This window comes from Molossus molossus, unplaced genomic scaffold (assembly GCF_014108415.1).
Source record: "Molossus molossus isolate mMolMol1 unplaced genomic scaffold, mMolMol1.p scaffold_m16_p_21, whole genome shotgun sequence".
In the NCBI taxonomy this organism is placed as follows: Eukaryota; Metazoa; Chordata; class Mammalia; order Chiroptera; family Molossidae; genus Molossus; species Molossus molossus.
This window is the reverse complement of record NW_023425357.1, coordinates 451681-512628: the sequence shown is the minus strand read 5'-3', so window position 1 is coordinate 512628 and position 60948 is coordinate 451681. Positions and strand designations below refer to the sequence as shown.

The 60948-nt window shown below is 44.6% G+C and overlaps 3 protein-coding genes across 5 annotated transcripts in view; 1 reads left to right on the top strand and 2 right to left on the bottom strand.

Moving 5' to 3' along the window:
- Positions 1-790: 790 nt before the first annotated feature.
- On the top strand, positions 791-7693 carry LOC118638219 (zinc finger protein 883-like). The gene is made up of 2 exons (XM_036273874.1): positions 791-1070; positions 4821-7693. The coding sequence occupies exons 1-2, from the start codon at positions 1037-1039 to the stop codon at positions 6989-6991; spliced, it is 2205 nt and encodes a 734-aa protein (XP_036129767.1). The 5' UTR covers positions 791-1036; the 3' UTR covers positions 6992-7693.
- Positions 7694-19840: 12147 nt separating this feature from the next.
- On the bottom strand, positions 19841-36518 carry LOC118638212 (zinc finger protein 814-like). 3 transcript variants are annotated; one of them, XM_036273855.1, is made up of 3 exons: positions 36289-36518; positions 34724-34850; positions 19841-22771 (listed from the first exon to the last, which is right to left on the bottom strand). In XM_036273855.1, the coding sequence occupies exons 1-3, from the start codon at positions 36319-36321 to the stop codon at positions 19935-19937; spliced, it is 2997 nt and encodes a 998-aa protein (XP_036129748.1). In that variant the 5' UTR covers positions 36322-36518; the 3' UTR covers positions 19841-19934. The 3 variants fall into 3 exon arrangements, with proteins under 3 accessions (XP_036129748.1, XP_036129749.1, XP_036129747.1); XM_036273856.1 differs by lacking the exon at positions 36289-36518 and adding an exon at positions 34971-35751; XM_036273854.1 differs by lacking the exon at positions 36289-36518 and adding an exon at positions 35611-35712.
- A 7252-nt stretch (positions 36519-43770) lies between these two features.
- LOC118638776 (zinc finger protein 660-like) overlaps positions 43771-60948 on the bottom strand; it is a 25614-nt gene continuing 8436 nt past the window's right edge. The window contains exons 4-6 of the mRNA XM_036274900.1: positions 48632-48758; positions 44242-45347; positions 43771-44073 (exon numbers count right to left, since the gene is read on the bottom strand). Of these exons, the coding sequence (XP_036130793.1) occupies positions 43771-44073; positions 44242-45347; positions 48632-48758 (1536 nt within the window). The remainder of the gene's footprint in view (positions 44074-44241; positions 45348-48631; positions 48759-60948) is intronic.

Genomic DNA, 60948 nt, shown 5'->3' with positions numbered 1-60948 from the left:
CAGCTGGGGACTGAAGCTCTGCGACGCCTCTGATGAGACCCCTCGCCGTGGACGGTTCGGGGACGGCCGGGTCCGGGGCCGCCTCCACGCCCGCTGCTCCCACGCCGCGCCGCCCGCAGAGTCCGCCGGCGGCGGCCGCGCTGAGGCGCCCGGCGGAGGTGAGAGCGCGTCCCCGGCCTCCGAGCCCCGAGCCCTGCAGCCCAGGCCCGGCGTGCGGACCGGGAGGAAGGCTGAGTGCGGAGAGGAGGGGGTGGCTTCCGAGGGGACAGCGAGTCCACGCGGAGGGAAAGGGTTATTCGTATCTGATAGTCGTGTCCTTCTGGGTGCCTCCGAGTGACGCGAAGAGCAGAGGCCGGCAGGGAGGATGTCAGAGCCTCACTCGGGCCTTCCCTGGCTGTGGGGTCCATCCGAGGGCCGGGTTGTGGCTGGTGGTGTTTGAATTTGTCAGCACTCTGGGCGAGTAGGGAGAGATGTCTGTGATGTGGGGCAGGGAGGAGGCAGATCTGTGAGAGTGGAACTGTGGGGACTGAAGGGTTAGACAGGTAGCGGGTACAGAATGGTGAGCACATGGGTAGGTCGTGTGAGCTGATGGCCCCGAGGCCCTGGTGTGGGGACCAGGTAAAGCAGGAGCCACCTTGGGCTGTGTCTAGCAGGTACAGCCTGGGAGACCCCAGGGGAGTGGCTTTGCAGGAGGGTTGGGCCCCGTGGGCATGGCCCTCAGCTTGGATGGCGTCTGTGTGTCCCTACTGCCTGGTCCTGAGGGCTGAACACAGTCACTGTGGGACCCTGAGAAGTAAGTAGACATCAGTGTCCTCAGGGCCTGGTGTGTCCTCTGTGGTAGGGAACCCAGGAGGAGGAGGAGCAATGGTCATTGTGTGAAGTGATGAGCTGTGAGCTTCTCAGAAAGCAAAGTTTATAGTTTCTTCTGTCCCCACCTTGACAGGATTATGTGACCTTTGATGATGTTGCTGTGTACTTCTCCTGGGAGGAATGGAGGCTCCTTGATGAGGCCCAGAGATACCTGTACCACGATGTGATGCTGGAGGTCTTTGCACTTGCTTCCTCTCTCGGTAAAATTCTCAGTCTCACCAGTGACTTGGACTAGGCTCTGTCGTGCCTCACCCTCCTTTTCCTAGCGGGTGCTCTGTCCTTCTCACATGTGGACCACAGGCACTGCTTCCTTCTTTAGCTGGCTGTGTTTCTAGGGTGGGTGGTTTGCACCGCTTTCTTCTCTGTGCTGCAGCCCCAGAACCTGCTGCATTGAACTCTCCTCATAGGGAAGGAATGCAGGGAGCCTAATGCCTTCCACTATGCATGGTCCCTCCCTGGCCAGGTCAGTGTGTCCAGATTCATGGTACTTCTTCTAATTGCTTCCTTTAGCTGACATTTCCTAAGGTCTACCTGTTTCAGGAATGACAGGCATTGTCATGGTCACTACTTACCTAAACAATGTGATGATTCGATTTATATATATATAGTGTGAAATAATTGCTATAATGAAGTTAATGAACACTTCTATCACCTGTTACAATCAGTTTAATAAAAATAATAGTTCTTGCCCTGGCCGGTTTGGCCCAGCGGTTAGAGCATCGGCCTGCGGTCCTGAGAGACCCGGGTTCGGTTCCCGCTAAGGGCGCGTACCTCGGTTGCAGTTTGTCCCCGGCTCTGGTCAGTCGTGCGGGTGGCAGCCACTCGATGTGTTCCTTTCACGTCGATATCTCTCTCTCTCTCTCTCTCTCTCTCTCTCTCTTCCTCACTCTACCTGAACAAAAAAAAATGGGTGAGGATAAAAATAAATAAATAAATAAAAAATAATAGTTCTTAAGATATACTTTCCCAGTAACTTTTAAGTGTAAAATACAGTATTATTAACTGTAGTCACCATGTTTTACATTAGATCCTCTGAACTTACTCATCTTATAACTGAAGGTTTATTTATACCTTTTGACCAATAGCTCCCCATATCCTTATGTTCTAGGCCCTTGACATTCTACTTTGTTTCTGTGAGTTCACTTTTTGGTTTAGATTCCACATCTAAATGATGTCATACAGTATTTATCTTTCTGTGAGGATTAACAACAAAAGACCTTTTTTTCTATTGTGTGTTCCTGGTACCATTTTAAAGATTAGTTGGCCATATATGCATGCGATTTTTTTACTGGTTTATTTTATTCTATTCCATTTCTCTGCATGTTTGCTTTTATGTAAGTATCATACTTCCCTGATTATTGTAGCTTCATAACATACCCTGAAATAGAAACATCAATATGAGAGAGAAATATCGATTGGCTGTCTACTGCATGCACCCTACTGGTGATCAGGCCTACAACCTGGGCATGTGCCCTGACTGGGAATCGAACCAGTGACCTCTTGGTGCATGGGTCGATGCTCAACCACTGAGCCACACTGGCTAGGTTGCTCCTTTATTTTTATTTTATTTATTTATTTTATTTTTATTCTCACCCGAGGACATTTTTTGCATTTATCTTCAGATAGAGCAGAAGGGAGAGAGGGGGAAGAGAGACAGAAACATTGATGTGAGAGAGACACATCGACTGGTTGCCACCCACACAACCCCAACTGGGGCCGGGGACAAACTGCAACCAAGCTACATGCCCTTAGCAGGAACTTGGGACTCTCTGGTCTGCGGGCCGACACTCTAACCACTGAGCCAAACTGGCCAGGGCTCCTCCTTTATTTTATTTTATTTTTTTACCCTCACCTGAGGACATTTTTCCATTTTTTTTTGTTCAGATAGAGTAGGAGGGAGAGGGAGAGAGAAACATTGACATGAAAGGGACACATCGAGTGGCTGCCACCCACATGACCAACCAGAGTCGGGGACAAACTGCAACTGAGGTACACACCCTTAGCGGGAACCAAACCCAGGTCTCTCTGGACCGCAGGCCTACACTCTAACTGCTGAGCCAAACCAGCCAGGGCTGATGTTGCATTTTTTAAGTTTTGATGTTTTGTTCACATTGTTTGTCTCAAAATAATTTTATTTTCTCTCTTGATTCTTTAACTCACTGATTGTTCAGTAATATATTGTTTAGTATCCACATATTTGTGAAATTTTCAGCTTTTATTCTGCTAATGTTTTCTAGTTTCAAACCCATGTGGTTAGATAAGATTCTTATTTTGATTTCAGTTTTCTAAATTTGTTAAAACTTATAACCAGCCCAGCTGGTGAGGTTCAGTGGTTGAGCATTGACCCATGCACCAAGATGTCGCTGGTTTGATTCCTGGTCAGGCACATGCCCAGGTTGTGGGCACGATCCCCAGTGGAGGGCATGCAGCAGGTGGCCAGTCAATGTTCTCTCTCATCAATGTTTCTATCTCTCTCTCCCTCTCACTTCCTCCCTCTTAAAATCAATAAAGAAAACAACTTTCTTTTTAGAAAAGTTTCTGTCTGGACTTGATATATTTACGTGGTTTTCCTGATTTCCCTGAGGTGTCTCTTTGTGTTCGCTTGGAGCTGACTGAGCTTCTATAAAACAATTAATTTGAATTCTTTGTCAAGCACTTTATTGGCTCACTTGGTGGAAACTTACTGCGTTCCATTGATGCCATGTTTCTTGATTTTTGTGTGTTTCTTATAGCCTTTTGCTGATGTCTACACATTTGACGGATCGGTCACCTTTTTTTGCTTGTGTTTTTGTGAAAAAAATCTTCACCTTGAGGTGGTTGCAAGGTCATTGGCATTCAGGGGGTGGCAGTTCTGGCCGTGGGGAGGAAGCAGCCACACAGTCACAGTTCAGCTGTGTCTGCTGAGGTCAGGGATGGCTGATATTGTAGGTGTTCTCAGTAGCCTAGGGTTATAGGTGAACTCACAGATATCTGGTCATTTTGCAACCTTGTAGGGATAACAGCAGGACAGTGTTCTATCAGACTAGGAATGTTTTCCATTTAACCCATATTTTGTTAACATTGCCAGTGCTGAACCCCATTTCTACTTTCCCTTCCTTGCTGTTTCTACTTTGCTGACTAGTTAATTGTACTACTTTGTCGTTTTTACTCTGGATCCTAGCTCATAGAGAGTCTCCACCTCTCTGGACTTTGTATCTCACACATTTATCTTTTCTTCTATTGCTCTGCAAAATGGGTCCATGCTTGCCATGAGATAGGTACCTGTCCTTAAATTGAGCATGAACTGCAGCTACTATGTTGCAATTGTCTTTCCCTTGGTTTGGACATGTGCTTCTACATATCCTCACGTCACCACAGAAAACATCCTACGGAAATCTTTTCTTGTTTGTTTGTTGGGGGTGGGGGGTTGTTTTGTTAATCCTCACCTGAGGATATTTTTTACTTTGATTTTTAGAGAGAGAGGCAGGGAGGGTGGGTAAGGGTAAGGAAGGGTGAGAGAGATAGAGAAGCATCAATGTAAGAGAGACACATGAATTGGTTGCCTCCAGCATGCTCCCTAACCAGGGACAGAGGTTGAACCTGCAAACCACGTATGTGCCTTTGACCAGGAATTGAACCTGAGACCTTCCTGTGCATGGGCTGATGCTCTAACCATTTAGCTACAGTGGCCAAGGACCTACAGAAATCTTTTGGCAGAGGAACAAATTTTCGAATATGCCTGCTTTGTGTTATACCCTATTCTTGTGACCTTTTCCTCATGAGGACTCTACCACTTTTCCTACTTAGGGGTGCAGGCAAGCCCAGTAGCCTCTTCCCCAACCAGATTTTAATTTTCTTCATTGAAAAATATCCCATAAACTCTTGTCTAAATGTGACAAATACGCATTTATGCTGTTATTTCCCCTTTCTTATGGTCAGCATATACTTCACCAGCGTTTGTTTGTGTTTAGGTTGCTGCTGTGGAGCAGAGGACACAAAAGCACCCCTTGAACAGAGTGTTTCTGTAGGAGTGTCACAGGCCAGCACCTCGAAGGCAGCTCTGTCTTCCCAGCAGACCTACTTCTGTGAGAGCTGTGGTCCGGTCTTGAGAGACACATTCCAGTCGGCTGAGGCCCAAGGAACACCACACAGCCAGAAAGTGTTCAGGTGTGGGGTTTGTATGAAACAATTTTATTTTAGTGCAAACCTCCAAAAGTACAAGCAGCAGCACCTAGGAAAGAAACCCTTCAGAAGCAGTGTGGACAGGGCCCTGTTTGTGAAGAGCTATATATTCCATGTTTCAGAGAAGCCCTTTACCTGTGATGAAGTTGGGAAGAACTTTCTGGTCACCTCAGAACGTCTCCAGGAGCAGACCAATCCCACCAAGGAGGGGCCCAACAAAACTACACCATGCTGGACAACTGTACAAAAGAGAAAAATTCATTTCACCTGGGGAGAATTTAAGGCAGTCTTCCACCCCAGAGACACACGTGCTCAGGACCAGGATGTCCACAGTGGAACACAGTGTATTGTGCGACATGAATGTGGGAAAACATTCAGATATCAGTCCTCATTAGTTGTTCACCAGCGAGTTCACACAAGTGAAAGGCTTCTTGTGTGTGGCAAATGTGGCAAATCTTTTAAGCGAACCACAACCTTTGATCAGCATCGAAGAATTCATTGTGGGGCAAGGCAGTGTAAGTGCAGCAAATGTGGGAAGATCTTTAACCAAAAATTTGTCCACATTTATCCCTGGAGAAGTCATACTGCTAAAAAATGTGACTTGTGCCGTGAATGTGTGCAGTCTTTGAGACGTAGATCCATCCTTATACAACAACGGACAGTTCACTCTGGAGAAAGGCGTTATGAGTGCACACGGTGTGGGAAATCTTTTAGAAGAAAATTTTACCTCATTCTACATTGGAGAGTTCACACTGGAGAAAGGCCTTATGAATGTAGTGAGTGTGGGAAAACTTTTACCCATAGTTCAATACTTATTCTACACCAGAGAGTACATACAGGAGAAAGGCCTTTTGAGTGTAGTAAATGTAGGAAATCCTTTACCAGAAGTTCGATACTTATTCTACATCAGAGAGTACACACAGGAAAAAGGCCTTATGAGTGCACTGAATGTTGGAAATCCTTTAGCCAACAATCTTACCTCACTCAACACCAGCTAGTTCATAGTGGAAGAAAGTCTTATGAGTGTAGTGAATGTGGGAAATCTTTTACCTCTCGCCCTGGCCTTCGTTATCATCTGAGAGTTCACACTGGAAAAAGGCCTTATCGCTGTGATGAATGTGGGAAATCTTTTCTATCTGGTTCCACCCTCAGTACTCATCAGAGAGTACACACAGGAGAAAGACCTTATCAGTGCAGTGAATGTGGTAAATCTTTTACTCGAAGAAATTATCTTGTTACACACCAGAGAATTCACACAGGAGAAAGACCTTTTCAGTGCAGTGAATGTGGGAAATCGTTTTCATGTGGTTCCAACCTCAGTAGTCATCAGAGAATACACACAGGAGTAAGACCTTATCAGTGCAGTGAATGTGGGAAATCTTTTACCCAACGTAATTGCCTTCTTACACACCAGAAAATTCACACAGGAGAAAGGCCTTATCACTGCAGTGAATGTGGGAAATCTTTTCTTCGAAGAAATTCTCTTCTTATACACCAGAGAGTTCACACAGGAGAAAGACCTTATCAGTGTAGTGAATGTGGGAAATCTTTTTTATCTGGTTCCAACCTCAGTAATCATCAGAGAGTACACACAAGAGAAAGACTTTATCATTGTAGTGAATGTGGGAAATCTTTTAGCAGGAACTCAACAATGATTCGACACCAGAGAGTTCACACTAGAGAAAGGCCTTATCCATGCAGTATATGTGGGAAATCTTTTATCTGTAGTTCCAAACTTCATCATCATCAGAGAGTACACACAAAACAAAGACTTTATCAGTGTAGTGAATGTGGGAAATGTTTTAGTAGGAACTCGACAATGGTTCGACACCAGAGGGTTCACACTGGAGAAAGGCCTTATGAGCGCAATGAATGTGGGAAATCTTTTATCGGTATTTCCAAACAACGTCATCATCAGAGAGTTCACACTTGTGAAATACCTTATGAGTGCAGTAAATGAGGAATGTTGTTTAGGGATAGTTCCAAATTTAATCAAAACCTGAAATGTCACACTGGAGAAAGGCCTTACGAGTGCTGTGAATGTGGGAAATCTTTTATATGTTGTTCCAAACTTTGTTATCATCAGAGAGTTCACACTAGAGAAAGGCCCTAGAAGTGCTGGAAACGTGCAATTTTCTGTTCGTGTACCAATCCTGGAGGAGCTTCTTTCAGGAGCCATTTGTCTGAATTGAAACTCATACACCTAAATATGTACAGTGGGTACATTCCCCATAGTTTCATTTGCACTCCTGACTTGCCGATGGGTCTTCCTAGGTTTAAGTTGCTACTAGATTTTTGTGGCTGAAGTCCTTTTATGTTTACCATCTGGCAGTGCCACCTACTTTGCCAAAAGGGCCAGGGCTAGTTCCACATACTTTGTAACAGTGAACACCCTAATGTGTTCAGGGATGCTGACCTGTGGTCTCACATGTATTGTCACAAGCTAGGAATAACCTGAGCCCTTAGAGATCAGCTTTCCCTTAATGACTTACTTAGAAGTGGACCTGAGTCCATGTGTGGGCCCAGAGGATATCATGACTTCCGCTTGCAGCTTGCAGAGATATGACTACCTGTTCTCACATAATACTTGTGATGAGGTTTTCCATCTTCTAGTTCATGAACTTTAGAAGTACCTGCTGCACACTGCTGTGGTTTGTACAGATATTAGGGCCTTACCTTTTATTTTTTAAATATTTTTATTTCAGTTTTAATTTTTCTTTTTTTTTAATCCCCACCAGAGGACATTTTTGCATTTATCTACAGATAGAGTGGGAGGGAGAGAGGGAGGAAGAAGAGAGAGAGAGAGACATCGACTGGTTGCCCACCCACACGACCCCAGCCAGGTCTAGGGACAAACTGCAACCAAGGTATGTGCCGTTAGTGAGAACCGAACCCGAGACTCTCCAGCCCTCGGGCTGATGCTCTACTGCTGAGCCAAACCTGCCAGGGCTGACCAACTTTTTAAGGGTCTGAAACTTTCTTTGCTTGTGAAGGGACTCTTTAATGGCATAAAATAATTTGCCAGTTTTGACCAAAGTTCTGTCGCTGCCCACAGCCTCCTTGATTCTTATTTGGATGATATGTGTTTTAGGAGTCTTAGAGATGACCCTGATGTTGGGGTAGGTTATGAGGACCTCAAGTACTTATAATAGTCACATGATTTTTCTTTCACCTAAAATAGATATTGCAAATTATACCACCACTGTCGAGGGGATATCTTCCCCCAGTCTACAAAAAGTCATGTACCTTGACGTCTGCAATTTACTGGGTTAGGGTCATTGATTGAAAGACTGGGTCCTGCCCTGGATAATTTTTCTCAGTGGTTAGAGTGTTGGCCCACGGACCAAAGAGTTGCAGATTCAGTTCCGGTCAAGGGCATGTACCTTGGTTGCAGTTCGATCCCTACCCCTGGTTGGAGTCATGCGGGAGGCAACCAATCAATGTGTCTCTCACATCAATCTTTCTCTCCCACCCTCCCTCTCACTCTATCTGAAAATCTTCAAGTGAGGATTTAAAGGGAAAAAAAAGAAAGACTGGATCCAGGGGAAACTGCAGTGGGTACAGAAACACTTGCCTACTAGGGATTGGAGGAAACTGCAACCCACTAGATGGATTGTGCCTCTTCTAAACATGCCTCCAGACCTAGCAGGTTTGGCTCAGCGGTTAGAGTGGTTAGAGTGTCGGCCTGCAGCCCAGAGAGGCCTGGGTTTGGTTCCCGCTAGGGGCACGCACCTCCATTGCAGTTTGTCCCCGGCCCTGGTTGGGTCGTGCGGGTGGCAGCCACTCGATGTGTCCCTTTCACGTCAATGTTTCTCTTCCTCCCACTCTGTCTGCACAAAAACTGGGAGAATGTCCTCGGGTAAAGATAAAAATAAAATAAACGAGCCTCCAGAAGTGCTTTTGCAATAGTGACTGCTTATCAGTGTACACCAACCTCTGGACCCTCCAGGGCATGTTTATCTTGTATAGCTAATGTCACCGTCAGAAAGTACGAAAATAATCAAAACACCTTTGTTCCCATTGAGGCAATACTGACCTCTAGAGGGCACGAGGAGAGAGATGGTGGAGTCAATATAAGGTGACCATACCTATTTTCCAAAATAATTGGGACATAGTTGTTTTTAAAATATGTTTTTAGTCTGGCCAGTATGGCTCAGTGGTTGAGCATCGACCCATGCACCAAGAGGTAGCCAGTTTGATTCCCATTTAGGATACATGCCCAGGTTGTGGGCCTGATCTCCAGTGGGGGACATGCAGGAGGCAGCCAATTGATGTTCTCTCTCATTGATGTTTTTATTTCTCTCTCACTTCCTCTTTCTCTAAAATCAATAAAGGAAAAGAAAAGAAATATGTGTTCATTGGTTGTTTTTGTTTTGTTTTTTTATAGAGGGAGGGAGAGAGTCCTGTCCAGTTTGGTTCAGGGGTTAGAGCGTTGGCCTGCAAACTGGAGAGGGAGGGACACACATTGATCAGCTGCCTCATGCATACCCCCTACTGGGGATGGAGCCTGCAACCCAGTCATGTTCCCTAACTGGGAATCAAACCCAGAACTCTCAGTCCATAGGACGACATTCAATCCACTCAGACACATCCGCTGGGCAAAGTTTTTTTTTTTTTCTCTCTTAATTTTGAGACATTTAAAAAACTTCAGTACCATTTTACATATGCTATTTGCATATATTTAAAGTATACAGTTTGATACGTTTTGACATAGGTATGAGCCTACAAAACCATAATCATAGTCCTGATAATGACCATAACAGTCCATTAGAGTGAGGTTGCTCCAATGCCACACAGCCTATGTGTGCAAACTGAAATACTTCAACGTAAATTCTTATAAATGCCTCAATGGTAACAAATTGAAACTTAGGAACAACCAGTCACAGATGACCAACTATGCTCACCCTAGTGAAGCAAGTACTTAAGCTATAGCTAATCAAATATTTGTCTTGCGCTACTTCCTTTCTGTTCAACCAAAACCTTTCCTGTGGTCTGGTTGAGTTCTGCCTGATTGGAATTGACATTTGCTCTAATAAAATCTTCAAAATTTTAATGTACCCCAGTTCATCTTTAAATAGAACAAAGTACCTCATCTGTCACAAGAATACCCACCAGGCTCTTGCTTTTTTTTTTCATCCTCACTGGAGGACATTTTCGCATCTATCTTCAGATAGAGCGGGAGGGAGGAAGAGAGAGAGAGAAAAAAACATTGATGTGGTCTTGGCTGGTTTGGCTCAGGGATTAGAGTGTCTGCCTGTGGTCCAGTGAGACACAGATTTGGTTCCCGCTAAGGGCATATACCTCTGTTGCAGTTTTTCCCTGGTTCTGGTTGGGTCATGTGGGTGGCAGCCTCTCGATGTGTTCCTTTCACAATGATGTTTCTCTCTCCTCTCCCTCTCTATCCAAAAAGATGGAAAAATGTCCTCAGGTGAGGATTAAAAACAACATCCATGTAAGAGAAACTGACCAGCTATCTCCTAAACACCCCCTGCTGGGTATCAAGCCCCAAGCCCGGGCATATGCCTTGAGCAGAATCTAACCCTGACCTCTCTGTCCATGGGATGACACTCAATCTGCTAAACCACACCGGCCAGGCCACAGATTTCTTTTCCTTAACTATCTCCATCCAACGTCTCCCATAACTCTGCTACCCTGGCAGGCATTTTCAGGGCATCCCCATACTCACGCGTTTGTCCTCAAGCCTCCAATCCTTGTGCCAACTGTCCCAAAGCATGAGTACTTAGCTATCCTGGAACATCCCACAGCAAACCCACTTTCTCCCCTGGCTTTAGTGGGTTCCTCAGAATCATGCTTTCAGCACCAGTTGTTGAAGGAAAGCCCAAAAAATCTAAATTCAGGATTGCTTCTGAAGAACTGACACATAGCCTTATTCAAATATATAAGACCTTTAATCAGAGAAACTTACACAGGCAAAGCAGCTGCTCCCAGTGGTGTCCAGTTGGGAATAAAGCCACATCCTCCTAGGACTGGGCCTCTTTTTTATACGTGGTTAACAGTAAAAGCATATTGGGGAGGGGGGTGTGGAGATAAACCACAGAATTTATATGCATATAAGCATAACCAATGGACATAGACAACAATGGTGTGAGGGAGGGGGCGGGATTGGGAGGAGAGTGTTAATGAGGGAAAAGGGGAAACATCTGTAACAAAAATAAAATTTTTTTAAAAAGCATATGATGAGCAGTCACGTAGATCACCAGAAAGAATAATGCATTTCCAAGTTAATAGATAACATCAGGCAGTTATCCACACTCTGTACATCTATTAACCTCCTTCACGGGCCTGGTGTTTATCTTTGGTTGGTATTCCAGTTTTCTCAGTAATCAGCCAAACTTGAAGCTCCTGAGAGGCAAAAAGTCGCAGATGGTTAAACAGAATCCAGCATTTTCCTGGACACCTTACTGCTGGAGACACATTGCATCTCTGAGCTCCCTACACATGAGAGAGACATTTTCATTCCAAAAGGTGGAAATGAGAAAGAAGGGATGAGGTGTCCAAAGCAAGTTCAAATTCAAGCAAGGCAAACCTCGTGAGATCATATGGCTCATAAACAATGTTCTTTGGTTTGAAGCCCTGCCTTCCAGACCCACTGGTACAGTGGTCCTGTCTTCACAGCGGCAGTGGACAAGAGTCCTGCCCCAGGGATTGAACTGTTGGTACAGACACTCTTGTTGGTTCCATCCACAAGACATTGAAGAGAGTGTTAATGGTGTGGTCCATTGTGCTGGAGGTGGGAAAAGTAAATGGATTTTATATCAGTTTTTAAAATACGAATGGCAGCCCTGGCCGGTTTGGCTCAGCGGTTAGAGCGTCAGCCTGTGGTCCAGAGACCCGGGTTCAGTTCCCGCTAAGGGCACGTACCTCGGTTGCAGTTTGTCCCCGGCCCTGGTTGGTCGTGTGGGTGGCAGCCACTTGATGTGTCCCTTGCATGTCGATGTTTCTCTCTCTCTCTCTTCCTCTCTCTCCCTCTGACTCTGAACAAAAAAATGGAAAAATGTCCTCAGGTGAGGATAAAAAATAAATAAAATACGAACAGCAGCTTGGCCCTTGTGAGCTAACGCAGATGGTTGCAACATCATCCTTTTGCCAGGGTTGCAGGCTCCATCTCAAATTGAATTAGGACGCATTCTGCATGACAGATGACGCTGTCAAGTCCTTTCACTGGAAGACTAATTCTGTTTATTTTGTACATGCATGTAATGGGTTTTTCTGCTTAGCCATATGGAGAGTGAGGTTTGTCTGTCTTCAGAATTTCTTAGTGGGTTGCCTGTGAGGCACATCACTCTCTGGCTTAATTACTTAATAAACTGTTTCTGTCTCTACTACCCTTGTAGGAAGGATTTCTGGGCTGGGGAAAGATTTTGCTTGTAGTTCCCCAACAGTCACCACCACACACCTGATGGTAGAGACCAAACCTCCAGCATCCAGCTCATCAGTAGGGAGTGACATGTAATAGTATTGCACTTGCCCTGGCCTGTTGTACAGTGGTTAGAGCATCAGCCCGCAGACCAGAGAGACCTGGGTTCAGTTCCCGCTAAGATCACATATCTTGGTTGCAGTTTGTCCCTGGCCCCGGTTGGGGTTGTGTGGGTGGCAGCCAGTCAATGTTTCTCTCTCTCTCCCTTCTGCTCTATCTGAAGATAAACGCAAAAATGTCCTTGGGTGACACCCTGGCCAGTTTTGCGCAGTGGTTAGAGCATTGTCCTGCAGTCCAGAGAGACCTGGGTTCGGTTCCCACTAGGGTCATGCACCTTGGTTGCAGTTTGTCCCCAGCCCTGGTTGGGTCGTTCGGGTGGCAGCCACTCGATGTGTCCCTTTCATGTTGATGTTTCTCTTTCTCCCTCTCTCTCCCTCCCACTCTATCTGAACAGAAGATGGAAAAATGTCCTTGGGTGAGGATGAAAAAAATATATATATCCTCGGGTGAGGATAAAAAAAAAAAATAGTATTGCACGAAGAGCTGAGGAAGACCTTATGAAGTGCGCCATTGGCCAGGATGAACCCTGTGGGTATTGTTTTTTGTTTTGTTTTGAGCGAAGGGAGGAGAATCTGTTCTGTTTAAAGATAAACTTAAGTACATTAGAATTTTGAAGATTTTATTTGCGCAAACATCAATTCCAGTCAGGTAGCACCCAACAAGACTACAGGAAAGGTTTTCATTACGCAGAAGGGAAGTAAAGCAAGAAGACCTTTTGATTGGCCATAACTTCAGGAGTTGCCTCATTTGAGAGAGCATAGGTGATTGTCACTGGTTGTTCTTAGGTTTTAATTTCTTACAGTTGAGGCATTTACAATAATTTACTCTGAAGTAGGTATTTCAGTTTGCACAGGTAGGCTGCGTGGCACTGGAGCCAGCTCACTCCAATGGCCTCCTTGTTTCACTGCAGTTCCAAGAAAATGCAGCAGGTGGCGTTGGCTTCCGTGTCTGGAGCCCTCACAGGACTCTTTAGCAGTAGGGGTCCTGGGATGTGAGTCTTTTCCCATTAGCCAGCTTGGTTCATTGCACTCATCAGAGGGTATTCACTAGAAACCTTAGCTCTGCTGCCCTCTCCAAGGGTGCACACTGACAGCCCTATGGACTGAATCAGGAAGCAATAAGGCCTTTTCTAGAAAACTTCTGGTTTCATCTCTACACTGCTCCTGTCTATCAGCATAACCTAGACTCCAGGTCCTAGAGACATAAGAAACGCTACTTCTAAGCCCCAAACCCAAAGCTATTGTCTCACTTTGGAGGTGAGGCCCAAGAATCAGTGTTTTGAGATACCCTCAGGTGGTGTAGATGTAGAGTAAAAGGAATTCCATCTCTTGTGGTTCCTGTTTACAGGGCACTCAAGATCGTGTAAATAACATAAATCTCCCTCGCTGGTTGTTGGAATTCACAACTGAGGTTGTAAAAGATTAGCAGGGCATGCTTTTTGTTGTTCTGTATTGACTTGAGAGGGAGAGGGAGAGAAACATCGATGAGATAGAACATCGATTGGCTGCCTCCTGCATGCCCCTCACTGGGGACTGGGCCCACAACCTAGGCATGTGCCCTGACCAGGAATTGAACCAGTGACCTCTTGATGCATGGGTTAATGGTCAACCAGTGAGCCACACCAGCTGGGCAGGGCATGCTATCTTAAATTTTTTAAATTAATATATTGAATCTTCAAATTTCTATTGTTTATTACTGGATTACTACTACTTTATGAACAAAGTGAAAGACCTCTTGAATTATTCTACCTGGTGAAAAACAATGTTTGAAAGTGTCCATTGCCCTGGCCGGTTTGGCTCAACGGTTAGAGTGTCAGCCTGCGGTCCTGAGAGACCCGGTTTCGGTTCCCACTAAGGGCACGTACCTCGGTTGCAGTTTGTCCCCAGCCCCGGTTGGGTTGTGCGGGTGGCAACTACTTGATGTGTCCCTTTCATGTCGATGTTTCTCTCTCCCCCTCCCTCCCATCCTATCTGAACAAAATATCAAAAAATGTCCTTGGGTGAGGATAAAAAAAAAAAGTGTCCATTTAAATGGGTTTTGCACATGAACAGACTGCTGTGTGTGTGTTCAAATGTGCCTATATTATTTTTACTACAATAAAGTAACAATTTATCAATCTAAATTGACATTTTCTACCTTAACAATATATTTGGGAAAACCAAATCATTGAGGAGTTGGAAGTCTGACTTTTGCATATCCAGACAAGACCTGGGCTACATATTGCCTTAGAAATGAGCAGTGAGAAATAATCCTCCACAGGGAGAAGCAGGAACTCAGCCTGGAAGGTTCTTTCTAAATCACTTCTGTGGGGGTGCAACTCTGTGTCCCTATTAGCCCCCATTGTGCTTATGCCTTCTCATTACAGGCACAGTGGTTCCATAGCTCCTCACCATGGTCCCCACCACCCCACACTCTGCACTCCACCTGGCTCGCCCCGTTCCTTGCTGTCCCTGCAAGATTCAGTCTCAGATCACATGAGGCAGTGTCTTGAAGTACCTACATCCACAGAGGAAAAGCACACACCAGATGCTCTTGGGGATGCAAAAGCAGGGAGAGCCCGATATGAACCCCGCCCTTCAAGGGGTGCCCAGAGACCCATTCAGCTGTTCTTCTCAGAGGCCCCACCAGTAAGAGACCAGCAGTGATTCCAGGTCCCAGTGCAGCTTCCTGGGTTCAGGATATTGGAAAAACGACCCCAAGCAGTGGTAAAATGCACGAAAGGTAAAGTATCTATTGGTGATAAACAATTACAGAAAGGATGAAAATTACTTGAACTGTTTAGAAATTGAAAACTCCTTAAGAGATATGTGTCAGGTCAGAGGAAGCAACTCAGAACCAAGAGTGTCTGCCCTGGTATCTAGCTGAGGCCACTAGGTGTCTCCAAGACCCCAGAAGATGCACAAACAGCTACCTTTGCTCTGGCAGGTTGGGATAGTAACCTCCAACCAGCTAGCACTCCATCTCTCAGGCATCTGGCTTTGCAAAGTCTCCTGCACACACTTAATTAACCTTTCGGCCTAACACCACGGGACACCAGAATTTTCAGCTCCTTCTCTGAGCAAGTCACCTTCGTGGTGGGAGAATATACAGTTCAGAAATTGGCAAACACTACAAAGCCGGGAGTTAAGTGATGGAAATTTTCACTATGTAAACAAAAACCTAAACATATATGGTGCTTGTGGACATGACATTCAGGATGACACAAACATTTTCAGAAAATAAGAAACAATGTACTCACTATACAGAAAAAGGATGATTCTATATGAGTGCAAGTCTAACACGTTTTTGCTTCAGGCTCTTATTTGTAAATGGGAAAGGAAATAGCTTTAACTGAGAAAGAAAAATAGACAAATGATATAAACAGAAATTTTACTAAAGATGTAAAGGTGGGCCCTGGCTGGTGTTGCTCAGTGGTTAGAGTGTCAGCCTGACCAGAAGGTTATGGGTTCAATTCCCAATCTAAGGCATGTACCTAGGTTGCAGGTTTGCTGGTCAGGGTACACGTGGGAAGCAATCAACCAATGTGTCTCTCCCACATTTGTTTCTCTTCCTCCCTCCCTTCTACTTTTTTTTTTTTTTTTTATCCTCACCTGAGGATATTTTTCCATTTTTTGTTCAGGTATAGTGGGAGGGAGAGAGAGGAACAGAGAGAGAGAGAGAAACATCGATGTGAAAGGGACACATCGAGTGGCTGCCACCCACACAACCGACCAGGGCTGGGGACAAACTGCAACCGAGGTACGCGCCCTTAGCGGAAACCGAACCCGGGTCTCTCAGGACCACAGGCCGACGCTCTAACCACTGAGCCAAACTGGCCAGGGCCCTTCTACTTTTTAAAAAAATCCTCACAAGGACACTTTTGCATCTATCTTCAGATAGTGTGGGAGGGAAAGAGAGAAACATCAATGTGAGAGACACACATCGACTGGTTGCCCCCCCGCACAACCCTGACCGGGGCTGGGGACGAACTGCAACTGAGGTACATGTCCTCAGTGGGAACCGAACCCAGGACTTTCTGCTCCACGGGCCAGCACTCTTAACTGCTGAGCCAGACTGGCCAGGGACCCTCCCTTCTACTTTCTAAAATATCAATGGAAAAAATATCCTCAGGTGAGGATTAACAAAAACAAACAAAAGATATACAGGCCTAGCCAGTTTGGCTCAGCAGTTGGAACATCAGCCCAAGGACTAATGTCGTGGATTCAATTCCAGTCAAGGGCATGTACCTCCATTGCAATTAGTCCCCAGATCTGGGGTTCGTGCAGGAAGCAACCAGTCACTGTGTCCCTCTCATGTCAATGTTTGTCTTCCTTCCTCCCTCCCTCCCACAATATCTGAAGATAAATAGAAAAATATCCTTGGGTGAGGATTAAAATAAATCAGACATACAGGTGGTGCCCTGGCCAATTTTGCTCAGTGGTTAGAGTGTCAGCCCACAGACCAAGGGGTCGCTAGTTTGATTCTGGTCAATGGAACATACCTCCGTTGTGGTTTAGTACCCAAAAGTTATACAGGTGGCAAATAAACATGAGAAAATGCTGAGCCACAAATCACTGGGCAAATGCAGTTAAAACTACTGAGCTACCACTACACATGTACTGAAATGGCTGATATTAAATGCTATATGAAGCACTGGCAGGGATGTGGAGGAACCAGGACTCTCATAAACTGCCAGTGGGAACACAAGCAGGTACAATCAGTTTGAGTCAGAATTCGGCAACTTCTTAAAAAGTTAAGACATTCACCTACTCTGTGAGGTGACTTAAACATTTCACTTTCAGTTGTAACGACGCAAAACAAAACACCTCTCCACATCAATAATTGAAATGAAAATGTTCAAAGCAGCATTATTTGCAACAGCCTGAAAACTGAAAATGGCCCAGTTGTCCCCAAATGGATTGTGTTATAATATTCAGAGAAGAAACTACTACTCAGAAATAAATGAGATTGAACTATGCATGTTTATGTAAGTGTCACTGGTGTATCTCAAAAACTTATCCATAATGGAATGGAGAAAAATAATAAACACTTTCATTCGAGTCATATAAAAGGCATTTAAAAATTATTTAAAAGAACACGAGGAACAGATGTTCATTATTATGGTTATGGATTCACAAGTTCATACACATGAAAAAAGATATTGTAAGCTTTAATTTGTAATTTTGAATGTCAATTAGACCTAAAGCTTTAGCATTAAAAAAACAAAATACCTAGCCCTGGCCAATTTGGCTCAGTGGTTGAGTTTTGGCCTGCGGACAAGAGTCTTGGGTGCGGTTCTTGCTAGGGGCACGTACCACCAATAAAATAAAAATAAATAAATAAAACCACCTAGATCTCCAACTCTTTTCAGAAAATAAACTAATTTTTGACTGCACAAGCTCTTCTGTCCTATTGAGGTCTGAGTAGGAAGTGGTGAGCAATGAAGGACTGACAGTCATTATCAGGATATTGATAATGGTTTCATAGGCTCGTATCTATGTCAAATTGTAGGCAGGTAGCCCTAGCCCTACCAAGTGTGGCTCAGTTGGTTGAGCACTGTCCTAAACACCAAAGGGTTGCTGGTTCAATTCCCAGTCAGGGCACATATCCAGATTAGAGGTTTGGTCCCCAGTTGGGGTATGTAGAGATGTTTCTTTCCCTCAGGAGTTAATGAGAATGTTATATATATAATTGGTGTATATATGTTGTACACGTAAACTGGTAGTGAAGTTTGGCTCAAAATTTAAAAAAACTTTATATCCCTTGCCCTGGCCAGTTTGGCTCAGGGGTTGGAGTGTCCTCCTGCAGACCCAAGTTGCAGTGCATGTCAAGGGCATGTAACAAGCTCAGTTGCAGGTTCAATCCCCAGCCCAGTCGAGGTCGTGCAAGAGGCAACCAATTGATGTCTCTCTCTCTCTCTCTCGTTCTTTCTCCCTGTCTAAAAACTTCAGCAGAAAATTATCCTCGGCTGAGGATGAAAAATTTTAAAAAATAAAAAACTTATGTCCCAATCCTTTTGGAAAATAGTTTGTCCTCCCGACATCGGCTCCACCATCTCTCTCCTCACGCCCTCTGTGGTTAATAGTGATTCAAGGGCAACAAATAGGTTACTAATGAACATTTCCACCTGAGTAGGGAGGAATACTGCCTGCATCAAATCACATCCCTGGACTACAAATCCCCCTTTTCTTTTCAGTCGTGCAGGAATAGCTCTGAGGTGAAGATCACTGAGAGGCTATGAGAACCCACAAAACCTTTTGATTTTTATTTTATCTGAAAACAACACCAGCTATACAAGAGAAACATGCCTGAGGAGGGGGGGTTCTAAGATCTGTGCACACTTATTATGAAGTCACTGTTGCAGAAATATAACTGGATGCATGTTCCACCTAGTTGACTGCAGTGTCCAATCCCTATCAGGCCAGAGTTTCTGTACCAACTATGGTTTTCCCGGGATCCAGTCTTTCAACCAATGACTCTAGCCCATTGAATTATGGACATTAGGGCATGTGACTTCATAGACATAAAGGTGTCTTCTTGATCATGCTGGTAAAACCTGCATTATCTGCTTTGGGTGAAAAAAAAATCATGCTACTCTCATAACACCTGAGGTTATCATACCTCACCCCTCCCCAGGGTCATCTCTAAGACTCCTAAAACTCAGCATCCAAATGAGAACCAGCAAGCCCTGAAGTCCATCCTAGGAGGCTGTGGACAGCCATGCAAATTTGGTCAAATATGGCAAATTATTTTCTGCCATCATACCCCAACAACTTGTTCACCTCTTCATGCTTGTAGTCCATAAATTACCCCATACAAAAAAGAACCACCAAGATAAAAGGGGAATTAAAATAAGGCCTCAATTATTTTACCAGGCAAAGCAATGTACAGCAGGCACTTCCAAAGTTCATGAACTGGAAGTTGGTAAATTTCATCACAAGTACCATGTGAAACCAACATGTCCCTGGAACAGGTAGTCATTTCTCCACAAGCTTCAAATGCAAATGAAAGCCGTGATATTCTCTGGGCATACACATGGACCCAGGTCCATGTCCAACTTTGTCATAATGAGAAAGCAGACCTCTAAAGGCTCAGGTTATTATTCCTTGTTTGTTACAATGTATGTGAGACCAGAGTTTGGCTTTCCAGAGCACATTAGTGTGTTGACTGTTGCAATAAGTCTAAGAACCTGCTGGGTCGGAAAAATAAAATAACTTTAGCCACAGAAACTAGCAGCCACATAAACCTAGAAAATCCCTGGGCAAGTCAGAAAGCGTAAAGCATTTACACATGCTTCTCGTACAAATGAAACTTATGGGGAATCGACCCATTGTACATATTCAGACATAGAAGTTTCAATTCAGACAGATGACTCCTAAAAGAATTTCCTCCAGGGTTGTTACGCTGACAAGAAAACTTAACATTTTCAGCACTTCGAAGGCCTTTCTTTCCTGTGAACTCTCTGATGTTGAGAGAGGGTAGATTTTCGAATAAAAAATTTCCCACATTCACTGCACTCATAAGGTCTTTCTCCAGTGTGACCTCTGCGGTGCTGCGTGTATTGCGAACTATCCCTAAACAACTTTCCACATTCACTGCACTCATAAGGCTTTTCACCAGTGTGAACTCGCTGATGATAACGAAGTTTGGAACTACAGATAAAAGATTTCCCACACTCACTGCATTCATAAGGCCTTTCTCCTGTATGAACTCTCTGATGATAACGGAGCGTGGAACCAGAGGCAAAAGATTTTCCACACTGACTGCATTTGTAAGGCTTTTTTCCTGTGTGAACTCTCTGATGATAAGAGAGTGTGTCACTACTGGCAAAAGTTTTCCCACATTCACTGCACTCATAAGGCCTTTCTCCAGTGTGAACTCTCTGGTGTCGAACAAGTATCGAGCTACTGGTAAAAGATTTCCCACAATCAATGCACTGATATGGCCTTTCACCCCTGTGAAGTCTCCGATGATAACCAAGACCAGAAGTAGAGGTAAAAGATTTACCACACTCATTGCACTTGTACGACCTTTCTCTATTATGAATTCTCTGGTGTATTGAGAGGGAAGATTTGTGGCTAAAAGATTTCCCACATTCGTTACACTTAAAAGGTCTCTCTCCAGTGTGACCTCGCTGGTGTTTAGTGAATTGTGATCTATCTTTAAAAGATTTTCCACATTCATTGCATTCATATGGCCTTTCTCCAGTATGTACTCTGTGATGATAACGAAGGCTTGAGCTAAATGTAAAAGATTTCCCACACTGAGTGCATTTATAAGGCCTTTCTCCTGTATGAACTCTGTGATGGTAATTGAGGGTGGAGCTAGATGTAAAGGATTTCCCACATTCGTTGCATTCATAAGGCCTCTTTCCAGCATGAGTTCTCAGATGATAACAGAGGGTAGAGCTAGAAGTAAAGGATTTCCCACATTCACTGCACACATAAGGTTTTTCTCCTGTGTGAACTCTCCGGTGTTGAATGAGTGTTGACTTATTATTAAAAGATTTCCCACATTCACTACACTCATAAGGCCTTTCTCCTGTGTGAACTCTCTGGTGTAAAATGAGGTTATTTCTTCGAATAAAGGATTTCCCACATTCAGCACATTCATAAGGCCTTTCTCCTGAGTGAGTCTTCTGATGATATTGGAAGTCAGATCTAGAGATAAAAGATTTGCCACATTCACTGCACTCATAAGGCCTTTCTCCTGTATGAATACTTTGATGATAACGGAGGGCAGAGCTAGTAGTAAAAGATCTCCCACATTCACTGCACTCATAAGGCCTTTCTCCAAGGTGACCTCGTTCATGATACTGAAGTGTGGAACTACAAGTAAAAGATTTGCCACAATTACTGCACACATAAGGCTTTTCTCCTGTGTGAATTCTCTGGTGTCGAACAAGTGTCCACCTATTGTTAAAGGATTTCCCACAATCACTGCAGTCATAAGGCCTTTCTCCAGTGTGAACTCTATGATGATAACGGAGGCTAGAACTAAAGGTAAAAGATTTACCACATTCACTACACTGATAAGGCCTGTACCCTGAGTGAACTCTAAGGTGTATAAGGAGGTTATTTCTTCGGGTAAAGGACTTCCCACATTCAGTGCATTCATAAGGCCTTTCTCCAGTGTGAACTCTCTGATGATAACGAAGAGCTGTACGAGTGATAAAAGATTTCCCACATTCACTGCACTCATGAGGCCTCTCTCCAGAATGAACTCTCTGATGATAACGCAGGTCAGACCTAGAGATAAAAAATTTTCCACAATCACTGCACCCATAAGGCCTTTCTCCTGTGTGAGAGCTCTGATGATAACTGAGGGCGGCGACAGAGGTAAAAGATTTTGCACAGTCATTACACTTATAAGGCTTTTCTCCAGTTTGAACTTTCTGATACTGAATTAAAACTGAGCTATGTCTAAAAGATTGTGTACACTCACTGCACATGTAACTGTTTTCTGCATTGTGCTGTTCCTTGGAATTGATGAGGACAGATCTGTGGCTCAATGATTTTCCACATTTGCTGCATTTGTACTGCCTTGCTCCTGGATGAATTTTTCGATGCTGATTGACAGTTGAGCTTCTACTAAAGAATTTTCCACTTTCGCCACATAGACGAGAACTTTTTCCAGTGTGGGTTCTGCAGTGAGTAACAAATGAGGATTTGTACCTGAATGTTTTTCCACATTCACTGCACACAAAACACTGTTTTCCAGTATGGACATCCTGGTCCTGAACAAGTATGTGTTGGGAGTTAAAGGTTTTCTTCCATTCTCCCGAAGTGTAAAGACCTTTTCTGCTTTGTAAAGTTGCTTCCCACTGGTTGTCTTTGTTTGGCTCCTTCACTGTATCAGTGTCCTGTTGCTGATGATGTCCTAAGCTGGACAGGACGTTCTTCTCAGCCTCCCCACAAGCAATGGACTTCTGTGACACATGGATTCTGCAGCTATTCACAAATGAGGCCGTGTGCACACTACTTCTGAAGGGTTTCTCTCTCATGCGAACCTCTCGGTGGGGGTGGCAGTTTATACTAAAATAAAATCGTTTTGCACATGCCCCACACCTCAGCAGTTTAGGGATGTGTTGTGTTCCATGCTGTTCAACCAAGTGGAAAATGTCTCTCAAGACCGGCCCACAACTCTTACAGGGGTGGCTCTTCTGTGAAGACGCAGCTGCCTTGGGATTCTTTGCCTGTGACATTCCAACAGAAATGCTCTGTTCAGTGGGTGTCTCCACATCGTCTGCTCCACAGCAGCAACCTGAACACAAAGAAATGCTAGTGAAGTACGTGTTGACTAATGGGAGGGGAGAACCCTATCATATATATGCATGTGTCACATGTACACATGAATGAATGACATGCTTTTCAAAGCAATAAAATTAAGTTGAAGAACTGGCTAACTGTTTTGTATTAGTAGACTTATAAGGTCAGAAAATGGTGAAAACTGCACCGGAGGAAGAATGCATGGACAGGTTATGACACAAAGAAGAAAGGCAGGGGATATAATGCATTTCAGCTACCAACCGATTCCTCCATATCGTTTGCTGCCAATGATGTGAAGCTTGGTAGAAGCATGCATGTAAGCCTATTACTAATCAACTGCAATATGTTAAGTCAAGGTCAATATAGAAATTTGTGAACATCTCACAGCACAACAGTGAGGGCCAATATTGAGGAGTACTGCATGAACAGCAGTGAGAGAGCAAATGAGATGTGGAGTCAAGAAAGGGGGAAATACCCCTAGGGTAGAAACCATAGCAGAAATGACGAATTACAGAACTAAGAAGCTGACCAAGTGTCAAAGCTGGAAGAGGAGAGTAGAAATGGGTTTGACTAATGGCAGTGACACAAGAACTCTGGTTGAGCAAAGAAGGTTCCTGGTAGGATCGAAAGAATGTCCTGACAGCACAATCTCCACAGCTGGCATTCACCAGGACCACAACTCCTGTGAGCCTACTTTGTAATGGCTGGAGAGATATCCATTCTGTGATACAGGCAGAAAGGACTCTTCTCTGAAAGTCATAGCAGGGCAACTACATGGAACATGGACGATACAAGGAAAAAAGAGGACAAGTGAATGGCCAGGTTGTCCCAGAGTTAACTCAACACACAATAGACCCAAAAAACACATCTAGGTGAGTAATGTCAGCGTGATGGAGGAGAAAACCAGTTTTGTCACCAACAACAAAAAATTAAGAGCTATTTACAAACAAAGTTAGCACTTTGAGTACAATTAAAATACTACAGCAACATAGGAGAGTATAAAAAGAATAACCACACAAAAAGAATCTCTGGGGACATCAGCTTAGTGACAACACCTGGAGAAGGTAAAGAAATAAGAAAGGCAGGAGTGCACTGGCCAGTTTGGTTCAGCAGCTAGAGCGTCAACCCATGGACCAAAGAGTCGGGGGTTCAATTCCTGTCATAGGCATGTACCTTGGTTGTGGTTTGGTCCCTGGCCCTGGTCAGGATTGTGTGGGAGGCAACCAATCAATGTATCTCTTACAGCGATGCTTCTATCTCTCTCTCTTCCCCCCTCCTTCCCACTCTATCCGAAAATTAGTGAAAAAAATCCTCCAGTGAGAATTTTAAAAAAGAAGAAAAAGGCAAGAGCCATGTGTACCAAAGAGCAGATACTACAGCATTCCCAATGTCCTGCTCTGCAGCAGACCCCAAAAGCCTTTGCCATAAAGATCCTTAACAGCTCCTGCTACAGCTTGAAGACCTCCACAGTTTGCACAACAAAGGAGGTAACTATAAGCATGAACCCCAGCTGCCTACTCCACAGAGGATAGTAGCTGCTTTCATATTGCAGAAACCAAAAGCCATTGTCATGGGAGACCTACCAGAGAATAATAGGTGAGTTGCACCCTCCCCAAAAAGGTGCCATAGCTCCAAGACCAGGGCAGCCACATCCTACATCACCGACCCCAAAGCTACAACTGTTCCTGAAATGCCCGTTAGATAACCTGATTCCATTGCTGTCATGTGAGTGCCCACGTGTCAGACACTAAAAGCATGGCCATGGTGGGTAGCTACCTGCTCAGAAACCAGAGACACTGTCTCTCTGATCACAGGCGCCATCACTGATCAAGGTGTGACTGGCACCTCACATAGAAAAGTTAATGCTACTGGGGCTATTCAATATTTAAGACCTGAGAATTGGTATTTCTCCACGTCTATTCGCCCCAAACAAATGCACATCTGTAAATGGTCAGAAAAAGATGTCAAAATAAGTAATATAAGAAAGCCCAAGTAACTACAAAAAAAGGAAGGTCGTGGGTAAGATTCCAGGTCAGGGTACATGTTTGTTGCGGGTTAAATCCTCAGTTGGGGTTCGTATAAGAGGCAACCAATCAATGTGTCTCTCTTGCATCTCTCTCTCTCTCTCTCTCTCTCTCTCCCTCGCTCCCTCCCTCCCTCCCCCTCACATCCTATCTCCTCCCCTTCACATCCTATCTGAAAATCAGTGGGAAAATATCCTCAGGTGAGGATTAAAAAAAAAAAAAAAACAGGAAGAAGGTTGTCAAAGGGAGAAAAAGGAGAGACATCTGTAATAAAAAAAGTCAATTAATTATTAAAATAATATGTGACCTGATTGATGTTGCTCCATGGTTAGAGCATCAACCTGAGCACCAAAGGGTCATGGGTTCAATTCCTGGTCAAGGGCACATAACTGGGTGCAGGTTAAATCTCTAGCCCTGGTCAGTCGGGGCATGTGTGGGAGGCAACCAATCCATGTATCTCTCTCGGATGTTTTTTTCTCTCTCCCCTTCCCTCCATTCCATTCTCTTTCTAAAAATCAATGGAAAAAATATCCTCGTGTGAATATTAACCAAAAAAATCCCATACAATGTGTGTGTAAGGGTAAAAGAGAAGAGCTTTGGTAAGCAACTGAAGTTATAAGCTTAAAGTAGAATGTTTTAACTATAAGAAGTTCTATATAAGCCTCTAGTAAACAAAAAGCAAAATGCTATACTAGATACACAAAATACAAAGACAAAGAATAACAACATACCACTGAATCATCAAATTACAAAGGAAAAAAGAGAGGAAGAAATAAAGAAACTACAAAGAAGCCACACAATAATAAACAACGTGGTAATAGATCTAAAAAAATTCTCCAATTAGGAGACAGTGGCTGAACAACAACAACAAAAAAAACTACATGCTGTCTACCACAGAGTAACTTCAGCTTTAAAGACACACATAGATTAAAAACAATATTCCAGTCCAGACCAGTGTGACTCAGTAAGTTGAGTGTCATCCCATGCACCAAGAGGTCACCAATTCAATTCCCAGTCAGGATACATGCATGGGATGTGGGCTGGAACCCCAGCAGGGGGCGTGAAGGAGGCAGGCAACTGATGTTTCCCTCACTCTCTAAAAAAATCAGTAACAATAAAAAAAAACAAAAAAAACCATCAAGGACAGCAAGCACCCCAGTGCACATCGATTCTCCTTCTCCTGTCTCCTTCATTTCTGCATGGACAATATCACTGAGCATTGTATCTAAAAGTCAGGAATTCTGCCCTGGCCGGTTTGGCTCAGCGGTTAGAGCATTGGCCTGCGGACCAGAGAGACCCAGGTTCAGTTCCTGATAAGGGCATGTACCTCGGTTGCAGTTTATCCCCGGCCCCGGTTGGGTAGTACGGGTGGTAACCACTTGATGTGTCCCTTTCACGTTGATGTTTCTCTCTCTCTCCTCCTCTGTCTCCCTCCCACTCTATCTGAACAACAACAACAACAAACGAAAGAATGTTCTCGGGTGAGGATTAAAAATAAATAAATAAATAAAAATAAATAAAAGTCAGGAATTCTACATAGATTAAAGTTTTAACACTGGATCACAGATGAACAATAAAGGCAACCACCAGAATCCTGGCTTCCTGTGATTTTCTGAACTCCACTAGTATGTGTTCACGGGGGTACCATTGCACAGGAGGAGCATCACCCACAGAAATATATTAAAAAGAGAGAGATTCCACACAAATGGAAATCAATATAGAACAGGGGAAGCTACACAAAATGGACTTTTAAGTCAAAAACTGTCAAAAGAGCCCTGGCCGGTGTGGATCAGTTGCTTGGATGACATCCCATCCACCGCAAGGTTGCCAATTCAGTAACACTTGATCCCCAGGAGAGAGTGTGCATGAGGCAGCTGATTGATGTTCTGCTCTCACATAGTTGTTTCTCTCCCTGTTCCATCCTCTCTCTCTAAAAATCAACAATAATAATAAAAAATTTTAGAAACTGTCACAAGAGACAAAAGGGTCATTACATAATGAAAATGGAGTCAACTCATCAAGAGAATGTACAATTGTATGTATCACATATCAGAGTATCAAAATTAAGTATTAATCAAATACCACCACATCTTAAGGCAGAAAAGGCAATAGAATATTAACAAAAAACCTCAATATCCTTTTATCAACAATGGATGGATAACCAGACAGAAAATTTAATAAAGATATATCTAAAATAATCAAAATGGATTTAACATAGAGAACCTTCCTTCCTATTCCACAATACACATTCTTCTCAAGTACACATAGAATATTCTCTAGGATAGATAATTTGTTACATCAATGAGGCCTTAACAAATTTCAGAAGATTGAAATTTTATCAAGTACCTTTTCCTAACACAACGAATAATACTAGTAATCAGTAACAGAAGGAAAGTTGAAAAATTCAGACATGTGTACATTAAACAACACATTCCTGACCATTCAATTTGAGAAAAAAAAATCAAGTGGAGAATCAAAATATATTTAAGACAAAACTGGAAACAAAACATATGGAACATGCAAATGTAGTCCTAAGAGGAATGTTCAGAGCTATAAATGCCGATGTTGAGAAAATAGAAAGATTTGCTCTGGCCAGCATGGCTCAATTGTTTGGGCATCGTTTAGTACAATGAAAGGTTGCAGGTTCAATTCCCAGAGTACATGCCCTGGTTGCGAGCTTGATCCCTGGTAGGGGGAGTGCAGGTGGCAGGCGATCAATGTTGTGCTCTCACATTGATGGTTCTCTCTCTTTCCCTTCCTCTCTCTCTAAAAATTTAAAAAAAAAAAAAAGATGCCCTGGCTGGTTCGGCTCAGTGGTTAGAGTGTTGGCCTGCGGTCTGGAGAAACCCAGGTTCGGTTCCCACTAAGGGCACGTACCTTGGTTGCAGTTTGTCCCCTGCCCTGGTTGGGTTGTGTGGGTGGCAACCACTCGATGTGTCCCTTTCACGTCAATGTTTCTCTCTCTCTCTCTGTCCCTCCCACTCTATCTGAGCAAAATATTGAAAAATGTCCTCGGGTGAGGATAAAACAAAAAAAAAGAAATCTTCAAAAACATAATGAAAAGAAAATAGAAAGATTCCAAAAAACCTAACTTTATACCTTGAGGAAATACAATAAGAACAAAGTTAGCAGAGCAAAGAAAACCACAAAGATCAGAGGAAAAATAAATGAAAAAGAAACTAGAAGAACAGTAAGATCAACAAGTCCAAGAGTTAGATTTATTTTTTCTTTATTGATTTGAGAGAGAGAGGAAGGGAGAGGGAGAAAGAGATAGAAACATCAATGAGAGAACACTGATTGGCTGCCTCCTGCATGTCTCCCACTGGGGATTTGTCCCACAACCTAGGCATATGCCTTGACCAGCAATTGAACCGGTGACCTCTTGGTGCATGGGTCAACACTCAACCACAACAGCCAGGCTAAGAGTTATATTTTTGAATATATAACTAAAATCGACAAACCGTCAGCTAGGTTAACTTAGAATAGAGAGAAGAAAGAGCTGGGCTGGTGTGGTTCAGTGGCTGAGCATTGAAGCATGCACCAAGAGGTCGCCGGTTTGATTCCCAGTTAGGACACGTGGGGTTGCAGGCTCCATCCCCAGTGGGGGGTGTGCAGGAGGCAACCAATCGATGTTTATGTTTCTCTGTCACTGATATTTCTATGACTCTCTCCTCTCCTTTCCTTTCTCTCTAAAATCAATAAAAACATATTAGAGCACAGCCACTATGGTTCAGTGGTTGAGCGTTGACCCATGTACTAAGAGGTTGCTGGTTCAATAACTGGTCAGGGCACATGCCCAGGTTGTGGGCCTGATCCCCAGTGGGGGGCATGCAGGAGGCAGCCAATTGATGTTTTCTCTCATCGATGTTTCTATCTCTCCTTCTCCCTACCTCTCTCTATAATATCAACAAAGAGAAAAAAAACACAATATATTAGAAAAAGAATAGAGAGAAGACTCAAATAAATAAACTCAGAAATAAAAGAATTACAACTGATAGCACAGAAACAAAAAGGATCCTAGAAGACTACCATGAAATCAGATAAGCCAAGAAATCAGATACCCCAGAAGTCATTAAAAAAGTACCAGAGCCCTGGCCAGTTTGGCTCAGCGGTTGAGCGTCCACCTGTGGACCACAGAGTCCCGGGTTCGGTTCCTGCTAGAGGCACGTACCACAAAAAAAATAAATAAAAGTGCCAGAAACATACAACCTACCACACTGAATCAAAATGAAACAGAAAATCTGAATATACAAATAACAAGAAGATTAAATCAGTATAAAAAAATCTCCCAACAAACAAAAGGGCCATGACCAGACAGACTCACTGGGAAGTTCTATTAACATTTAACAATGATTAATGTCCATCCCCACCCCCCTTTTTTTAAATCCTCACCCGAAGACATTTTTCCATTTTTTTGTTCAGATAAAGTGGGAGGGAGAGAGAGGGGGAGAGAGAGAGAGAAACATCGATGTGAAAGGGACACATCGAGTGGCTGCCACCCGCACAACCCAACCAGGGCAAGGGACAAACTGCAACCGAGGTATGTGCTCTTAGCGGAAACCGAACCCGGGTCTCTCTCGACCGCAGGTCAACGCTCTAACCGCTAAGCCAAACCGGCCAGGGCCATCCCTTTTAAACTCTTCCAAAAAGTTGAAGGGAAAAAAAAAAACACTTCCAAACTCATTTTGGAAGACCAGCATTAACGTGACACCAAAGCCAGACAAGGACAGTATAAGAAAAGATTATTGCCGGTTTGTTGGGCTCAGCAGTTATAGCATCAGCCCAAGGAACAAGGGTCTCTGGTTCGATTCCTGGCCAAGGGCACATACCTGAATTACAGGTTCGATCCCTAGCCCTGGTTGGAGTCGTGTGGGAGGCAACCAATCAACATGTCTCTCTCACATCAATGTTTCTCTCCCTCCCTCCCTCTAGTATCTAAAAATCAATGAAGAAATACCCTCAGGTGAGAATTAACAAAAATAAATAAAACAATTTTATTAAGATAAAAAAGGAAAAGATTATAAGCCAACATTACTGATGAATATAGATTTACAACAACAAACCTAATTAGTAGCAAATACATTCAACAGCATATGAAAAGAATCATAAACTGTGATCATGTGGGATTTATCCCTTGAATGCATGGATGGTTCATCATAAACAAATCAATAATGTGCTTTACCACCTTAACAGAATAAAGGTAAAAAAAAAAAATCTTATGGTCATATCACTAGATACAGAAAAAGCATTTAACAAAATTCAGAATACTTTAATTAAACTCACAAAAAATTAAGTATAGAAGGTATGTACTTCAATACCAGAAAGACCACATATAAGACCACAGCTACCCACATATTCAACAGTGAAAAGGTAAACATTTTTTTTTCTAAGATCAGGAGTAAGTGAAGAATGCACACCCTTACTGGGGCTTTTCAAAACAGTACTGGAGCCCTGGCCGGTTTGGCTCAGCGGTTAGAGCGTCCGCCTGCGGTCTGGAGAGACCCGGGTTCGGTTCCCGCTAGGGGCATGTGCCTTGGTTGCAGTTTGTCCCCGGCCCTGGTTGGTCGTGCGGGTGGCGGCCACTCGATGTGTCCCTTTCACATCGATGTTTCCCTCTCTCTCCCTTCCTCTCTCTCCCTCCCACTCTGTCTGTACAAAAAATGGAAAAATGTCCTCGGGTGAGGATTAAAAAAAAAAAAAAAAAAAAAAAAAAAAAACAGTACTGGAAGTTCTAGCCAGAACAACAGCCTGAACAGAAATCAAAGAGAAATAAAAGCTATAGACAGGAAAGAGAAATGAAAGATATCCCAATAAAAATAAAGTAAAACTGCCTGTATTTGCAGATGACATTAACTTATATAAAGAAAATCCTAAAAACGCCACTAAAAGAAAACTCCAGTAGGAATAAACAAGCCCAATAAATTTTCAGAATTCCAAATCCAATTCAAAAGTCAGTTGCATCTATACACTAACAATAAAATATCTCAATAAGAAATCAATCTCAGTTACAATACCATTAAAAACAATAAAATACTCAGGAATACTTAGAAATGAAGAAATTGAAAGATCTAAACTCTGAAAACTGAAGACAAAAATGAATAAAAAGACATCCTGTGCTCTTAAACTGGAAGAATTATTATTGTTAAAATATCTCTACTAACCAAAGCAACATAATGATTCCATGCACTCTCTATCAAAATCCAATGGAATTTTTAGTAGAAATAAAAAACAAATCCTAAAATTCAAACCACAAGCGATCCCTAACAGTCAAAGCAATTATGATAAACAAGATCAACAGCAGACTTAGAGGCATTACATTTCATGATTTAAAACATACTACAGCCCTGGCAGGTTTGGCTCAGCGGTTAGAGCGTTGAACAGCAGACCAAAAAGTTGCTCGGGTTCGATTACAGTCAAGGGCACACACCTTAGTTGCAGTTCGGTCCCCAGCCCTGGTCAGGGTCTTGCGGGAAGCAACTAATCAATGTTTTTCTCCATCTCTCTCCCACTCTATCTGAAGATAAATGAAAAAAAGTATCCTTGGGTGAGGATTAAAAAAAACTTAAATGTAATACATGAAAATGTAAAACTCCTTGAAAAAATAATAAGCTCTTTGATATTGATTTTGGCAATGATTTTTTTGAATGTCACTAAAAGTCAACAAAAAGACAAAAATAAATGAGCCAGGCTACATCAAACTAAAAAGTATCTGCATAGCAAAGAAAGCAATCAATAAAATCAAAAGTGAGAAAATATTTGTAAAAGCTGTCTAATAAGGGATAAATATCTAAAATATATAAGGTGTTCATACAACTCAATAGCAAAAGAACAATCCAATTAAAAAAGGGCAACCCTGACCAGTGTGGCCCACTTGGCTGAACGCTGTCACATGCACCAAGAGGTCATCAATTTGATTCCTGATCAGGGCACATGCCTGGGTTTCCAGCTCAATCCCCAGTGGGGAGTCGGAGGATGCAGGAGGCAGCCAATCGATGTCTCCCTCTCTCATCGATGTTTAAGTATCTCTAAAATCAATTTTTAAAAAATTTTTAACGGGAAAAAAACCCAAATCAGTATTTTATCAAAATCTAAAAATGGCCAACAGTTATATAAAAAAGTTTTCTTCCTACAGGTTTTCAGCACTCCTCCCAAAAAGAGCCCACACAAAACACACACACGAACATTTATGCAAATATTCTTCACTAATCACCAGGAAAATGGAAATCCAAACTACAATGATATCACCACTTACTTAACAACATGGCTAACATCAAAAGAGCAGAGAGAGCCCTGGCAGGTTTGGCTCAGCAGTTAAAGCATCGGCCCGCAGACCAGAGATTCCTAGGTTCGGTTCCCGCTAAGGGCACATACCTCAGTTGCAGTTTGTCCCCAGCCCCAGTTGGGGTCGTATGGGTGGCAACCAGTTGATGTTTCTCTCTCTCTTCCTCTCTCTCTCTCTCTCCTGCTCTATCTGAAGATAAATGCAAAAATGTCCTCAGGTAAGGATTAAAAAAACAAAAAAGAGCAGATAGTAAGTGTTGGTACAGGTGTAAATGTACTGGAACCCTTGTACACTATAGTTGGAATGTAAAAAAATAAAAGGCCCTGGCCAGTTTGGTTCAGCGGTTAAAGTGTCGGCCTGCAGACCAGAGTCCAGTGTTCGGTTCCGGCGAGGGGCATGTACCAAAAAAAAAAAAAAAAAGTCAAAATAATAGGAAAAGAGTAGAATACCAAGATCTGGGGTGCAGTGGAAAATGGAAACCTGTTGGTCAAAAGGTAAATGTTACTAGGTAAGGTGAGTGAATTCTGATGCTATAATTAAGAGCATGGTGACTATAGTTACATACCTGAAATTTATTGAGACCAGATTTTTTTTTTTTATAATCCTCACCTGAGAACATTTTTTGTTCAGATAGAGTGGGAGGGAGAGGAAGAGAGGGAGAGAGAAACATCAATGCGAAAGGGACACATCGAGTGGTCGCCACCCCACCAGGGCCGGGGGAAAACTGCAACCGAGCCACGTGCCCTTAGCGGGAACTGAACCCGGGTCTCTCTGGACCGCAGGCCGACGCTCTAACTGATGAGCCAAACCGGCCAGGGCTTGAGAGCAGATCTTAAGCATTCTTAGCATAAAAAAATAACCAGGCAACTTTATTTTTTTATTTTTTATTTTTTTTATCCTCACCCGAGGACATTTTTCCATTTTTTGTTCAGGTAGAGTGGGAGGGAGAGAGAGGAACAGAGAGAGAGAGAAACATCGATGTGAAAGGAACACATCGAGTGGCTGCCACCCGCACAACCGACCAGGGCCGGGGACAAACTGCAACCGAGGTACCCGCCCTTAGCGGGAACCGAACCCGGGTCTCTCAGGACCGCAGGCCGACGCTCTAACCGCTGAGCCAAACCGGCCAGGGCATAACCAGGCAACTTTATACAGTGGTGGATATTTAATTAATGTCACTTTGGCAAATATTTCACTATATATATATATAATCAGCCCTCTGTGTACTTTTTTTTTTAGTCCTCACCCAAGGACATTTTTGCATTTATCTTCAGATACAGCAGGAGAAAGAGAGCGGGAAAGTGAGAAAGAGAAACACTGATGTGAGAGACACACCGAGTGGTTGCCACCCACAGGACCCCAACAGGGGCCTGGGACAAACTGCAACCGAGATACGTGCCCTTAGCAGAAACCGAACCTGGGACTCTGCTGTCCCTAACAGCTGAGCCAAACCGCCCAGGGCTGTATACTTTGATATATACAAGTTTGCATCTCAGTAAGGCTAGGGAAAAAAAAAGGAAATCAGAACTGAATACTACAAATTGTGCAAAAGACTGGTAAAAAAAAGCCCATGGTTCAGATAAGTAATGACCATGACAATACCTGCAACTCCTGGCACAGGTAGGCAGGAGGAAATAACAGTTAAAAGAAGGGATCGGCCCTGGCCAGTTTGGCTCAGTGGTTAGAGCGTTGGCCTGCGGTCCAGAGAGACCCGGGTTCGGTTCCCGCTAAGGGCACGTATCTCAGTTGCAGTTTGTCCCCGGCCCTGGGTGGGTTGTGCGGTGGCAGCCACTCGATGTGTCCCTTTCACATCGATGTTTCTCCCTCCCTCCCACTCTATCTAAACAAAAAAATGGAAAAATGTCCTCAGGTGAGGATAAAAAAAAAAAAAAGGGATCAATCCTCACTGGTTAGAGCATCCGTCCTCCTGTGGACTGAAGGGTCTTGGGTTCAATTTCCAGGAAGGGGCAGGTTGCAGGTTCGAACCCTGGCCTCAGGGTTGTGTGAGAGGCGAATCAATATGTCTCCCCCCCCCCAACTCTATATAAAATTAAATAGAAAATATCCTTGGGTGAGGATTAACAACAAAAAACACTGGATCAGCCTTGGCCTGTGCAGCTCAGTGGTTGAGCGTCAACCTATGCACCAAAAGGTTGCTGATTCAATTCCATGTCAGGCCACATGCCAGGGTTTCAGGCTCAAGCTCCAGTTGAGGACATGCAGGAGGTGGTCAATCGGTGTTTCTTTCTCGTCGATGTATCTATCTCTCTCTCTCTCCTTTCCACTTTCTCTAAAAATCAATAAAAACTTTTTTTTTTTTTGAGAAGAAATCAAACGTTGGGAGACATAAGTGATATGTATCTGGACATATTAGCGCAGGTACTGAGAGAGAAAGCATGGTGAATCCATCAATCTCAATGCAATACTACCGACCTTGGATCCTTTCCTAACAGGGTTCAGTATTGAGACTGCAGGGGAGAGAATAGGGCAGTACAAACAAACAAGCCCTAGCACTACAGCAACTACCCAGAAAACTGAGGAAGTAAGCAGTGCCTGTGGTCCAACCCTAAAGAGTGAGAGAGGTGATGGCGTGGAGGAAGTAGAGATTAGTCCAAGTCACTAGTGAGGCTGTGGGTCTTACCCAGAGAGGATATAAGTGCAAAGTTCTCCAGCATCACATGCAGGTAAAGGCGTCTCTGAGCCTCATCAAGGAGCCTCCATTCCTCCCGGGAGAAGTACAGGGCAACATCCTCAAGGGTCACAGTGGCCTGTTATAACAGGGAGAGAAAAACCATGAACATTCTGTCTCTGAAAACCCACGATCCATCTCCCCACACACCTATCCCATACTCATCCTCCAAAGCTCCCACCTCAGAGGAATTCCATACCTAGGTGCCACTGATGCCCACCCTATCCTCAAGGTCCCTTTACTCATGATGTTCAGCCCTCAGCAACACCAGGCAGGAAGGCACAGAGATGCAATCCAATTCTGGTCCTGACTTGTAGGGCCTCATCCATCCAGTCATTAACTCCCCCCTGGGTCTCTAGATTTTGACAAGACAAAGCTGTGAGGCCGGAGAGCTCCGGGGAGTCACATGACCCGGAAGTCGCATGACCCGGAAATGGATAGCCAGAGGAGAAATTCAAACCTAACTGGGGAGGCTCCGCCTTACCCAGATGTGGCTGAGGGGACATTCCTGGTCACGTCCCACCACCCTTCCCAGCCAATCAACATACGCCACACCTAATCACCCCACCCAGGTCCCTAGCGTCCCTATAAATCTTCCCCAGGCGAAAGTACCAGCACGACTTTCCTGGCCCCCACCACGGGGACCAGTGAACTTCACCCAGAAACGCTTCAATAAAACCTTTGCGACTCAGTTTCTCTTTCTTCCTCAGCGAGATACCTTCCAACAGCCAAGCTTAGGCTCATCCCTCACCCTTCGGCCCGAAATTCGGGGGCCCTGCGACCATAACCCACACTTCCTCTTCCAGTGCACATCACCCTGTACATTGTCCCTCTCACACCTTCCGACCCCAGTTAGTTGCATTCCCACAGGTACACATTTGGGGAGATGTTGCTTGGAAAGCCTCTTCCATACATCTGGCTCTCGCTTCAATATTCACTCTCTGAAGCTGATGTGGGTTTGAGTTGCCCAAGAGCCTCTTCCGCTTCCGTGCTGGCCCCTCAGCAGCCACAACGTCCTCTCTCCACTCAACCTTCCTTCAAACCCCCGTCCTGACGGTCTCCGTGCCAGGCACAGCGACACTCACAAATGACCACGTCTGCCCCAGACCTTGGCCACCACACAGACCGAATCCCCCTGAGCCCTGCACAGCACCCCACAGTTCTGGGGAGCCCGTGCGTGAGGAACAAGCAGGAGCCTTGTCGCGTCATCGCACGACGCCGCTGCCTCCAGAACCCTCGTGTCCACTCATCCTCCGGGAGCCCGGTCACCTGCAGGGCTGTTCGCTCTCCGGTTTCCGTGACCCCTTCCCGCCTTCGCCCGCATCTCGATGCCCAGCGGCACCCTGAGGAGATGCACAGCAAACAAACAAACTCATCGTGAACTCCGCTCTTTCTGACCAACTAGTAGCATCTGCATGTGATTCACCGGGGCCTGGGCTGCAGGGGGTGACGGGCGCCCGCACCCGAGCTGCAGAGCTCGGGGTGGGAGGCGGGAGGCCCGGGGGACGCGCTCTCACCTCAGCCGGGCGCCTCAGCGTGGTCGCCGCCATCGGGCTCTGCGGGCGGAACCTGGGCGAGGAGGCGCCCTCGGCCACTGCGGCTTCTGCTTCGGCCCTGGCGGGGGTCACCGAGCCTGAGACCCCCAGGATGTGAGGCGGGGACCACAACTCCTTCGCGCCTTCACCGCTTTGTCACCTCACAACCGACAAAGCGCTCTGGCGCCAGGACACACTCAGAAAGAGCAGTAAGAATGGCCGCCAGGAGGAGGACGCCGGAAGTCCCGCCCCAAGGGGAGGAAATCTCACGGAAACGCTTTCATCCTGGGGTGTCATTGGCTGGACTCAGCGCATCGTCTTCTGGGTAATGTAGTTCCACGAGCTCTAGAGGCTGTAGGGAAGGGAGTGAGTTCTCCATCCTGACCTACTAGAATTTTTGCCAGTGGAAGGACCCTGAAGTGATGCCCTACCTCCAGGGAAGGGCTGGTTCCTTGTTAATTGTAGCAAAAACTCAATTCTGACTCTAGCTACCTGAAGATTGGTTAAGGGTTCAGTACCACAAGACTGTGCCCCTCTCCACCGCAGATGCCAATTACAAGTCCAGGAGTTACCTGTGTTTCAGAACAGCAGGCTATTTTTATTTATGTTTTTATTAATTTTAGAGAGGAAGGGAGAGGGAAAGAAACATCCTTGTGAGACAAATATCTCAAACTAGAGACCTTTTGGTGCATGGAGGACATTCAACCAACTGGCCAGGGCACAACAAGGCCATTTTTTTTTTTTTTTATCCTCACCCAAGGACATTTTTCCATTTTTTGTACAGATAGAGTGGGAGGGAGAGAGAGGAAGAGAGAGAGAGAGAGAGAGAGGACGGGGCAGTGCCTGGCGCATGTGACCTAGGCTTTTGCTGTGTCATGCTTATGTAAGGAAGTAGGGTTTGCACAACCAGTACCAGGGTCATGTCCTGAACCAAGGCCTCTTAATAACAACAAGCCAGGGTCCCAGGCCCTACCAGTCCACCCTCTAGAGGCTGGGGTGTCAGGCCTTGACCCATAAAGCATTTCCCTGTGCCTAGAGCCCACAACAATACAGGGTGCAGCATATAACCAAGAGACCTCCTTTGAAGTCTGCTACACATCTTTCCCTCACAGGGGTCGGTGGCCTATAAAACACTCCTGGGCTGCCCAGCCAGGTTAAACCTCTGTATACCTAGTGTCGGCTGGAGGGGGAGGCTTTCCCTCCTCAAAGGGGCTGGGGTTTTCCTCTGCTTCTGCAGAGGGCTCCTCCCATTCTGCCCTAAACTATATAGGTCCTAGCAAGGAATACAGCTCCTACATCAAGGGGCTGGTAAAAAAACAACAACCGAGACTTTTGTTCCAAGTAAGCTCCCCACTTTGTCAAAGTGGGAGTTTGCACCACCCCCATGTGTGGTCAAGTAGCCCAAGACCATAATCACCCCTCTACCATGTAGTGGTTTACACTGTGACAGGACAAGGATCAGAGTGACACTTTCACTGGCCAATAAGGCTACATACACCGCTGGAGTGAGGACTCTCAGCTCCCTTCAAGGACCAGAACCTGTAGGGTTGGGGTGAACAAAATGTAACCTTGAGATACACATTCTCAAGACCTGGCCAGCCAAGGATCAAAGTATGCCTGTGGATAGATAAGCTTTGCCTGGAGGGTAGGAATACCACTCTGTTGGAATTGAGTGTATTGAATATATGTAAATAGATAAGGTTTGCATGTCAAAGAGCAGGAACACCCAGAAAAGAACAATGGGCAGAAAGCCCAGGGTGGATGGGTTTGGTTTTTTTTCTTGTATCTCCTTTTTTTTTTTTAATCCTCACCCGAGGACATTTTTCCATCTTTTTTTTGTTCAGGTAGAGTGGGACGGAGAGAGAGGAACAGAGAGAGAGAGAGAAACATCGACGTGAAAGGAACACATCGAGTGGCTGCCACCCGCACAACCGACCAGGGCCGGGGACAAACTGCAACCGAGGTACATGCCCTTAGCGGGAACCGAACCCGGGTCTCTCAGGACCGCAGGCCGACGCTCTAACCGCTGAGCAAAACCGGCCAGGGCTCTTGTATCTCCTTTGATGTTTCTCCGCTGAAAAAAAAATAGAGACAAGAAATGTACTGGGCTTGGATGTATGGTCAGCAGAGAAGCCACAGCAAGGAAATAATTGCCAAAACACCATGTAACCTGGGGAACTCAATGCCATTGACCTAAACTCCCAGAGGCCTTCATGACAACCAAAGAACATTCTTCACTAACTAACCCCTGAATAATCGCTAACCCCAGGGTAATAACTAACCCTTGAGTAATCCTGGGCTCGGCGCCAGGAATAATCTATTGAAAACATCTTGACCTTTGAGATGTCTGGGAAACTGAGTAACAGGTAATTAACTAACCGCTAAATTTCGCTTCTGTAACATGCTTGCTTACACATAGCACCCCCCTTACAAAATCCTATAAAAAGGAGCCATTTTAGCTCTCCGGGGCCGCAGTTACTCCTATGTGGGACATACCTTAGGTGCCTGCGGACTTAGCTCAATAAACTCCTTTTATTAAACCCCATCTCGGCGTCTGAGTTTGGTCGATCTCCTGGGTTACAACAGAACCACTTTGCAAATAAATTGGGCTTCATCCAGAGGTCTGAAGCATTTGCTCCCTTGTGATACTCTCCCTCACTCCAAGCAGTGTCTGTTTGTAATTCATTGCATTGCGTCGACCCCCAGTTGGCTGAGAGACACCAAGACGCCAATAGGACTCTTCCAAGCCCCTTGTTTCTGCCAGGGACCCCAGCCAGACCCTGAGCCATCCACCTGTCCAGTCAAGAGAAATGGCAAAGCCGGATCCACGACTTGCAGCATCTGCACTTCGTCTTCTGCCTGTTACGTGGCCAGAAACCCTTGCTCCACAGCAGGAGATCAGTCCTGGAGAGTAGGCGGCTAAAAGCATATTTTCTTTCTTTTTTTTAATCCTCAACCGAGGATATTTTTCTACTTATCTTCAGATAGAATGGGAAGAAGGGAGAAACATTGATATGAGAGGGACACATGGACTGGTTGCCTCCCACAGGACCCCTACCAGGGCCAGGGACGAACTCCAACCAAGGTACATGTCCTTGACTGGACTCATTGGTCCTTGGGCCGACGCTCTAACCACTGAGCAAAATTGGCTCTAAAAGCATATTTAAAAAAAAAAAACTTATCAAATAGTATACTGCATGTATGAGCAGTTTTTCATCTGAATTATACTTTGAAAAAGATGTAGCCCAGACAGTGTGGCTCAGTAGTTGAGTGTCAACCCATACACCAAGAGGTCGCCGGTTCAATTCCCAGTCATGGCACATGCCAGGTTGTGGGCCAAATCCCCAGTGGGGGGCATGCAGGAGGTAGCCAGTTGATGTTCTCTCTAATCGATGTTTCTATCTCTCCCTCTCCCTTCCTCCCTCTAAAATCAATAAAGAAAAAAAAATTTTTTAAGCTGTAAAAATGGTTCTGCATTTATCAAAATCTCTACATTTTGCGCTTTTAAGAAAATATGTTTAAGAACATTATATTGAACTTACCGTTGCTCTCCTCATGCCTTGGGGGGGTCAGTCTTGCCTCAGTGGAAGATAGTTTTGGTGAATAATAAAGGACATTTCCACCCGGGTCAACAGAAATACTAACTGGGTCGCAAGAGAAACCACCCAGGACTGCAGATCATCACCTTTACACCTTTGTGCTCCTGCCTCTGCACTAGTGGCCTTGAGAATAGTATCACTGAGGAACCACAGAATCCCAAACCTGCACATGGGAGAACAGAGGCAACCTTCTCCAAGCACACTGGGGTAGTGGCTGCTACACACTTTGAAGACTCACCAAATGGTAGAGGTAGAACACCTTTGGCCATAGAAGAGGAGAGGACATAAATTCAGATCAGATAGATGGCTCCTTGGTTTACTTTAGTGTCATTACACTAAACAAGACAATAGGACAGTCCCTAAAACTGGTGTGAACTCTCCAATGTTAAGAGGGCAGAGATTTATGGCTGAACAATTTCCCACAAGTTACTACATGCTTGAAGCCTTTATTTTTATTTATTTTTCATCCTCACCCGAGGACATTTTTGCATTTATCTTCAGATAGTGCGGGAGGGGGAGAGGGAGGAAGAGAGAGAAACATAGACATGAGAGAGACACATCAAGTGACTGCCATCCACATGACCCCAACCGGGGCTGGGGATGAACCGCAACCCAGGTACATGCCCCCAGCAAGAATTAAACCCGGGACTCTCTGGTCTGCAGGCCGACGCTCTAACCGCTGAGCCGAACTGACCAGGGCCATTCTTGAAGACTTTAAACAGTTTAAACTCTGACAATAATGTAGGGCAGTGCTACTGGTCAAAGATTTCCCACATCCATTGCACTCCTAAGGCCTTTTTCCTACGTGATCTCTCTGATGAAAGCAGAAGCCATAATTCTGGTAAAATATTTTCCACATTCGTGGTACACAACACAGCCTTCCAGTACAGACTCCCTGGTCCTGAACAAGTGTGTGGTGGCAGCCAATAGCTTTCTTACATTCTTTCATTGTGTAATCACTTTTTTCTTAATTGAAACATCACAATTATAATTAACAAGAAATCATGAATGTATAATACCTGCAGTAAAAACAAAAAACCAATAGTAAGCCTGTAGCAATCTTTTTATTTAAGATTTAAAGCAAATACACTCAAACACAACCCAAAATTTGAAAAACATTAAAACTAAGACATGTAACAGAAGAGATGAAGAAATTTTAAACACTTGAGAGAAATTAGAAAAATCACTCCTAAATGAAAACAGAAAATATCTTTATCATGCTGCCCCTGGCACAATGAAGACACTTCAGGGAAGCTCATGGTACAGGAACACTGTACAAGCTTTTCTTCCCTATGGGACATCTTTATAATGTAACCAAGTCCATTTCTCCCCTCTTAAATGTGTGTCCTTAAAATGTTCAGGGTCCACATGCTTGTCATTCCTGGTTGCTGCTCTTTTTATAATTCCACAGCACACATCACCTTATAATTTAGTATAACAGGTTTTTTTTAACACTTATTCTATCCTTCAATAAGGGCTTTGAACAAGATCTGATAGCAAACACATTTCTTTATTTACTGATGTATAATGTAGATCTAGGTGAGCCTCTGAAACAAGTAAGTAAATAATAGTTGGATCAATAAAACATGCCATGAATCTCCTTCCACATCTTAGTACTCTCACATCAGTATATCATTCTCACCTCACTATTTTTCCCTCAAGTTCGCACAAATGAAAGCACCCACTTTGTAGAAACAAGAACTTCACGGTAGCCAAGTCTCCAGCACAGCCACCGCTCAAGCTAATTCTCTCATCTCTTAGGACTCATATCCTTTAGTTACCACACATGGAGACATAGTTTTTCTCAGGCTTCATAGAGCCTTTTGTCTTCTAGGTATAGAAGGAAGGCTCATTGTACAACTCCATTAATCAACATTTCTGCAATTTGCTCATAATTCTTTTCCCGAAATAGTCTGCAACCCTGATACAGACACTGTCACTGCATCTACAGGTAAAATAATTATTTCCTGACAAGGCAGGGAAATCCTGAAATCCAAAACCCTTATCTCAGCTTCAAGGGCCCACTTTCCACACATTCATGGAAGGACATTGTACCCAATCAGGCAGCAAATGTAAAATTGGTACGGGACTACTATTCCCAGATGCATGTCATATTTTTAGAAGTTTGAAATAGACAATATCTTAGAAAATTTAGAAAGAAATGTCATGTGGAAAAACAGGTAAAATAATCATTATTTTCCCATGAGATGAGATGTTTGAATCTAAAACTTTTTCATAGGTTCAGTTGCCCTCTTTCCACACCTTCATAAATGCACGAATTGCACTAGCATGGCAGCAACTGTAAATTCGCTATGTAACCACATTCCCAGAAATATGTCATATTGTTAGGAAAAGTAGGCCATATCCCAAAAAATTCGGTAAGAATTGTTATGGAGGAAAACAATTATTCCCTGGGGTTGGAACACAAGTACCGAGAGTGGGCCAGATGGAATATATTCTGAGGAAACAGAAGGCATGGTCTCGCACCACCACTTCCTTTAGGGCTGCCTAATATCTCCCCGCCATGCTTCCTCCTCACCTGTCTGGAGTAGTTTGCTCTAATTGCTGAGTGAACACCCTGGGCCTCCTGATGTTCATTCTAAGGGCTCTCCTCTCTCCATGAATTCAAGTATGAATGCTGTGCATTTTAATCAGTTTTTGAGTGAATTTTAGTGTCTTTATAACATGTGTTGGATATGCATTTTTGACCTTCTCAGGACAAGAGTTACAACTGGATTCTGTAGGAGTACTTACTGATGTTTTTTATAAAGGTGGGTGTTAAAACTTCCCACTGATTTAGTGAAAAGATGACACAATTAACAGGTCGATAAAATATTGTAAAATACAAAAAGCAACATAATCATGCTTGTAAAGAATCTGAAAGCTTGCCCTGGCCGGTTTGGCTCAGCAGTTAGAGCATCGGCTTAGGGACCAGAGAGTCCCAGGTTCGGTTCCCGCTGGGGGCATGTGCCTTGGTTGCAGTTTGTCCCAGGCCCTGGTTGGGGTCGTGTGGGTATCGACCACTCGATGTGTCTCTCTCATATTGATGTTTCTCTCTCTCTCTCTCTCTCTCTCTCTTCTCCCCTCTCTCCCTCTCGTTCTAATTGAGGATAAATGCAAAAGTGTCCTTGGGTGAGGATAAAAAAAAAAAAGAATCTGAAAGCTGAAAAATGAAACTGATGTTAGAATTCAAAGATTGAAGTTTGAACTGTGCTTGCAACTGACCTGACCCCAAGTCTGTGTTCCAGGAACCTTAGATGTGACCATGGTTATTATTCTCTTTAAAATAATCTACATTAGCCTGGCCTGTGTGGCTCAGCAGATTGGCCGTCGATCCACATACCAAGAGGTCACCAGTTTGATTCCAGGTCAGGGCACATGCCTGAGTTAAGGACTAGCTCCCCAGTGGGGGGCATGCTGGAGGAAGCCAATCGATGTTTCTCTCTTATCAATGTTTCTATCTCCCTCTCCCTTCCTCTATCTGAAAATCAATAAAAACATATTAAAAAAAAATAAGAAAATGTGACATAAACACACATGCTTCCCATATAATGAATAGTGATATAAAAATCACCCTACCACTGATGTTTGAATGTATGAGCTAAACCTCAGACAAATGAGGTCTGCGTTTCCTCCAGTATTGTTTACACTGAAGCAAGAACCCATACATTTCCTACACATCTAAAAATGTCCTCCAGTGTGACGTCTCAGGTGTCCAAAGAGGTTAGAGATTTTGCTAAAAGAGAACCAATATTCGCCCTGGCCAGTTTGGCTCAGTGGTTGGAGAGCATCAGCCTGCGGACCAGAGTCCTGGGTTTGGTTCCCACTAGGGCCACATACCAAAAAAAAAAAAGATAACCAATATTCACTGCACTGAAAAAGCCTTTCTCCTGTGTGACCTCTGATGAGAACAAAGATGAGAGTTCCTGATGAAAGACTTCCCACATTCACTGCACTCATAAGGCCTTTCTCCAGTGTGAAGTCTCTGATGATAACGGAGTCCAGAGTGACAGGTAAAAGATTTCCCACATTCATTGCACTCATGAGGCCTTTCTCCAGTGTGAACTCTCTTATGATAACTAAGGCCAGGGCTAGTGATGAAAGATTTCCCACATTCACTACATTCGTACGGCCTTTCTCCAGTGTGAAGTCTTTGATGATAACGGAGTCCAGAGCTACAAGTAAAAGATCTCCCACATTCACTGCACACGTAAGGCCTTTCTCCAGTGTGAACTCTCTGATGATAACGAAGACCAGAGCTACAGGTAAAAGATTTCCCACATTCACTGCACTCATAAGACCTGTCTCTGGTGTAAATTCTCTGATGAAAATGAAAGTGATAGTTGCTCTTAAAAGATTTCCCACATTCACTGCACTCATAAGGCCTTTCTCCAGTGTGAACTCTCTGATGATAATGAAGGCTAGAGATTCTGGCAAAATATTTTCCACATTCACTGCACTCATAAGGCTTTTCTCCAGTATGAACCCTTTGATGTTGAACAAGGTTGAAACTTTGGCTAAAAGATTTCCCACATTCACCACACTCATAAGGCTTCTCTCCAGTGTGAACCCTTTGGTGTTGAATGAGGCTAAAATTTTGGCTAAAGGATTTCCCACATTCACTGCACTCATAAGGCTTCTCTCCAGTGTGAACCCTTTGGTGCTGAATGAGGTTTGGAGTTTGACTAAAGGATTTCCCACATTTGCCACACTCATAAGGCTTCTCTCCAGAATGAACTCGGTGATGTAGAATAAGGCCATTGCGATTTCTAAAGCATTTCTCACATTCACTGCACTTATATGGCTTTCCCCCTGTGTGAACTTTTTGATGATAACGAAGGGCAGAGATGCCTGTAAAAGATTTTTCACATTCACGGCAGACAAAACACTGCCTTCCAGAGTGGACGGCTTGGTCTGGAACAAGTGTGTGGTTGCAGCCAATGGCTTTCTTACCTTCTTTCCCTGCGTAAACTTTTTTTCTCCTTTGAAAAGTCAGCTCAGAGATCGAGATTTTATTTGAACTGTCCCTGGTGTGGCTAGCCTGTTTTTGGATATATCCTGAGCTGGTCAGCACATCCAGCCCAAGTTCCTCGGTGGTGAAAAGCTCCTGGGACACACTGAAACTGCAGCCCTTCCCAAGTGAGGGCCTGTCCACAGCTGGTACAAGAGCCTTTTCTCTCTTGTGCTGTTCCTGCTTCTGGTGACATTCTGCAGTGAAATAACACGGTTTTGCACATGCCCCACACCTCAACAGTTTTGGGCTGTGTTGTGTTCCCGGCTGCTCCACCAAGTGGAAAATGTCTTTCAAGACCGGCCCACAACTCTCACAGGGGTGGGTCTTCTGGGCAGATGAAGCCACCTTGGGATTCTTTGCCTGTGGCACTCTTACAGAAATGTTCTGTTCGGTGGGTGCCTCCACACCCTGTGCTCCACAGCAGCAACCTGAACAAAAGAAAAGGATGGTGAATTACACGTTGACCTTAGAGCAAGAGGTAATCTCAGCACAAATGTCCATCTGTCATACCTAGGCATGTTTCTGTGCAATGATTTTTTGTTTTCTAATTTATTTCAAGTGGGAGGGAGAGAGAGAGAGAAAAACATTGATGTGAGAGAGACACATTGACTGGTTGCCTCCTGCACGAACTGACCAGGATTGGGGAACAAACTGCAACCAAGGTAGGTGTCCTTGAACGGGAATTAAACCCATGATTCTTTAGTCCAAGGGCCGACGCTCTAACCGCTTAGCAACACTGGCCAGGGCTCTATGCGATGATTTTATAGACATGTGAGTTAGATTCTGAGAAAATGGCTTTTATACATTATTTCGCCTCCAAATTCAGTCAGTGCTGGGGACCTCACCAACGGAGGAACATGATCATAGGATGGCGTACAAAAAGAGGCTGAACCTACTAGCTGTTCTGGAAATGGCTTCCTGCAAGATGTTTTCTGCTACTTATGTGAGGCTGTGTAGATGAATTTGAATGCACCCAAACCCATAAAAATCAATTAAAAAAGAACAAGTGAGAACTGGATGGTCACTCATTGGTTTGAGCATCGGCTCATGCACCAGAGAGTCAGGGGTTTGATTCCAGTCAAGGACACATACCTCAGTTGTGGTTCGATCCCTGGTCCTGCGTGCAGGAGGCAGCCAATCAATGTGTCTCTCTCACGTCAATGTTTCTCCCCCACAAACTCTATCTTAAGATAAATTTAAAAATATCCTCAGGTGAAGATTAAAAAAAGAAAGACTACGTTTAATTTTTTAAATCCTCAGGTGAGGATTAACAGCAATAAAATTTGAAGGAAAAGAAAATAACATATGATATTTGAGGTCAACATAAATGAATGTGCACATCCAAAACTCTGTGGGCATGGACCAAGGTTGTGGAGCAGTAAGGAGAATCGTGTGAGAGAAATAGTTGAGGTGAAGAGTTTAGAAAGATGGAGATTATCCATGGGCTGAAAATCTGAGTGGAAATTATAAAGAGTAGAAATGAGTAGTTTGCAATGTGTCAGTAGGCAAGGACAAGTAGACTGGGGTGTAGAACTTGCACTGGTAACAAAACACTGTTAACCAAAATGAGTTTCTTTTTATGACCTTAACAAAGTCCTAAAATCAAACCTTCACCATTGAGCAAGCCAAGATTTCCTGTGAGCCCAACATACCACCAAAGGACTCATGTCCTCTAGTGATACACAAAGGACTCTTCCCCTTAATTCCCAGTTAAGCCATTACATGGGATACAAATGTTACAAATCCTAAGAAAAAAATGGAAGACATGAATGGCCAACACTATTATAGAACAAAACAGCACAAAACTGACCACAGGAAACATGTTCATGTAAGCGACGTCACCAGGATGTGGAACAGGTGATACGAGAATTCCCAAAACAAGTAAACACTTATCCAAAACAAAAACAGGCTAACGAAAGTGGGAAAATAGTCCAATTAAGACAACTAGTAACACAGGAAAGCAAAAAAGGGAGAACCACACAGAAAAGTTGGCTGGGTGAGCAAACCTATGTGGAGATGGCATGGGTCAGAACACAAGTTGAAGATGCCTCTGTCATCTGTAGAGCTTGCCCTTGCATTGACTCTAGTGGCCTGTTTGTGATGGACCCTGGGAAACTGTTCTTAGGAATCACAGGAGGCCCTGAAATTGTGAACTCCCCACAGTTTACACATATAGAAATTGCTGGCATGAATTCCAAAAAAATTCCTTGGCCACAACCTATCCCATGAATAAAACAAAGATCAAGAGGATAATAATTTTAAGTATTATGCACCAAACAACAGAGAAAGTGCATTAAGCAAATAATAGCAGTGTCCTTCTTTCTCCCTCCCTCCCACTCTTATCTGATGAGAAATAGAAAAATACCCTCGGGTGAGGATTAAAAAAATAAATAAATACATAAATACTTTTTGTTAAAAAAAAAGTAACCAGTACCTAAGCCTGCTGGAAAAATGGCAGCAGTAGATGTGCTGAAAGCAAAGTTACCAGAAAAACGTGTTTTTGTTTTTTTTTTAATGTTTTTATTGATTGTTTAGAGAGAGGAAGGGAGAGACAGAAACAATAATGTGAAAAACATTGATTATTTGCCTCTTGCACACCCCTTACTGGGGATTGAGCCTGAAACCCAGGCATGTGCCCTGACTAGGAACAGAACTAGGACCTCTCAGTTCATGAGATGATGCTCAATCCACTGAGCCATACCGACTGAGCAAAAACTGACTTTTTTTAGAGTGAAATATCAGTGAAGTACAATAAAGGAAAGTGCAAAAAAGATGTGTACCTGGCCCTGACCAGTTTGGCTCAGTAGTTAGAGCGTCGGACTGCGGTCCAGAGAGACCCGGGTTTGGTTCCCACTAAGGGCACATATCTCGGTTGCAGTTTGTCCCTGGCCTTGGTTGGGTTGCGTGGGTGGCAGGCACTTGATGTGTCCCTTTCACGTTGATGTTTCTTTCTCTTTCTCTCTCTTTCTCCTTCCCACTTTATTTGAACAAAAAAAGGAAAAATGTCCTCGGGTCAGGATAAAAAAAAAAAAGATGTGTATCTGTATCTGATAAGGATTTAATTTATACAGTATTCAAGGTACTCAGAACACTCATTAGCCAAAAAAATACAATTAAAATAGGGGTTAAGAATGTCAAAAGATTTTAACAAAAAATATGTACAAATGATCAACAGGAATATAAAAATTGCTTTTCCTCACTAATCAAGGTGTAATCCATTAAGCTCTGTGCAAATCTACAGACCTCAAACCCTTCCCTGTGATGGTTCAGTGTAGCAGGTATTGGGGCTACAGGAAGAGAACAGGGCAGTGTAAAAACCCAGCCCTACCAAATACAGTAACTACCCATTAAGTTGTAGAAGCAGCCCTGGCCGGTTTGGCTCAGCAGTTAGAGTGTCAGGCCGCGGTCCAGAGAGACCTGGGTTCAGTTCCCACTAAGGGCATGTACCTCGGTTGCAGTTTGTCCCCGGCTCGGGTTGGGTCGTGCAGGTGGCAACCACTCGAAGTGTCCCTTTCACGTCGATGTTTCTCTCTCTCTCCCACTCTATCTGAACAAAATATGGAAAAATGACCCCGGGTGAGGATTCAAAAAAAAAGTTGCAGAAGCAAGAGGTGCCCACAGTCCTCATGTGAACAAAGCACCTCCTGAGGAAAGGAGGGCATAAGGAAATGCAAAGCTTAGGCCAGGTTACTGGGGAGAGTGAGGATCTTACCCTGTGAGGATATAAGTGCAAAGTTCTCCAGCATCACATCAAGATACAGGCGTCTCTGAGCCTCATCAAGGAGGCACCATTCCTCCCTGGAGAAGTACAGGACAACGTCTTCAAAGGTCACATCAACCTGTCAGAATTAAGACAATTAAAACTGGAGCCCAGCAGGTGTGGCTCAGTGGTTGAGCATTGACGTATGCACCAAGACGTCGCTGGTTCGATTCCCAGTCAGGGTACATGCCCAAGTTGTAGGCCAGATACCCAGTGAGGGGCATGCAGGAGGTAGCCAATTAATGTTCTCTCTCTTGCATGTTTCTGTCTCTCTATCCCTCTTCCTTCCTCTCTAAAAATAAATAAAGAAAAAAAATATTAAAAATTGAATAAGCTCTGGTGGGTTTGGCTCAGGAGTTGGAGCATCGGCCTGCAGACCAGAGAGTCCTGGGTTCGGTTCCCGCTAGGGGCATGTACCAAAAAAATAAATAAATTAAATAAAACTGGCCCTGGCCGGTTTGGCTCAGCGGTTATAGCGTCGGCCTGCGGTCCGGAGAGACCCGGGTTCAGCTCCCGCTAAGGTTGCAGTTTGTCCCCGGCCCCGGTTGGTCGTGTGGGTGGCAACCACTTGATGTGTCCCTTTCATGTCGATGTTTCTCTCTCTCTCTCTCCCTCCCACTCTATCTGAACAAAAAATGGAAAAATATCCTCGGGTGAGGATAAAAAAATAAATCAATAAATAAAATTAAATTAAATTAAATAAATTAAATAAGCTCTGGCGGGTTTGGCTCAGGAGTTGGAGCATCGGCCTGCGGACCAGTCCTGGGTTCGGTTCCCGCTAGGGGCACATACCAAAAAAATAAATAAATTAAATTAAATTAAATAAATTAAATACAACTGGCCCTGGCCGGTTTGGCTCAGCGGTTATAGCGTCGGCCTGCGGTCCGGAGAGACCCGGGTTCAGCTCCCGCTAAGGTTGCAGTTTGTCCCCGGCCCCGGTTGGTCGTGTGGGTGGCAACCACTTGATGTGTCCCTTTCACGTCGATGTTTCTCTCTCTCTCTCTCTCCCTCCCACTCTATCTGAACAAAAAATGGAAAAATATCCTCGGGTGAGGATAAAAAAATAAATCAATAAATAAAATTAAATTAAATTAAATAAATTAAATAAAACTGGCCCTCGCCGGTTTGGCTCAGCAGTTAGGCTCAGCGGTCAGAGTGTTGGTCTGCGGTCTCGAGAGACCCAGGTTCGGTTCCCCCTAAGGGTGTACCTCGGTTGCAGTTTCCCAGGGCCTGGTTGGGTCATGCAGGTGGCAACCACTCAGTGTGTCCCTTTCATGTCAATGTTTCTCCTCTCTCTTCCTCTCTCTCCCTCCCACTCTATCTGAACAAAAAATTAAAAAATGTCCTCGGGTGAAGATAAAAATAAATAAATAAAACTGGAACAGTCTTTCTGAGAACTGCAATCTTACTCTTTATACATCTTCCCCACACTCAACCTCCTTCTGGGCTCCCACTTCAGAGAGGACACCAGGGCTGGTGCCAGAGCTGTGGGCTCTCTCATCACAGTCACATGAACCACTGTGATCTCCCTCAGCAACACCAGCATAGATGTGACATTCAGCAGAAAAGTAGCATTTAAGCTCAAGGCCTTGCCTGCAGGGCCCCATCCTTCCAGACAAGCATTTCCACGGAGTGCCCCAGAACATTCCTCCAAGAAACATCCAAACACCCGACCTTATGCTTAAGTCAACATAGCAGGTGCCCAGGGCCATCAGCTCACACTCCCTCTAGCTGGGCACACATCACTGTGCAGTATCTGTAAGGAATCGGGGGCGCTGCTGAATAAAACAGAGAAGAGACTGGAGAGCCAATCAGCCGAATAAACAGGGATCAGGCTTTATTGGGTACACTCCGGGCAGGTTCACAGACTCTGGGGGTCGAGTCCTAGAAGCCGCGCTCAATGTAGGGGCTGTGTCTTTTATGTCTGCCTGTTGTATCTGGAATTTGTCCCTTAGGGTTTGGCCCTGCGGGAGCTATGCACGGAGCCTCTGGAATGTGAATCGATAAGAGCAAGATGGGAGTTAATCTACATGCTCCAGGCAGGCCGTTCAGGGTGGGAGGCAAGGCTGAGCAAGGTGACAATGGTCGAGCACTTTGCCTGGCGCCAGTCCCCAGGCCATCGGACAGTATCCACCCTCCTTCACATCTTCAGACCCAGCTTCTCGCCCTCAGCCCTGCCACCTGCCTGCTTCACACCTCAGGGCTCTCTCTGGAATCACCCAGGAACTTGGTATAGGGCACCCAGAGTGCTCCAATATTGCACAGCAACCTAGTACCCCTGAGGCAGGGCAGACAAGTAGGAAAAAACCCAGACTAGTGGAAGGAGGAGGCAGGAGCCCAGCCCTCTCACCAGAGCCCCTACCTCGTGGCAGGAACAAAGAGAAACTGTTCACCGCAGGAGCCCCCGCGGAGGTCATGGGAATCAAAGCAGCACCACCCCCAGCCGAGCAGAGTCAGCTCAGCATGTGGCGCCACAAAGCCGGGAGACAGAGCACCAGCCTGGGCAACACCCGAAACCCCAAGAACGGACTGGGCCCCATTCATCGCAGCCTCCAGGCGCCCGGTCCCCTGGACGGCAGTTTCCACTTTCCCACCGGGGCGCCCACGCTGGCCGCCTCCTCCCTCCGCCCGAGTCAGACGCGCGTTCTTCTCACCCCGATTTTCCTCGGTCGGGCCGGGCTGCAGGGCTCAGGGTGGGGAGGCGGCGAGGCCCGGGGACGCGATCTCACCTGGGCCGCCGCCATCGGACTCTGCGGGCGGGGAGGGTCCCTGGCCCGGGCGGAGCGGGTCCCCCGCGTGGCTGAGCCTCACACTGCCCGCAGTGACCAGCACCCCTGTGCCCTCCCCACTGCCTCTGCCGCAGGCACTGCTGACCGCTGAGGGGAGACTGGACAAGAGGAAATTCCCGCCAGGAGGCGGAGGAAGACCGGCCCTCAGCAGTGCCCACACCACACGCCTCTTCTGAGCCTTTCTGGGCCCAGGGTGGTGGTCCACCCAGCCTTCTGGGTAATGTAGTTTCAAGCTCCAAGGCGGGGATCCTGTATTTCCCCCACACAGGCTAGGAGCATTTTCTTTTCTTTTTTTAATTTCTTTTTTCTTTTTTATCCTCACCCGAGGATATTTTTCCATTTTTTTGTACAGATAGACTGGGAGGGAGAGAGAGAAACATCGACGTGAAGGGACACATCCAGTGGCTGCCACCCGCATGACCAACCAGGGCCGGGGACAAACTGCAACCGAAGTACGTGCCCTTAGCGGGAACCGAACCCGGGTCTCTCCGGACCGCAGGCCGACACTCTAACCGCTGAGCCAAACTGGCCAGGGCTAATTTCTTTTTTCTTTATTGATCAGAGAGAGGAAGGGAGAGGGAGAGAGGGATAGAAACATCGATGAGAGAGAACATGGATTAGCAACCTCCTGCATGCCCCCTTTCTGGGGATCAGTCCCACAACCCCCGGCATGTGCCCTGACCAGCAATCAAACCGGCAACCTCTTGGTGCAAGGGTGGACGCTCAACCACTGAGCCAGATTGGTCCGGCCAGGAGCGGCTTTTCTTTTTTCATTTTATATTTTTTTAATTTTTCCTTTTTTTTTTTTTTTTGGTTCAGATAGAGTGGGAAGGAGAGGGAGAGAAACATCGATGTGAAAGGGACACATCCAGTGGCTGCCACCGGCACAACCCATTCAGGGCCAGGGACCAACCGAGGTACATGCCCTTAGTGGGAACCGAACCTGGGTCTCTCCGAGGGCAGGCCAATGCTCTAACTGCTGAGCCAAACCTGCCAGGGCCCCAAAACACACTGGGAACTCCAAGTGTGCTCTATCGTCCCCCAGTGGACATCATTTCTTGAACATGGTTGTCTCTGGTGCACCTGTCTGGCTACTTTTTTCCTCCTAACTGCTGGTTTTGCATTTCTTTCAAGATAGCTCTTTCTGACCTTCAGGCATTCTGTTTCTTGTTAATTCAGGCCATGATATATGTGGCTGATTCAGGCTGACTGTGGTTGGGGGAGGTGCTCAAGTCCTTAAAGCTATCCTGCCTCAGTTGGACCCACTATGTCAAGTTCACAACACAGAACAGACACACATACTTAGAGTACCCATGACTGGGCAATCAGAAGTCTCAGATCAGCTTGTGCAGCAGTCTGGCTAGAGTTCAAGACAGATTGAATGGAGGGGGGCGGGGGGGCGGCTTATGTAATACTTTCAACAATAAAGATTTTTTCAAAAGACATGATCTCCCGGCTGGTGTGGCTCAGCGGTTGAGCATCGATCCATGCACCAAGAGGCTGCTGGTTCAATTCCCAGTCAGGTCACATGCCCAGGTCATAGGCCCAATTCCCAGTGTGTGTGGGGGGGGCATCAGGAGGTGGCCAATTGATGTTCTCTCTCTTCCTCTCTCTCTCAAATCAATAAAGAAATGAAAATTTAAAAAAAAAGAAAAAAAAGACATGATCTGAAGCCTTTGGCTCTAACTATATACTTATGCAAATAAAAGTAGAAGTTGAGCCTGGCTGGTGTGGCTCAGTGGCTGAGCATAGAACCATGCACCAAAGGGTCACTGGTTTGATTCCTGGTCAGAGCACATGCCCAGGTTGTGGGCCTGATCCACAGTGGGGGGCATGCAGGAGGCAGCCAACTGATGCTCTCTCTCTCCTTCTCTCTCTGTAAAATCAATAAAGAAAAAATATTGAAAAAAAAAAAAAAAGTAGAAGTTGAGGATGTCAATGACATGCAATATAGGCATTCCAGAAAGTGTTTGGTTCCAGACCAACTGCAATAAAGCCAGTATGGTAATAAACCAATCACAAACATTTGTTGGTTCCCAGTGCAAATAAAAATTAGGTTTACACTATATATAACCGTAATCTATAAAGTGTGCAAACCATTGTTTCAAACAATAACGTACATAACTTATTCCTAAAAAATGCTAACCATCATATAAGCCTTGATTAGAAGCAATATTTGCACTCGATGCAGTATGCATCCCTAAAAAAGGACATATGCCTGCATTGCAGTCTAGAATATTTAACCACACAAATGACCTACTTACATCATCATATTCATGACAAATATAACACAAGAATGTAGGTCAAACCTTGGAAATAGCCCTGGACGGTTTGGCTCAGCAGTTAAAGCGTTGGCCTGCAGTCTAGAGAGACCCGGGTTCGGTTTCCGCTAAGGGCATGTACCTTGGTTGCACTTTGTCCCTGGCCCTGGTTGGGTTGTGTGGGTGGCAACCACTCGATGTGTCCCTTTCACGTAGATGTTTCTCTCTCTCTCTCCCTCCCACTCTATATGAACAAAAATATCAAAAAATGTCCTGGGGCGAGGATAAAAATATAATAAAATAAAATAATCGCCCTGGCCGGTTTGGCTCAGCAGTTAGAGCGTAGGCCTGCGGTCCAGAGACCCGGGTTCGGTTCCTGCTAAGGCATGTACCTCGGTTGCAGTTTGTCCCCGGCCCTGGTTGGGTCGTGTGGGTGGCAGCCACTCGATGTGTCCCTTTCATGTCGATGTCTCTCCCTCTTTCTCTCTCTCCCTCCCTCCGGCCCTCCCACTCTATCTGAACAAAAAATGGAAAAATGTCCTCGGGTGAGGGTAAAAAAATAAATAAAACAATCAACATTTAATTTTTCTTACATAGATTGTGTCTTAAATAGTGTATGTGTATCTCTAGTAAGTAGAATCAGGAGTAAGGATGTCAGCTTTGGTTAGAGTGTGTGGGGCACCAGAGTCTAGGTTTGTGTTCAAAATAATGTTCCAAAGCAAAGATCTTGGTGCAGAAGGAAAAGCCTGCAAAAAACAATGTGGGTACACAAATGGTAAGGGCTGCAGGGAAGATATGGTGAGCACCATTGTTATATACAGCCACTGTGGACACAGAAGACAGAATAGGGTAGAATAATGATCATTGCAAGAATGGAAACAGAACCTTCAGCCGAATCTCCCTGGATCTTAGTGTCCCTGCCCCAATGAGGGTTTCAAAAACAACGGCAGATTTTTCCTTGCTCTGGAGCCAGAACCCCGGTTGGAATCCAGCTTCTTGAATATGACACTTGTCCGTTGTGTAAGAACCCACTTCATTTCTTTAACCCTGGTTTTTCTCAGCAATTCAAAATTAGTTTCACTTCCCAGGTTGTTGTGAGAATGAAGAGAAAATGTTCAAAAAGCTAACCCTGGAGTGCTGGCACTGAGGAGTACTGATTGTTACTTTTTTAAAAAATTATTATTATTATTTTTTTTTAATCCTCACCCGAGGACATTTTTCCATTTTTTGTTCAGGTAGAGTGGGAGGGAGAGAGAGGAACAGAGAGAGAGAGAGAAACATCGATGTGAAAGGAACACATCGAGTGGCTGCCACCCACACAACCGACCAGGGCTGGGGACACACTGCAACCGAGGTACGCGCCCTTAGTGGGAACCGAACCCGGGTCTCTCAGGACCGCAGGCTGACGCTCTAACCGCTGAGCCAAACCGGCCAGGGTTTAATTATTTTCTGTTTGTTACTTTTATTGATGCTCTCAGGGCAAGGTAAGCAACACCTGCATGTCACATTCAGCCAGAAATTCAGAGCTCCAGTGAGTCACTTAAATATTTCCCAGCAGAACCGAGGCTGGTTTGGCTCTGCGGTTAGTGTTGGCCCACGGACCAGAGTGGCGGGTTCAATCCCGGTCAAGGGCATGCACCTCCATTGCAGCTCAGTCTCTGGCTCACATTGATGTGTCTCTCTCCTTCCCTTCCTCTCACTCTGTCTGAAAATAAATGGAAAATTATCCTCGGGTGAAGATTTAATAAATAAATAAATTGACCCTGGCTTGTTTGGCTCAGCAGTTAGAGCCTCATCCCAAGGACTGAAGGGTGGGAGGTTCCATTTCTGCCTTTCTCATATCGATGTTTCTTTCTCCAACTCTATCTAAAAACAATGGAATATCCTTGGGTGAGGATTAACAAAAAAATTAATTTCCCAGTGGAGACCGCACACTGAGACTTGTGTCCAGCTGCATTTGCCTCCTTTAGGGCGGTCAGACTTTTGCAGCCCCATTTCTTTCTCAAAGGCATCCCTAAAACAGGGCCTTGTGTGCAATGGAGGGAATATGGGGTTCCTGGCCTGGGATTGTTTCTGAGGTCAGAGGCTGAAGTGGCAGGAGCCGAGGCAGATGGCAGGCAGTGGCCCCACAGGAAATCATCACCTTAGCCTTTGACCAGCTTTAGGGACAGACACATAACTTTTACCCGTTGTACAAAAAAGAATACTAAAACCTGGACCGTGGGAAGGTGTCATGTCTCAATGAGTCCCAGTGAAATTCAGGAATCTAACATTCAAATCCAGGGAGCCTCACCCAGGACATGGGGAACCTGATCACTGCCCTCCCATTTCCCTCTGCACTGGGCTTTGGGACTCCTAACACCCTGCCCATCTGCATGCCATCTAACCCCCGCAGTGTTGTTCCCAGTCACAAACCATGATACCAAAGCGGGATAATGGGAGAACACTACAAACCAAGAACGTGGAGTATCATTCAATGTCTAAACTTCTGCATGTGATGGAGAATATTAATAGTGTGGGTTAAATTATAAATATCCACAGTCAACACTGTGGTGAAGGCCTGAGATGGGGGGGCAGGTTGAGGGGGCAAAGAGGCAGGAGGAATGGAGGACATCTGTAATTCTGTCAAGAATAAAAAATAAATTAGAAAAAACTAGGTGCCCATTATATTGTGCAAAGCATTAAAAAAGCAAAAAAGATAAAAAAATTATTATTCCAATATAAAAAAAAGTATTCCATAATGCAAATAAGGCACAAAACTTCGTAAAATTCCAACATGCAACTTTTCTGTTCAAGAAAACTGCCAAAATTCATAGCATATACAGCAGAACATATGATCAGACAAATTCATATCCGAGAAAAGGCTCTTCATGAATTCTTAGGAAAATGCAATAAAAACAGGTAGCATGAGTAGCGCGACTAAGTAATTTAAAAATGTTTACATAAGCAATGATGAACCAAACCAGATATTCTCCATGATGTAGAGAAACTGAATGTCTTATCCACTGCTGGAATGGAGCAAAAGGTACAACCAGTTTAAATTACAACTTGATAATCTCATTAAATTAAACGTTCATTTAGATTATGACTCAAACTCTGCAATGAGGTATTGACAAAGGTAAATGAAACATATATTCATATAAAGAAATATATACAGCCCTGGCCGGTTTGGCTCAGCGGTTAGAGCGTCGGCCTGCGGTCCAGAGACCCGGGTTCGGTTCCCGCTAAGGGCACTTACCTCAGTTGCAGTATGTCCCAGGCCCTGGTTGGGTCGTGTGGGTGGCGAGCGACCACGCGATGTGTCCCTTTCACGTCGATGTTTCTTTCGCTCGCTCTCTCTCCCTCCCTCCCTCCCACTCTATCTGAACAAAATATCGAAAAATGTCCTGAGGTGAGGATCAAAAAATATTAAGTTAAAAAAATAAAGAAATATATACAAATGTTCTACCAGCTTTATTTTCAATAATCAAAAATGAGAAATAACCCAATACCATAAACAAATTAACTGACAAACAAATGTATTTTTATTTTCAAAGATAAGAACATTTCTCATTTTAAAAAAACAAGAGCTACTAATAAATCATTAATGAATATTCAAGTATTTATGCAACATAAATGAAAAGCAGAAGAAATACTGTTATTCCCATTATATAAATACTAGGAAATTCAAAGTTAGCTATTAAAAGGGAAAACTAGCCTGGCTGGTGTGGCTCAGTAGACTGAGCATTGTCCCATGGCCTAAGAGGTCCCATATGATTCCTGGTCAGGGAACATGCCCAGGTTGCAGGATTGATCGGGGGGTGAGGGGAGTGCAGGAGGCAGCAGATCTATGTATCTCTCTCTCTCATTGATGTTTCTATCTCTTTCTCCCTTCATTTCTTTCTTTAAAAAAAGTATTTAAAGTGAAAAGTAAATCAACGAGTACTTAGAAAGCTGTAAAGAAGAGAGAAATTACTCGGCTGGTGTGGCTCAGTGGTTGAGCTTCGACCCATGCACCAAGAATTCACCAGTTCGATTCCTGGTCAGGGCACATGCCAAGGTTGTAGGCCTGATCCCCAGTGCAGGGAGAGAGACATATCAATTGGTTGCCTCCTACAGGCACCCTGACTGGAGCAGGAGAATGGAACCTGCACCTCAGGTATGTGACCTTGACCAAAATTCAAATCCATGACCCTTCAGTGTGAGGGCTGATGCTCTAACCATTTGGCAACTATCAGGGTGATTAACTGAAATTTTTGGAAAATGGTTCAAAATAAAAAAATGTGTATGTCCAGTTCAGTTGGATGGGCATCGTCCCATGCACCAAGAGGTCCCTGGATGGATTCCCTGTCAAGGCTCATGCCAGGGTTATAGGCTGGATCCCCAGCAGAGGAAGCAGCCAATCTGTTATAGATGTTTCTATTTCTCTTTCCCTCTCCCTTTATCTCTCCCTGAAATCAATTAAAAAAATATTTTTTAAAATGTGTACGTCCAGCCCTGGCCTATTTGGCTCAGCGGTTGAAGCATTAGCCTGTGGACCAGAGAGTCCTGGGTTCGGTTCCCGCTAGGGGCACATACCAAAAAAAAAAAAGTGTATGTCCAAAACCTTTTACAGAATACATTTGGCATCTCTGTATTCAATCCACATTCTCATGCCCTCAAGGGGGTCAGTCTTGTCTCTGTGACATCAAACATACCAAACAATGAAGGACTCTCATTCAAATCAAGGAAAATGCCGACTAGCTCACAACAGCAACATTTCTGCACAATGGATACTACTTTTCCTTATCTTTGATTTCTTGTCTGGGCACCAATGATCTTCAGGTGCATATCCAAGAGGGTATAGAAATCATGAAACCTCAAAAATAAACAGGCCTGAGGGTCCCCCCATCTGTGAACATGCTAGTCCAGCAGTCTTTTTCACATAAACATTTCTGGATGTACCTTTAGAAGAGGCACATTCCATCTAGCTGCTGCAGTTTTCTCCAATCCCTATTAGGCCAGTGACTCTGTAGCAATCCTGGTTTCCCCTAACACCTATGGTCCCCCCACCAGTGACTTCCACCCATGTAATTGTAGACATTAAAACAGATGACCCTGTCCTGGCCGTTTTGGCTCAGCGGTTGGAGCGTTAGCCTGAGGACAAGAGAGTCCCGGGTTCAGTTCCCGCTGGGAGTACGTACCAAAAAAAAAAAAAAAGACAGATGGCCTTTTGCAAGACCTTCTAAAGTAATTCCCTTCAAAAATACTGATATACACTGTGAACAAGGAAAATATTCATGCTGCTCCCAGGAGCACTTGAGGCTATCACTTCTACTACCTCTTCAAAGTGATCTCTGAGTTTCCAAAAACTCACAACATTCAAGCTTCACATGAGTAACAGAGAGCCCTGCAGTCTTTGTAAGGAAGGGCGTAGCAATGCAAATTTGGCAAAAACTGGTGAGCTAATTACCACACCATACAGTCACCTCACAGGCAGAGACCCCTGCAAAGTTGTTCACCTTTTCTTTTTTTTAATCCTCACCCGAGGACATTTTTCCATTCAGGTAGAGTTGGAGGGAGAGAGAGAAACAGAGAGAGAGAGAGACATCAACGTGAAAGGGACACATCGAGTGGCTGCCACCCGCACGACCACCCAGGGCCGGGGACAAACTGCAACCGAGGCACGTGCCCCTATGGGGAATTGAACCCGGCTCTCCCTGGACCGCAGGCCAACGCTCCAACCTCTGAGCCAAACCGGCCAGGGCTTGTTCACCTTTTCATGCCTGTGGAGCCCAAATCTGCTTATAACCTACTGCACAAAGTAAATAAAACATCCAAAATTAAAGATAACTTACAAAATAAAAAGTAAATCAGTAGGTACTTAAGAGAGCTGTAAAAACAGAAATTATAAAATCACAGGAAGTACAGCCGTGGCCAGTTTTGCTCAATGGTTAGAGCAAACACAATGAGTCTCGGGTCTGACTCTGGCCAAGGGCACGTACCTCAATTGGAGTTCGTCCCTGGCCCCAGTTGGAGTCATGTGGGAGGCAACCAGTTGATGTGTCCCTTTCACGTTGATGTTTCTCTCTCCCTCCCTCCCACTGTATCTAAAGATAAACAGAAAAATGTCCTTGGGTGAGGATTGGAAAAAAAATACAGGAAGTACAATCACATGGACAGGCATGGTCAGTATTATAGTGGTTTCAGTTTCATGCATATGTTGACTCATTAAATACTATACTTGAGCCCTGGCCAGTTTGACTCAGCAGTTAGAGCAGCATCAGCCCATGGACCAATGAGTCGCCAGTTCGATTCCAGTTAAGGGCATGGTTGCGATTCGTCCCCGGCCCTGGTTGGGGTCCTGCGGGAGGCGGCCACTCAATGTGTCCCTTTCACGTTGATGTCTCTGTCTCTGTCTCTCCCCCTCCCACTCTGTTGAGGGACTAATGAAAAAGGCCTTCATTATTTTATAAACCCAAATGACATGGACCTAGCCATTCTTACTTTGATTTCAACATCGGACATATTTACCAGTGGTATCTAGGGAAGTCATGTCCTTGAGAAAACAGTTTTTCTGCTAGCTGCTGGCTGAACTCCAGTAATGTTCTCTGCAGTCAACAAGGGGTCAGGTCCGTACCCCAACCAGTCAGAGCAAAGGAAATGCAGATCTCCTACAGGCTCCGGCTACTCCTAATTTCCTCCAACAAATTAGTTAACAAATTCAACGTCCCTGAGGACATTAGGATAGTGATTAACGAAAACTGTGGGGACTTGCTCAGTGGTGTAGGTGAAATAGCTAACAGAAATTTGCAGTGACATAAATGTGCAATGAGCCCTGGGTAGGTTAGAAAGTATAACAAACACAAATGCTTTCTACATAACTAAAAGTTATGGAAAAATCTTCCTACTATTGACCTTCAGATTAATGAGACAAAATCCAGACAAAAGAGGCCTCAGGGTTTCCTCCAATGTTGTAAACACTGAACAAAGAAACTGTATTTCCTACACACCTAAAAACTTCCACCAGAAAAAAATAAAGTGCTATGGCAACTTGTGATTAATAGAAATAAAAACAAAAACTTTCTCCAATGTGAACTCTCATGTGTCCAAAGAGGTTAGAATTTTGGCTAAAGATTATCCACATTTACCACACTCATAAGGACTTTCTCCTGTGTGAACTCTGATGAGAACGAAGGGCAGAGTTCTTGATAAAAGTTTTCCCACATTCACTACACCCATAAGGCCTTTCTCCAGTATG

Bases quoted from the DNA above. Each gene is read 5' to 3' on its own strand.
- LOC118638212 (XM_036273854.1), bottom strand. From the start codon at position 35,682: ATGGAAGAGGCTTTCCAAGCAACATCTCCCCAAATGTGTACCTGTGGG. The intron at 34,851-35,610 runs GTGTGAGAGGGA...CTGTTATAACAG, and splicing joins CAACTAACTGGGGTCGGAAG to GCCACTGTGACCCTTGAGGA. The intron at 22,772-34,723 runs GTAAGACCCACA...CTTTGTGTTCAG, and splicing joins TGCACTTATATCCTCTCTGG to GTTGCTGCTGTGGAGCAGAC.
- LOC118638219 (XM_036273874.1), top strand. From the start codon at position 1,037: ATGCTGGAGGTCTTTGCACTTGCTTCCTCTCTCG. The intron at 1,071-4,820 runs GTAAAATTCTCA...GTTTGTGTTTAG, and splicing joins TGCACTTGCTTCCTCTCTCG to GTTGCTGCTGTGGAGCAGAG.